General features: G+C 38.3%; 1 protein-coding gene across 1 annotated transcript; it reads right to left on the bottom strand.

Annotated features, from left to right (window-relative positions):
* Positions 1 to 35,316: 35,316 nt before the first annotated feature.
* Positions 35,317 to 50,105, bottom strand: LOC149181124 (protein TPX2-like). The gene is made up of 23 exons (XM_089416454.1): positions 49,146 to 50,105; positions 47,895 to 47,977; positions 47,740 to 47,798; positions 47,068 to 47,261; positions 43,898 to 44,054; positions 43,680 to 43,788; positions 43,420 to 43,539; positions 43,221 to 43,265; positions 43,039 to 43,136; positions 42,810 to 42,888; positions 42,664 to 42,726; positions 42,467 to 42,538; positions 42,157 to 42,254; positions 40,931 to 41,009; positions 40,784 to 40,849; positions 40,625 to 40,687; positions 40,420 to 40,497; positions 40,219 to 40,338; positions 39,702 to 39,868; positions 36,375 to 36,486; positions 36,209 to 36,268; positions 35,839 to 35,933; positions 35,317 to 35,750 (listed from the first exon to the last, which is right to left on the bottom strand). Exons 1-23 carry the CDS (start codon positions 49,417 to 49,419, stop codon positions 35,612 to 35,614), a joined length of 2,430 nt encoding a protein of 809 aa, XP_089272580.1. The 5' UTR covers positions 49,420 to 50,105; the 3' UTR covers positions 35,317 to 35,611.
* Positions 50,106 to 72,089: the final 21,984 nt, after the last annotated feature.

Genomic DNA, 72,089 nt, shown 5'->3' with positions numbered 1-72,089 from the left:
GATTCTAATGACATTCCAAAGAAACCTAAGATGGAACCACTAAAAGCAGATATTGAAGAATATAACTTGGGGACTGAAGAAAATCCAAAAATGATAAAGTTATCTAAATCTTTGCCCCCTGACCAAAAACTAAAATATGTTGAACTAATGAGAGAATTCTAGGATGTCTTTGCCTGGAGCTATGAGGACTTGAAATCATATGACACCTCTATAATTCAGCATACAATACCTTTGAAAGAAAATCAGAAACCATTCAAACAAAAACTCAAAAGAATTAACCCTGTACTGCTACCATTGATTGAAAAAGAAATCAAACGTATGTATGAAGCAGGGATAATTGCTCCTATTAGGTTTTCAGAGTGGGTGTCTAATCTAGTACCTACTAGGAAGAAAACTGGGGAAATTAGATTATGTGTTGATTTAAGAAATGTAAATAAGGTTTCTTTGAAGGATAATTACCGTTTACCTAAGATGGATCATATTTTACAAAGGGTAGTAGGTTCTTCTAGGATTTCACTTTTAGATGGGTTCTCAGGGTATAACCAGATTCTGGTTCATCCTGACGACCAAGAAAAAACTACTTTTACAACACCATGGGGCACATTCATGTACATCAAAATGCCATTTGGACTTAAAAATGCAGGAGCAACCTTCCAAAGAGCAATGGACATAGCATTTGCAAAAGAAATTCATGATTTTCTTGTTATATATATGGATGAATTAACTATTTTTTCTAAATTAGATCAGCAGCATTTGGACCATCTCAGACAAGTATTCCTAAAATGTAGAAAATATGGTATCTCTTTGAATCCAAAGAAGTCTTTGTTTGGTCTAGAGGAAGGTAAACTCTTGGGCCATATCACTTCCAAAGATGGTATTAGAATTGATCCTGCTAGAATAGAAGCTATTCTGCGGATACCTCACCCAAGAAATATCAAAGAACTTCAAGCTTTCTGAGGAAAGATAAAATTTTTAGAAGATTCATATCTAACTTAGCTGAACTAATTATATTGCTTAATGATATGTTAAAAAAAGATTCAAGCATTAAATGGACAGTAGAAGCCAAACAAGCATTTGAAGAAATTAAAATGGCTTTAACTAGAACACCGGTCCTTACCAGCCCACTGTGGAAATTTTGAATAATATGACACTTATTCACAGAGATTATCCCGATTATACACTATTGTGGAATACATGCACAATACATAATCTCCTCTACGTTGATCATCAATTTAGCAACATTAAAAACAATGAAACATCAATCTCATGCACACATTAACACAGTATGTAACCCGGGGAAAGCATACAGCTGAAAACCCCACACTATCTGTATATTATAATGATAGAGAACATGTAACAATACATAGTACAATACCCCTCACAAGTACTCAGTACTATCTCCACCTGTTACACACAAACTAGCTCAGATTTGATGCCTCAAATCTCCTCCACTATTTGCCTGCCTCCACTGCACAATCCTGCAAGAGAATCAATCACTCTGTGAAATCGAATTCCCTTGGTTATACTACACAAGCCTCATGGGAAATCTCCATCCATGCATGTGCAAATCTCATGCACAACTATAGTCACAACTGATAGCAATCTCAACCTCTAACACCTGTCTCCACTGAACTGTACATGCACTGAGTTAACTGATGTATTCTTTAGTTGCTTTATGAATAATTAGTGAATTAATTTAACAATTAATTCACATCACTCATCACTAGTGTATTTGCAGATAGACTAAATACAACTAGTTTAACCAAGTCAAACTGAACACAATTCCATCAACTCCACAATCAGCTCCACAGAAACTCAACCACATGAGTTCTAACTGAAGTCCTGCATGCAATAGCTCAACTGACCCACAAGAAAAGCGTATTTCCTTATGACAGCTACATGTGCCACATCTGTAGCTCAAACTGAAGTGCTCCAAGAGGATAAGATAATGTTTATAGTCCAAATATTATTATGAGACAATAATATTCGACTGTTCTATTTTTAGCCTGGCAGTCTAAAAATAGAAACTGCCCATATGTCTAAAAATAGAAGTCCATCTATTTTTACCAACATGACCAATCATCCACAAATAGCTTCCTACAACTCATAAACCATGATCCATATGTCTAAAAATAGACATAGTCTAAAAATAGACTTTGCGCCAAAAATAGCCTGCGGGCCCACTTAGTGAACGCGACTTCTTTCTACTAAGCTCCATCATCTTGTTGCATTCTCAACACCCACAAGTTGATAGAGACTTCATAATATTTTCATTCGCATCAGAACACACTATAGCAGCTGTTTTATTACAAAAGGATGATCAAGGATGTGAGAAACCCATAGCCTTTTTTAGTAAAGCACTTAGGGATGCATCATTAAAATACAAAATCATGGAGAAACAAGCTTTTGCACTTGTAAAATCCATTAAAGACTTTAGAGTCTATATATTGTACTCCCATGTGATAGCCTATGTACTATTTTCAAAGACATCTTAACCCAGGATGGAATTGAGGGCAAAAGAGGTAAATGGATTGCTACCATATTAGAGTATGATATTGAAATAAAACCTACAAAGATAATAAAAGGACAGGGATTGGCCAAGCTCATGACAGAAACAAATTGTCAAGCCCTAGACATTAATGAACTAGATAACAAACAGGAGATGGCGACTCCACAAATCAGCCAGGCCTTCTTAGATTCACCTTGGTATGCTGATATAATTTATGTACTATTAAACCTGTAGGCTCCTCCAAGGTTATCCAGAACAAAGAAAAGGTTTTTAAAGATGAAAGCTTCAAAGTTTTGTATTTTAGATAATGCACTTTTTTGGAAAAATCATGAAGGAATTCTATTGAATTGTTTATTAAAAGAAGAAGCTAACAAGGCTCTCCAAGAATTTCATGCAGGAGACTGTGGTGGAAACCTTTACAGGAAATCAACTGCAGTCAAGATCCTAAGGGCTGGATTTTATTGGCCAACCTTGTTCGCTGATGTAAATAAATTTGTCATTGCTTTCCATAAATGTCAAATTTTTCAAGGCAAGAGAAAATTGTTACCTTTACCCCTGAGACCAATTTCCACTTAAAAACCCTTCCAACAATGGGGCCTCGACTTCATTGGAGAAATCCATCCTCCCTCTTCTAGACAACAAAAATGGATTCTCACTACTACAGACTATTTCACCAAATGGATGGACGCCATTCCTTCCAGACAAGCCAATGACAAAGTGATCATAGGATTCTTAGAAACTAACATATTGTCTAGATTTGGCTGTCCTAATAAAATCATAACTGACAATGTTGTTGCCTTCAAATCCAAGAAGATGATAAGTTTCTGTAACAAGTACCATATCACCTTAGGCCATTCCACAACCTATTACCCTCAAGGTAATGGACTGGCTGAGTCTTCCAACAAGAGCCTCATTAATATTATTAAAAAATTATTGGAGGAGAACAAGAAAAATTGGCACAAGAAACTGACAAATGCACTATGGGCAGACAGACTCACAACCAAAAACTTTATTGGAACTAGTCCTTATGAGTTAGTCTATGGCATGGAGGTTGTATTCCCTTCATCGTTAGGAGTTCCTGTAATGAAATTACTTCAAGAAGCTCAGGTGGAACCTAATGATATTCAAAGGAGGATAAACCAGACCATCAATCTGTAGCAGACCAGAGAGGAAGTGTATCAAAGATCCCAAGTGTTGCAGGAGAAGCTTAAGAAGATATTTGATAAAAGAACCAAGGCAGATGATTTCTACCTTGGAGACAAAGTGTTAAGATGGGATTCTAGGAGAGAGGATAAGGGAAAACATGGGAAGTTTGACTTCCTATGGAAAGGACCTTATATTATCTATGCCTTACAAGGAAACAATACATATTATCTGAAAAACTTGGATGGCATAGAAACAGAAGAAGGGCTAGTTAATGGTTGGATGTTGAAACATTACTTTGATCCTACTTATTAATGTATCTTGATTTTTAACATATACATACTATATCCTTTGTATTGTCACAGTTTTGATTGGATAGTAACTTGTTGGAGTTGAAGCCCGAAGAGAAGGCCCTAAGCTTCAAAAGTATCATTGTCATACATACAATAAAGCAACAAGCAAAAGAAGATTCCATAGTTCAATCAAAATCATTCGAAGTACATCTAACCTGATGTTCTTGACTTTCCACCAAGAAAAGCCATCCCCAAGTGGAGCCAATGTTATGCTCCTATACCAATAGGGGTCATATTTCATGATTGACTTGATAAGCTATGAATATGTTCATACATTTCCTTGTTGCAAAGGTTTTCCATATTTTCAAAAAAATGAAAAAAATTTAAAAAATGTAAAGAGGGTATACCCTAAAAGAAAAATCAAATGGTGAAAAGAATAAGATGGTCAAAAAAGTGAAAGAAAATGAACCCCACCAAAATAAAGACCAAGGAAAGTGTGCAAGTCTAAATGCCACTACTTTTTACTCTTATGCAATAAACAATTGTGTGCAGCTTGTAACTTATGCTACAATTGATGAACAATCAAACAGCTTAAGCTTGGCTAGTTCATATTTGAATTTTATGTTTTAGAGATAGAGAATAAAATCTGACCAAACAGTTTAATCTTGGCAGATAAGTAGATAGGTAGAGTGAATAAAAGGAGCTCAACAGTTTAACCTGAGCCCTTGGATGTAATAAGGCTAGATTTAGATAGATTTCTCCATGTAAAAGAAAAGAAAAGTTTGATAAGGGTTTGCCAGTTTAAGTGCACCCAAATAAAGAAGAAAAAATGTTAGGTTAAAGTAGGTAGGGTAGGTAGATGATGTTGCAGAATTACATGTGATGGATAATGACTCTAAATGTGTTAATTTTTACTTTCATCACAAGTGCAAGACAGACATTACACTGGAAGCATTTCAAGCAAGGCAAGGTCAAATAATTAACTCCCCTTCTCATCTTTCCCTAAATTTTCACTAATTCCCCCTAAGTACTAAGGCATTTGCTAAAATTAGAGGGGCTCAGAGCATTTCTCTGACTTCTGGAGGGACCGGACCCTCGGCCTAATAATTTAAAAGCCTAAGCACTTAAAACCATCCATAAATCATTCATTTACTTTCATAAGTCTTTTCCTAAGTAAAATCCTATTTTACTTAGGAAAATTACACAATACCCCATAAAAACCCTTTTTTTCATTTAAGCCTAGGTTAAATACACAATTCTAATGTTTTTTACTTGGTGCTTTTCATTACATTACCATATTAATTTATAACTTATTTTATATAAATCCCTTATAAAATTACCCACGCCCGTATTATATTATTATACAAAATCCCGAAAAATTACATATCCCGCCCCGATGGTTAAATATAACCATAAATCAAACAATAAAATGGGATTAATTAACTAATCCATAGTTAATTAAGAGCCCAACTCCGCCACCATTTAATGAGGATTAATTATGTCATTTGGACAAATTAATAACTCTAATAACCAATCGCATCACCCCCGATATGATTAAATCCTTTAATTTATATCGGGCCCGCCCTCCTCTAACCTTCCGCCACTTCACCTCCTCGTCGACCGTCCGATCAGGTCCTCCAGATCTGACAGCCTTAATGAATATCGCGCACCCCTTTGTGACCGTGTGTTAGCACGCAATCACTAAGTGGTTTTCTCCCCATACCTCCGCCACGTGTCACACATCTTGTGGAATCGCTTGCTCTCGGCTAGTTACCGCCCATCCTCAAAAGTGGTGCGATACGAAACCACTTACTGCTTTCCCACATACGACAAAAACGTCACTTCATTCCCTACTGACATCATCTGCCCGAAAACCAAAAACCCCCACCAACCCTTGACTTTGTAAATAAAACAAACAAATGTCGTTTTCATTGTTTTGTATCGTAAACCTGTGTTCCCATGCAAAGAACGTCGAGGTCAACTGCACAAGGTTTTCAACCACCAACTCGCTCAAAAAACTTACAGCCGACGCAACCTAGATCATGTTAGCCACTACCAGCACCTATTATTCACAATTCATCCCCGGAACACAGGTATTTATCCAAATTCCCAATAAAACCCTGCAAGTTCTCGTTTTCCACTGTAATTCGACAGAAAAAGCCCAAATTCATTGCAATTCAGTCTTTGTTTTCATTATATAAGTTCCCAGACCCTCTGTTTGCCCATTTTTATAGAGAAACGTTGTTTCCATCTGAATCCACAAGAACTAGACATGGAAACCCCTGTGGCCCTAAGTGTTGCACCCTTAAATGCTCCCCACAAAGATTTAGACTATTTGCCTTTGGCAGATAAGGACTTCCAAATAAAATACCTCATCACTGACAAAAATCACCTGAAATTTTTTTGCATAAGCAGAGATAACTACCTAAATGGTTCTGATATCATAGGACTGTGGGAATCCAACCTTCCTATGTATTTTCTACCCTCAGTTCGTATTTTCCCATAAATAATTCATCATTGTCATGCCAATTACGACCCTAATCGCCGAGCAGTCATGTCCCCAAGCCAAACAGTCCTTTTTCCAATAACTGCTGAGTCAATTAATGAAATGTTACAGTTTCATCCCAGTCAAGCCCTGACTCCCCTTTCCATGGGAGATTTACTTGAGAAATCAGTTAAATTATCCCAAGAGGAACTCACTCGCCTCTATCAAATTTTCATGTCACCAAAGCATCAGCCTGATGGCCCACCTCCTTACATGCAAACTTTCTTCATAGATATGGGACAAGTCATAATTGACATGATATCATCAATAATGGGTTTCAATTCTAGTGAATTTGTTGATGAGTTAACCCTAGTACTGTTGTCAATTTTCTCTTAGACAGCCCCCTACTATCAAATATGACTTTGCCTCCTACATTTTTGACAAGATTCATGACCAGTTCATGAGACTAGAAAATGAAAGAGTTTGTACTCCACCTTTATATACCATCTTATGCTCTTTTATCAGTCAGACAATTTCCCATTCCCTGTCTTGAAACTTGACACCAGAGGAAATCCAAGGTCTATAATCTTCTAGTCTACAGTCTTCCATGATTCCTTTGAAACCCCTTACTCCTATAATGAATTCATTGACCTATTTGTTCACCCAGCGACCACCTTGTTGATAGGGGTTTCCCCTCCCAGGATCAGTGGTGATATTAAAAATACCCTTCAACTTTCCAAGAAGTACAAATTGGGAGACTGGTATCTATACCAGAACTTCACAGAATTCAGAATATATGGCTGTGAGCTTGCCCCCTTCAAGTTACCAAAGTATGTTCCAATGCGACTGTTTGCATTGGAATACTATAGGTAGATATGTAATGTTGATTTGATCCATTTTACTAAAGCCAAAAAGAAAGCACAGCTAAGGATCAAACATCAAATAGGCCCTTTTGTCTACAACAGTAGAGAAGCAGGAGAAGCAGCAGAAAGAATTCTAGAAGACTACCTTAGATTACAAAAGAGTTTTTGTTGGGCCCCATATGACCCTAGGGGCTTTATCTATGATAGAAGAATGAAGAATAGGTTGTCCCCCTATATGCATCATAGGATCCCAAAAATTGAACAGTTTTCCAATATGCATGAATGGAGAGAGAGGACCTTAGTAGCTGCTAACAGTGAACAGGTTAATATTGAAAATGTAATGAGAGATCTTGAAAAGACTCTTGACTTAGATTCTTTTGGGCAGGTACATGGTAGTTCTCAGAGATCAGTATCAGGAATAAGTGCCTCAGCAGCTGGGACCTTAGAAAGGCACTCACAATAGACTAATACACCAGCCATAGAGACCTCCAAGGGAAAAGAAATAGAGACCAGTACACAGGCCACCGAGCAACCTACAATGTCAAAACAGCCTGAAACTTCCAAGGAACACACCCAAATGCAAACTTTCCCAACTCGGGGCAATGTGGGAGAACCTCCAATTTTTCAAACTCCTCTGAATGAGGAAAGGAATAAGAAAAAAGACAGGGAATTAGCTACCCCTGCCAGTGGACCCTCAATGCAGCCTGATGCAAAAAGACAAAGGTTAAATCCTCTTTCAGAGGAAGAATTTTTTGAAGAGACTAATAGTCAAAGGAAAGAAGGAAAAGATAGTCATCAAACATTCCCAGTAGGTGGAACATCTACTAGCTCACAGAGATAGGAGCTAGAAAGACAACAAAGTGCAGAGGTATCATCTTTCAGACCACCAGGAAAGGACACTTCAGATATCAAGAAGAAATTTATGGAAATAAAAGCCAGAAATGATCCATTGAGGATTGAGGTTTATAATCAATATTTGAAAATGGCTCCTACTAATCAAAAAAAGTTGATGTCAGCCTATGACATCAAGGAAGGTAATATGATAATGAGTTATTTCAAACCTAAAGTGCAACAACCTCAATCAGCAGCAGAATATCTTAGAACCAATTTTGAGGTCATGGCAAAGGATATTCATGCGTTGGATCAAATTGAATTGCACAAACAAGCTGGAGAGATGATTTATTCCACCTTGACTAGTAAGGCTATGATGGCCCAAAGGCTGGGAAGTTCTTTGAATAACACAACTGCCCAACTACATCTGGAGAAAGCCTCTTCACAGGCTAAAGACAACAGGATCAAAACATTAGAAGAATTGATCATTGGGTTGGGTCATGATCCCAAAGATGTGAAGGCTACAGAAGCATTAATAAAAACGAAGGATGAAGACATTGTTGCTTTGAGATAGCAACTGAAATTTCCACCTTCAAGACACCCACAACCAGCTGAGGTGATACAAAAAAGAATTGAAGAAGAGCTGATGGACTTAGTCCTGAAACTTAATGAGCAGCTAAAGGAAACTGAACAAGAATTGGAGAAATCATTAAAGGATAAGCAGGGAGAGTCGACCTCTCAGCCTCCTAATGTAGTTCCATTAGTTTCCATTGCAGTCCCTTCCACCCTTGGAACAGCTCTAGCACCTAATGTTCTAGCAGTCACAGCAGAGGCAGTAACAGCAACAACAACAACAAGTACAACACAAGCAGGAATTATAGGTCTTAGCCCAGATGAATTAGTAAAATCAATGGAGGAATTGAAGCTCCAAGTAACAGAACTGCAAAAGGTAAAAGAACAATATGCTACCTTGGAGAAAATGTATGATCTCTCAGAGATAAATGTTGCGGAAAGGACAAGGGAAATTAAAGGATTAAAACAGAGAGTGAAATCATTAGAAAAGGATCTCACATTTGATAAACCTTTGACAGAAATTAGGAAAATTCTTTGGGCCAACATCACTTAGTCAATAAATGATGTTTGGCCATCAATCCAAATAATTTTTGAGCAAATTGGTTTTGTAAAGGTAGCTCAAGAAGAGGTTCAAAAGACAAGAGCAGAGTTAGGAAATATGCCTGAGGAAACCAGCAGGCTCATACAGTTTTTGAATACCAAGAACAAGTACCAGATTGAAGAACTAGGCATTCAAGACATAACAGGAACAATTCTAGAAGTCAAAAGGGTTTTAACTAAAAGGACTCTGATGCAAAATTTAGAAAGAAGATGCCATGACATGTAGGAAGAAATTAATGCTTTCATGAAGAAATTTGATATTTTGCACAGTAAAGGGTTGCCTAGTCCTTTAGTTATTGATGACAAATGGATGAGGCATATATACTATGTGGAGAAATTAAATCAATATGCAAGCAACCAGGCAAGTTCATCAACAAGTGCATCAGCATGAAAAGCATTGCCTACAGGCAGAGTTCTCTATGACTGTCTAGAGAACTTATTCTATGTCGAACATGAAATAAAGCACTTGTTTCCAATTCAGCCTACCTTTTTCAGGTACACTGAAACTAATGAGACCCTGAGAAAACTTCAAAGAACCAGAATACCAGAACCACAATGGTGGGAAGAAATGTTAGAAATTTTGTAAATTATCCTTGGTAAAATGTAAATTTTGGTTATTTACTACAATAAGTAATGGTAAAAAGGATAAACAAAGATCAAACGGGTCGAAGAGTATCAGAGCAGGTAAAGAGTATCAGTGAAAACAGGGCAGCCAGCACAAAATTACCAAGAAGACAGTAGCAAGCCAAATCATAGGACCTGCCTCCAGCACACTCACAAGAATAGGAACAACACAACATCATTTTGCCTTTTCTTCTATCTACGAGACCATCTGTCTCTATTTTTCTTGTAACTTATTCATAGTCATCCTAGAATATATCTCACTTTGTTATGAGATATTTTTTGTAAATTTTTTTTATAAATACTCCCTCAATTGGAGTATTGAGTGTGGATTCTTAGACATTGTTGTAATACTGATTATCTTGGAATAAAGTGTTGTTGGACAAAATTTTGTATGGCTAGTTGGATGAAGAATTGATGCAAAGGACTTTTCACAAGATTCATGAGTCAGACACTGGATCAATAAGTCTTCTATATCTCATGTTTTAAAGTTTTCTTGTTTATTATATCAACTATGTTTCATATCTGAATGATAAACGAAAAAGAATAATTCAGAAAGTGCTTGAGAGTAATCTGTTTTCAATCGTTTTTTTTCTTAGTGTTTTCCTCTAAACTGGCATAAATAGTGAATTCTTAATTGCTCTGTTTCCTAGTTTATTCACTTTGATTATTTAGTAAAGAATTCTTAATTGCTCTTTATTGGTAATCATCCAAGTTCCCTCTCTTAAAATATGATGAAAGGTTCTTAATTGCCCTTCATCCCTTTTGAGTGCATTCCATCTTTTTTAAGTCTCTATTTGTTCCCTGTTTAACTATCTGGCCCTGTGAAACCATCCCTTGTTAAGAAACCAAATCCAGTTAAGCCATATTCTTTGACTCCATTAGCCCAATGGCCTAAACTACTCAGTTCTACCCCTCTGCTATTGAATTTCACCACCCAAACTCAATCAAAACCCCTAAACTTCATAACTAGCCTAATATCTTCCAAAAAAAGCTAAAACTTAAAGAGAGAGCCCTCTTTGGGTACAGATTGGCTAGATTTTGTACTTAAAAGTTGGTTTGTAGTTACCTCAGACCCCTTTCCTCTTCCCAACAACTTTAAGGAAAATCTGAGTGATAACAGAATGTATCCCGAAATGCTATTTATAGCAGTTCTATTTTTAGCAGTTCTATTTTTAGCACTTCTATTTTTAGCATTTCTTGTTGCTATTTTCAACACTCCCTCTCAACAAGAAAGGGATTATCAGTCACCCCAATCCTGTCTCTATGGAACTCGAACTTGCATTTTGGCAATGCCTTAGTCAAAATATCTGCATTTTGTTCCTTGGTCGAAACATACAGCAACAATATGATCCTCTTCACCACACAGTCTCGAAGATGATGATACCGGATATCAATGTGCTTGGATCTATCATGAAAAACTGGATTCTCAAAGAGTTTGATACAACTCTTATTATCACAGTATATCATAGTTGGATCCATCCTTTGGCCAAACAATCCCACTAGAATCTTCCGCATCCAAATGGCCTCACATGTTGCCTGACTGGCAGCCATGTATTCAACCTCTACTAAGCTAAGTGCAAGTGACCTTTTTTTCCTATTGTACCAAGAAACTGCAGTTGAACCAAGGTTGAAGATTCCTCCAAAACTGTTCTTCCGATCTGATGGACTCCCTGCCCAATCTGCATCTGTGAAGCCTTGAAGATTCACTCCCTTTGTCCGTCTGTACCACAATCCATACTAAGATGTGCCTCTGAGGTATCTCAACACATGCTTCGTTGCCTTCCAAAACAGCTTGGTAGGCTAAACCATAGCTTGACTCAGCTGGTTCACCGCAAATCATAAATCTGGTTGTGTGTTCACTAGATACATCAATGAGCTGACAAGTTGTCAATAAACAGTAGAAGCTACTACCTCACTTGAAGTAGTATCCTCCTTCCTCCAGTTACCAACTAGAGGAGTCTGCATGGGCTTGCACTTCTACATGTGGAATCAGCTGAGTATCTCATTGGCATACTTGCCTTAAGACATAAATACTTCCCCATCCTTCTACCACACTTCCATGCCTAGAAAGTAGTGCATAAGGCCCATGTCTTTCATCTCGAACTCTCTTGCAAGGTCCTCCTTGCAAGACTTGATCAATTCATCATCACCTTTCAAAATCATATCATCCACATAGAGAACAATGATCAATGGCTTACCTTCTACCATGATGTGGTAAAGGTTTGCATCTGCTTCACTCTTGGTGAATCCAAACACGGTGAAATAGTTGTTGATCCTGGTGTACCAAGCACGAGGTGCTTGCTTCAGCCCATACAAAGCCCTCTTGAGTTGGCACACATGCGACTCACGATCGAAGGTCTCAAAACCTTCCGGCTGCTCAATGTACACCTCTTCCTCAATCTTCCCATTAAGGAACGCAGTCTTCACATCCATCTGATGGATCTTCCAACCCATCTGAACTGATAGTGCCAACATCGATCTGATAGATGAGTACCTTGCTACAGGAGAAAAATTCTCATCGTAACTGATCCCCTCGACCTGTGAGAAACCACGGGCAACAAACCTTGCCTTATGTTTCTCAACACTGCCATCAGCTGCCTACTTTACCTTGTAAAGCCATCGGGAACTCACCATTGACTTGTCTTGAGGTCTGGGGACAACATCCCACACATTGTTCCGAATGATAGAGTTGTACTCCTCTACCATAACATCAACCCAGACTGGTTGCTACACTGCTTCCTCGAATGGAGAAGGTTTGGTCTCTACACACTCCCCAACCAGGGCCATGTAACCAATGTATCGCTCGGGTGACCTCCTCTGTTTGCACTGAGAAGATGGTTGTCCCACATTCTCTCGTGCATCCATCATCAACCTATCAGCTTCCCTTGAGTGTTTCCACCCATCTCTAGAAGACTCAGCATGAGTGGATGTCTCCACTCCCAGATCCTCTGCATGAGGCTGCTCCGCATTAGTATGAGGCTCCTCCTCCTTAGGAACTAAAAGTTACTCCTCTGCATGCAACTTGAGCTCTCGCTCAAGTGATACTCACATGGATTTCTGCTCGTCGAACTTCAGATCTCTACGTACCACTGTCCTCTGACTAGTAAGCAGGAACACCCGTTTTGGGGTGTATCAGTGTACCCCACAAATATCCCCAACTTAGTTGTTGGATCTAGCTTCTTCCGGACATCTTTGGTCACATGGAAATAAACCGATGATCCAAATATCTTGAAGTGACTCACATCTGGTCCCTTCCTGGAAAAGGCTTCCATTGGTGTCTTCATCCCCAGTATACGGTGTAGGTTTTTGTTCTGCAAGTATACTATTGTATTGCATGCCTCAGCCCACAAATGAAGTAGTAGGCTTTGGTCATGCAACATCACTCGAGCTATTCCCACAATCAATCTTTTCTTCCTTTCGGCCACCCCATTCTGTTGTGGCTTATGGGGTGCCGCCAACTCCCGTTTAATTCCTTCTGTTGCGCAGAAGTCCTTAAACTGTTGGGAGACATACTCTCCACCATTGTTGCTACGCAAGGCCCTTATTTTATTTCCAGATTCTTTCTCTTCCAAGGCTTTAAACTCACAAAACCTTAAGAAGGTCTAATCCTTCTTTTGCATAAAGTAGATGCAACATCTATGAGAAAAATGATCAATAAAAATAACATAGTACCTTTATTTAGCGGTGGAGGCTGTAGAAAATGGTCCACATACATCTGTGTGAACTCGCTCTATGATTTCCCCAGCTCTACTATCTCGATCTTGAAAGGAAGATTTTGCATACTTACCCAAGGTACAACCTTTGCATGTATCCGTCTGCTCCAGTTTTCCCTTGGGAAGTCCAGTAGAAATCTATTGCATGATCTTCAAGGCCCCATGGTGCAAGTGGCCCAATCTTTTATGCCATAGCTCACCAACATCTTGGCTCTGCACCATCTCTACTTTGGAACTCAATGCAACACAATCATCTACCTCCAGCTTGTAGAGATTCTTAACTCGAATCCAAATCCTCTTAGTCTGCCCAGTGCCGATATGCTTCAGGAATACCTTTACTTTACTAAAGACTACATCATAGCCTTTGTCTTCCAGCATACCAATAGACATAAGATTCTTCTTCAAACTTAGTACATACTTTACATCAGTTAGGGTGAGAGGAGCTCCATGCTCCCTCTGAAACACAACCATACCTTCACCTGAAACATGGTACTTTCCATCATCGCCCATCTCGATCCGCATCTGGAGATCCTTCTCCTCCAAGGTACTGAAAAGATTCTTGTCGTCAGACATGTGGAAAGAGGCTCCACTGTCCAGGTACCAAACACATCCCGCCATGGATGAAACCATTCATGCGATGAGAGAGAAATCCAATTCGAACTGTGAGGCCAGTGCCTCACCATCTGATCCCTTCGAGGATCCCTTCTTGGATTTTTTCTGTGGACAATTCGTAGCATAATGGCCCACCTCATGACAATGAAAGCATCGCACTTTCGATTTGTCAAACTTCTTCCCACCATGGGAAGAACTGGATTTGTAATGGGACGCCTTCCCTTTCCCTTTCCTCACCTTACTCACTAACGCTATATTTTCTTCATCATCTTGATTTGATGAAGATTTATCTCTGGTGCTTCTTCTTATCTCCTCCTGCATCAGATCTGACCAAAGTCGTTCCCATTCTGGCAGTTTCTTTCTTCCATTTACTAAGTCTTGGTAGCTATGCCAACTCTTAGGAAGACCGAGGAGAGAAAGACTCACCATGTCATCAGCGCCAGCTTCCTCTGATCATTGTTGTTCTGATATAGATCCTTCAATGTTTTCCACATTGAAAACAGTGTCTCCTTCCCATGGAGGCTTGAGAAAATGTGGTCTCGAACTCCCTCCAGGAGGATTCTCCTCACTCTAGCCACACATTTCTTCCATTCCACCAATTTTGTAGCATTAACTGCTACTGGATTGGGGACTTCTTGATCAATGAATTCCTTCAAACCGTTGTCCTCTAATACTGCTTCCATGCAATCCTTCCAGGCTATATAATTCGAGCTGCCATTAAGGGCATACTCAAGTCTTAAACCGTTGAACGCCATTGGTGAAATTTGAGATGTGATAAGAGTTCGAATTCTATAATCAGGAACTTCAAACTTTGAACTTATCCCTTCTTTGTATACTGTTCTTCGCTTTGATCACCTTTGCTCTGATACCATGTAGAGATTCTCACTGTAGATCACCTGATAATGCAATATACTAAAGCAAAATACTTGATCTACTTTTACAAACAAACTTGCGGAAGCTTAATCGATTTTGAGCAAGATCAAATAGAACACATATAACAGATAATGAGAAAGAAATCACACGTGAACACAGAAGAATACTCTGGGGAAAGCCTCAGCTAAAAACCCTGATCTTTGTATTATCATACAAGTGGAAATATGTCTAGATTACATAAAGCTTTAGCTCACAAGCTATCCAGCTCTCAGTACAATCCCTCAATACAACTCACAGACTGAATAGACACAACATATGTCTTCCTCCAGCCCTCCAAGCCTCCTATTTCCTTTCGCAGTTTCTCCTGGGGTCCAATGTTGCCACCTGTGTGAATTGGCTTCATCACACATTCACCAAACTTAGAAATAACTACGCAATCCTCAAGGAATGAATTCCTTCTGCATGCAAGAGATATCCTCCATGGAATATTCCTGCAACTGATAATACATTATCCCATCATCTGATCTCAACTGGGTCTCTGACTGAACTGACATGCATGAGTTATTTATGAGAGAATATTCAATTACCTGAAGTGCAACAGTTACATGCATGCATGCATTAACTAACTGAACTCACAATCAGTTCCACAAACTGTTGGAACTAATCTAACTAGACTTAACTCAGTTAACTGAGCTAACTAATTACAACTCAAAGTACAACTCATCTTGATCTCCTTTAATCAAGGGATAACTTCCTCAATCAAAGGGGAAACTGTTGCATGTCTTCACATAGTCTTCATGTTTGATTTTCTACAACTAATTAACTCAAGATGAACTAATTAACTATTTTACAAACAGCTGCTAAGATCAAATTCGAATTTTAATTCTCAATTTTAGTTTAGGGACTAACTAAAATTGGAATGTATCCTGAAATTCTATTTATAGCAGTGCTATTTTTAGCACTTCTATTTTTGGCATTTCTTGTTGCTATTTTCAACATTTTCATTGGGTAAAATATTCTTGTCACTTTGTGCATTATGATATCTATTTCTCTAATATTTCTATGGTTGAATTAATGAATGCATAATTTCTTAATGATATCTTGAAAGAGAAAATAAACATCGACATCATTGGAAGTAATTATTTGACAAGTAAGAGTTTACTGCAAATGCAAAATAATGGTACGAGTAAATTTGACTAAAATTCATAATTTATTGTTAATATAGGTTTTAATAGTCAATAATAAATGTACACAACCATAAATGAAACAAGGGCCATAAATGAAACAAGGGACACAAGGAGTTCATACTCGAGGGAAAAATATATTAAATTACACATTAGAAACAAAGTTTTGTTTTCTCATTTCTATTTATTATGGGTACTTTTAATGCTAAGTAATATCTTATAGCACAAAAATCATAAATATTAGAATGTATATGATTTTGAGTGTTCTTAGAAATTTAACACTATTGAATAATTGGACTATTTTGCATGCTATCCAAAGATGAATTTACCGTGCACGAGAAGGAAAAGTTTGATACCTATCAGATTTGGTAGAATGCATTGATGGCCTCCTCAAATTTTCATTCCTTGAACCTTATAGGGGGGAATTAAGGTGTATAAGACAATCCTAAAAAATAGCAAACATCAAAAACTTGTACTATTTTCATATAGCAATTGTTATAGTAAAATTGGCCCTATAGGGGAGACATGTGGACTAACAAGACCAATATGGCACATGACTCTTAACTTCTATAGATTCGTTTCAAAGCTATGTATGGTAATATATTTTTCCTATCAAATTAAAAGGAAAGTTTTATCACCTCATCAAGTTGTAAACCACAAGTTGACCACTATTGCTTAGGACCCCTTGATGAACCCATTTAGAGTGAAGCTATAGGAAGTTTTGATTTACTCAAAAGTTGAAAGCGGTTTAGCATACAATATTTTTTCAATGATACAAAGAGTTGCATTTTGCTAAAGGATTATATGAAGCCATGTAAACACATATCATGCAACTTACAACCCATGCATTTTTTCTTGGATTATGTTTTTCTAGGTTGACTAATCATTCTTGGTATATGTTAGTACCCCAACTTAAAACCTGTGAATTTACTACTTGGCTATGTTTTTAGGTCCAATTATCCTTCTTAGGATATGTTAGTACCCGTTAAACACACACAAAAATTGATAGGAAAAATTTAGATAAACTCGTCTGATTGTATTCTATTCACAAGATGTACATATTAATACATAGTCAAGCCCAAAAGTCCATGATGCACATTTGAAACAATTTTTACCAAAATTATAACCTGTGGAAGGCTAGAACCATCACACCACCTTGTAAATCTTTGAATCATGTGATAAAAATCACATGTATAGTCTTCATGAAATATATGAGGGGTGTTTTATTTTAAGTTTTTTCTCATGAAATATGAGGGGTATTATTTTAAGTTTCTAAACATATGGTCAACATATATTATTTTAACATTAGAAGAGAATTGAGAAGATGACTCCAACATCATAATTGTGTACCTTATGAAATGAAAAAACCCTAGGAGGAAATAGAGTATTAGACATAAAAATTATGTATGATACATTTAGTTTATGTTGACTACTAAAGGAAATGTTGTAGTAGACAAAAATGAGGCAATCTTCTGTGTTAACTATTGTCTATGCTTTTAATAATATTTCATCCTTATCTTGCATGACACATTTAGTCTACACAAAAGTAAAATTATATATCAATATAGATTGTAATGCAAGCTTGAAAAAAATATAAACAGTGCTAGTTGTGTTCTTTTTGTGTCTAAATCTTGTTTTCCTTAGATTTTGTAGGTTTGGCTCATGTAGCTTATCATGACCAAGAATGGGGTGTTTTTGTCCACAAGATGACATGTTTGTGGAGGTTCTTCATACTCTTTTCCTCATTGGGATTCTTAATATTCAACATAAAAAATGTCTTTTGTCCTTGTACTCAATTCTATTTTTCATAAACTTCCCATTTTATATAGAGTGGTTGGGAGGTTTAACAAGTTAGAACTTTGATATAGGGGAGTGGATAGAGCACAAACTAAACTAAAGTAATTGTTCCTTCTAGTGACAAATTCTTGTGTCTATGGATTTGGTGTATCGCAAATTTGATCCATGATGATGTTTTGTGTGTGCTAATTTATTCTTTCTAAACCAAGCATAGCAAAGGAGATGGATGGGTAAGAGAAGAAGTTGAGCTCTATAAAAAGACACTTCTCACCTGTGATCTCTCTCTCTCTCTCTCTCTCTCTCTCTCTCTCTCTCTCTCTCTCTCTTCGACTACCTTTGCACATATGGTTGATGATCTAAAATTTCTGTGGTAAAGATCTGAAAATATTACACAAAGGAGAGGCTGAAATTCAACCCTAGTGGTTGTCATCTTGCTGGTTAGTTTGACTTTGATGTATCTCTTGTTGCATTGATTCTCTAAGGAAAAGGTTGGCTAGCTTTTTCCCCCATTTTGGGTTTTCCCAGGGTAAAATCTTCTTGTCTCTTTGTGCATTATGATCTCTATAGCTCTAGTATTGCTATGTTTGAATTTATGAATGTATAATTTCTTACTGATATCTTGAAGGAGCACATCATCATCTACATCATTGTAAGTAATTATTTGACAAGTAAGATTTTACCTCAATGGCAAGATAATGGTAGCTTAACTAATATTGAGAGTAAAATTGACTAAAATTCATACTTTAATGTTAACATAGGTTTTAGTAATCAATAACAAATGTACACAACCATATATGAAACAAGGGACACAAGGAATTCATAATCATGAAGTCCTTGAAGGGAAAAATATATTAAATAAAACATTAGAAACAAAGTTTTGTTTTCTCATTTCTAGGTCTTATGTCATGTCCCTTCCTAAATAATTTTGGAACAAGATTAATTTTTGTATTATGGGGCCACTTTTGGAGTTAGTGGACTCCATTCGATTTTATTAGGAGATTAGACTAGGAGAGGATGCTTTGTTTTGTAGTTAAGTTACACATGGAGGCAACCCTCACTAGGGAATTACACACTCCCTAGTTCGATTTGCAATGAAGGGGGGTAACTTTTTCATGGTGTTGGTTAACTGTGGGCCCATGATGGAGGATGAAATGGATGGAAAAGTGCTCCACGAAAACTATATAAGGAGAAAAACTCTCCTCTTCTCATTCATTCAGGAGAGTATATCGATTTCCCTTTGGTTGCTCAAGCTACTTAGCCGAGTCACTGGTCGTTTAGCACGAGAGCTCACCCTTCCTTCGGGGGACTTCGAGTGCCACCCTAGGATGTTTTATTCATTTCTTCAGGAGGAGGATCACATTCTGATTTTCAACAAAAACATTTCCTTCCAAGTGGTGTGTATTACTGGAGGACGCAATGGGAGAGGAGGTCAAGTTGTTGGTGGTGCTTAGCAATGGAGTTTTCATGTGAGATTTTCCAGAGAGGAGGCTAGGGAGGATTTTCAGCATTTGGGAGAGTTTGGGAGCTAATTGAGCTTCTAGTTTGGCAATGCAACTTTCGCACTACCTGGGCCAACGCAGAGGCAGTGTTTAGGAGATCATTTTGGTGGGTAGAGTATTAGCCCTTGAGGCTGAGCTTTGTTGTGGAGATTGGAGGAGTTATTTGAAGTGGTTTTTGCTCCCTTTCCAGAGCTTGGAGAAGGAATTTGTGGCCATTCCTTGCAGGTTGTATTTTTGGAGCTGTTTGGAGAGTGTAGGCCATAGAGGAGGTCAAATTTGGAAGGTTAGATTTAGGCTAAACCATTTCTGGGTTTGTTGTGGGTTTTCGCCAAGGAGTTTGTGCCTGAAGTCTCATCATTTTCTAAGCACTAGAGATGAGGTTTCTTGCAACTCCTTTCCAGCCAACAATTGTAGTCACTAGGAGACAACGCAAAGCATTAGAGGAGTATTTGCTTTCTAGCATTGAGATTATTGTTTGACACTTGGGTTTTGTCAAGCTTTTCCATGAGGCAAGCCCAAGTGCATTTTCCACACTATTGTACTTGCTCCATTCCATTATAAATAAAATGGCCTAGCGGTTTCTCATTTCTATTGTGTATTGAGTAATTGCTGATTGTTTAATTTTATGTGCATAAATCGAATTTGATTTTATATATTAATGTTGTTTAAGTTTGGAAAATTACAATGGTATTAGAGCTTATATTTTGGCTCAGACCTGGGTAAACTTTTCTATGAGTGAGGAAGACCGGCATGATATTACTTACAGAAGGCAGAGGTACCAGAGCAGGGAAAGGGAGTTGGAGATTACTCCAAACACAGAGGATCATGGGAAGACTGCAATAGCGGAAGATACGGGTGAACCCAAGAGCAGGGAAGAGATGGACTTTGATAGCCTCTTGAAGGCTTTAAATGATTTGGTGAAGGGGCAGAAGGAAATGTTGAACAATATCAAAATGAAGAACAAAGAGCGAAGCATTCACCTAGAGTTTGTAGTTGGAGAGACTTTAGGGGCCTCTCAATAGTTCGATCATCTTTCACCCACTATGCAGCGGCCATCCTCGAGTGAGCCAACTCGAGCTACTTTACCCTCTTTTATACCTTTTGTGTAGGGAGAGACTGGTGGAGGTGAGGATCCATCGTTGATCGGGGAGAATTTCTGGGAGTGGCAGTCCATGGGGGCAAACTTCAGAGAGGCTTTGACCTTCAGAGACTTTCTCAAGCTCAAGCAAAACAAGAAGGGGAAAGGTTATGGTACGCAGAACTATGAGCTACATCGTTCTATTGAGAAAATATACTTCCCTACATATGATGGCACTTCCAAGTGCACAACACGTGCTTGGGTAGAGAAGTTGGACACATACTTCTAGCTGAATTGGATGACAAAGGTAGAAGCCATCAAGATGGCCACATTTCACCTAGAGGGGGAGGCATATGATTAGTGGTTTCATGGTTTGTCCACTCTAGGGCATGCCAGTGTGACCTCCTATGAGGACTTCACACGGAGAGTTGCAGTGGAGTGCTTTGATCGGAAGGATCCAAAGGCTCACTTCAAAGATTTACCCAACTTTGACAGATAGGGCATCTGGAGAATTATATCTCAGAGTTTTTTAGGGTCTCAGTCATGGTTCCTGATTTGTTATATGCGAGGAGAGTATACACATTTGTGGAGGGATTGATAGATCCATTGCGAGGAATGGTGAAGTCTCGCAAACCATCTACTCTTCCAGAGGCAGTGCCTTGCACTCTGGATTTGCAAGGGGGCACCCCAAGGCTCGAGCTCCATTTCCTGCATGCACTCCCTACCCATAGAGGGAGGTGACACGAGATCACCCACAACGTAGAGAGAAACTCAAGGGCGTGGTTAATTGGATGACGAGACTAGGAGATACCTCAAGAGGAGGAAGTTATGTTTTAAATGTCGAGAGCCTTGGGCACCCAGTCATTGGTGCACAGCAGGCAAGGCTCATTACATCGAGGTATTATCATACATAGATAAGGAGGATGATGAGGAGTTGGAGTTGGGTGGCGAAGGCAATGAGGAGCTAGTAGGGAGAGGATGACCACCACCTCAGGGAGGAGCATCCTTTGTACTAGCAGGGGGAGTCCTAGATTCTTTGTGCAGGATTCCCAAATTTTTTACTATGAGGATCATAGGTATGATGTAGGGGCAGTGTGTCTCTATCTTGGTAGACAGTGGGGCCACCTACAATTTTATTGATGCTCAGATGGTCTAGAGGAGGGGCATCACCATTACAAAGTTTGAGGGGTTTTCAGTCCTAATACTAGGGGACAAGACTATGCAGTGCACTCGATCTGTTCCCACTTTTACAGTGACTATGGGGAACTATTTGATGAAAGACCATTTTTTTCATGGTGGATGTATAAGACACTAATGTGGTGTTGGGTGTCCAATGGTTTTATTCCCTTGGTCGAGTTACCACTGATTGGAAATATTTGGTGATGGTGTTTGCTGGACCAGATGGAAAGCGATGGTTCTTAGAGGGATGCATTCGTGCCCCCCTTAGAAAATTTCGTCCCACTAGATGGAGGTTGATTTGAGGCATGGAGGCATAGCATGGGCAGTAGAGCTGAGGATTTCAGAGGTTGGGGGAATGACCACACCACCACATCCAGATATACAAGCAATACTGGATAGATATCCAGTAATTTTGGAGATATACTGCCAGAGCAACCACTTGACAATGGAATTGCGAACACTATAGATTTGGAGCTTAGTGTGCAGGCGGTCATCACCATACCCTATAAGCATCCCAAGGCCTATAAGGATGAGATCAAGAGAGCCATCAAGGATTTTTTGGCATTGGGTCACATCAAACCGAGTTCTAGTCCGTTTGCTTCTTTTGGTTGTGCTGGTGAAGAAGAAGGACGAGACTCTCTGCATGTCTATTGACTATAGGTCCCTCAACAAGAAGACGTTAAATAAAATGTATCCCATTGTGCGCATTGATGAGTTGATGGACAAAAATTAAGGGCCAAGTACTTCTCTAAGATAGATCTGCGATCAAGGTATCATCATATTCAATTGAGAGAGCAGGACAGTCCAAAGACAACATTTAGGTGTCATTATGGGCATTTTGAGTTCTTGTTCATGCCTTTTGGGTTGACCAATGCACCGACTACTTTCCATTCATGCATGAACCATGTGTTTTGAAGCCAACTAAGGAGGCTTGTACTAATATTCTTTGATGACATCCTGATCTACAACAGGACATGGGAGGAGCACTCGCAACACTTAAAGACAGTCTTGCATATATCGGAGTGACAGTTCTATGCTAAGATGTCTAAGTGCGAGTTTGGGTTGACAGAGATGCTTTACTTGGGACACGTCATCGGTGCATACACGATCAAGGTGCATGAGGAGAAGATTTGGGCCATTCGAGATTGGATAGAGCCCCGATATGTGACAACATTGAGAGGATTTTTCAGCATCTGTACTTATTATCGGAAGTTCGTGAAGGGTTTCTCATAGTTGGCAGAACCTCTTACTAATCTGACTAAGAAAGGGGCCTTTGCATGGATGGAGGGAGCTCAGGAAACATTTGATCGCCTCAAAGAGGTGATGAGTTGTTGTCTGGTCTTAGCACTCCTAGTTTTTTCTCAGCCTTTCACATTGGAGTGTGATGCATCAAGTGAAGGGATTAGGGCAGTCTTATCCCAAGGTGGGTACCCCATTGCATTTGAGAGTAGGAAGCTTCCACCTCATGAGCAGTCGTATTCCATTTACAACAAGGAGATGTTGGCCATAATGCATGCATTGGCCAAATTTAGACAGTATTTGGTGGGGAATCGATTTCAGGTGAAGACGGATCACAATAGTCTTCGCCATTTCATGGGGAAGCAATGCCTCAATGACAAACAACAAAGTTGAGTCAGCAAAGTGTAGACCTACGTTTTTTATATTAAGTATGTGCAGGGGAAGCACAACGTAGTGGCAGATGCACCATCTAGGAGACTAGCCGGGCTTTCACTCACGAGCATTTGTCATGACTGGAAGGCTCAATTATTGATAGAGTACTCCAAGGATCGTTGGGTGTGCGAGATCTTGGAGGGCAGCTATGTAGATGAGTGCTACAGGGTGATGGATGAGGTCATTTATTATAAGGGGCACATATTTTTGGTTTCAAGATCATAGTTGAGGGAGCGCGTCCTTTGAGCAGCTCATGATTCTCCTTTGTCTGGGCACCAGGGGTTTAGGAAGACATGTATGGCAGTGAGAGAGCGCTTCAATTGGAAGGGCCTCAAGGGAGATGTGTTGAGGCATGTGCAAGAGTGTGAAGCTTGCCAAAGGAATAGGGGAGAGTTGACCCATCCAGTAGGATTGTTGCAGCCTCTTCCCATCCCTGAGGTGAAATGGGAGAGCATCTCTATGGACTTCATTACTGGACTTCCCTTGGTGCAAGGTAATGATTGTAATTTTGTAGTGGTCGACCGATTGACCAAGTTTGCACACTTCTTTGCCATACCGACACAATATTCAGCCTCACAGGCGGTAGAGTTGTTCTTCGGGGAGGTTTTTCGTCTGCACGAACTCCCTAAGACCATAGTTAGTGACAGGGATAGCCAATTCATGGGAGGATTTTGGCAGGATCTCTTTAGACTAGTCAGCACTGAGCTCACACCGAGCACCAGCGATCATCCGCAAAAAGATGGTCAGACAAAGAGGGTGAACCAATGGTTAGAGGGCTATCTCGGGAATTATGTGACAGGGAAGCAGAGGGCTTGGATTCAATGGTTGCACCTGAGAGAGTATTGTTACAACACTGCCCATCATACGTCCGTTGGTACAACTCCTTTCCATGGTTTATATGGTTATGATGCTTTATCTTTTGCTAATATTGTTTTTGGAGACAACAGGGCCCCAAAGGCCAAGGATTGGATCCTAGAGAGCCAAGATATCCTCAAGGATCTTAACGATAACTTACAGGCAGCCCAGAACGAATAGAAGATGTATGTTGATCAGCATCGAGTAGAGAGGCATTTTTAGGGGGGGGGAATTGGTCTACCTTCGATTGCAGCCATAACGACAGTCCACACTCAAGTAGAAGGGGGTTGAAAAGTTGCAGTCGAGATTCTTTGGGCCGCACAGAGTGAGAAGAAGGGTTGGAGAGGTGGCTTACGAGTTGGAGCTACCACCAAGGAGCAGGATTCATAACATTTTTAATGTGCCATGCCTCAAGAGGGTATTGGGACAATAGGTTACATCAATCATGGAGTTGCCTTTGCTTGATGATGAGGGGAATTTGATCCTAGAGCCAAAAGCTATCTTGGAGACTAGGAAAAGGAAGCTTAGAAGCAGGATCATCAAAGAATATTTGGTGCGATGGAAGAATCTACTAGATGAGGATGCCACTTGGGGGGGGAGAGCACATTCTTGAGCATCTGGCATTAAAGTTGCTTGGGGACAAGCAACATTTGGGAGGGGAGGACTGTCATGTCCCTTCTTAAATCATTTTGGAACAAGATTAATTTTTGTATCCTGGGGCCAATTTTGGAGTTAGTGGACCCCATTCAATTTTATTAGGAGATTAGACTAGGAGAAGATGTTTTGTTTTGTAGTTAAGTTACACATGGGGGCCACCCTCAATAGGGAATTACACACTTCCTAGTTCGATTTGCAATGGAGGGGGATAACTTTTGCATGGTGTTGGTTAAGTGAGGGCCCATGACAGAGGATGAAATGGAGGGAAAAGTGCTCCACAAAAACTATATAAGGAGAGAAACTCTCCTCTTCTCATTCATTCAAGACAGTGTATCGATTTCCCTTTGGTTGCTCGAGCTGCTTAGTCGAGTCACTGGCGGTTTAGCACGAGTTCTTCAGGCGAAGAGATCACCCTTTCTTCGGGGGACTTCGAGTGCCACCCTAGGAAGTTTTTCTTCATTTCTTCAGGAGGAGGATCACATTGTGATTTCCAATTGTAGCATTTCCTTCCAGGTGTTGGGTATTACTGGAGGATGTAGTGGGAGAGGAGGTCGAGTTGTTGGTGGTGCTTAACAGCGGAATTGTGGTATGAGATTTTCTAGAGAGGAGGGTAGGGAGGATTGTCAGCATTTGGGAGAGTTTGGGAGCTGATTGAGCTTCTGGTTTGGCAGTGTGACTTTCACACTACCTGGGCCAATGCGGAGGTAGTGTTTGGGAGCTCATTTTGGTGGATAGAGTATTAGCCCTTGAGACTGAGCTTTGCCATGGAGGTTTGGGGAGTTATTTGGAGTGGTGTTTTCTCCCTTTCTAGAGCTTGGAGGAGGACTTTGTGGCCATTCCTTGCAGGTCATGTTTCTGGAGCTATTTGGAGGGTGTAGGCCGTAGAGGAGGTCAAATTTGGGAGGTTGGATTCAGGCCGAACCCTTTCTGGTTTTTTTGGGTTTTGGCCAAGGATCTTGTGGCTGAAGTTTCATCATTTTCTGAGCACCAAAGACAGGGTTTCTTGCAACTCCTTTCCAGCCAGCAGTTGTAGTTACTAGGAGACAGCGCAGACCATTAGAGGAGCAGTTGCTTTCTAGCATTGAGATTATTGTTTGACACCTAGGTTCTATGAAGCTTTCCCTTGAGGCAAACCCAAGTGCATTTTCGACATTATTGTACTTGCTCCATTCCATAAATAAAATGGCTCAGCTGGTTCTCATTTCTATTGTGTATTGAGTATTTGTTGATCGCTTAATTTTTTATGCATAAACTGAATTTGTTTTTGTATATCACTATTTGTTTAGGTTTGGAACATTACATCTTATGGGTTTACTTCTAATGCTAAGTAATATCTTATAGCACAAATATCATAAATATTAGAATGTGTTCTTAGAAATTTAATAGTATTGAATAATTGGACTATTTTGCATACTAGCCAAAGATAAATTTACTATGCACTAGAAGGAAAAGTTTGATACCTATCAAATTTGGTAGAATACATTGATGATCTCCTTAAATTTTCATTCCTTGAACCTTGTAGGTGGTTGTTGTGGGGGGGGGGGGGAATTAATGTGTATAACAATCCTAAAAATAGAAAACATACAAAATTTGTAGTGTTTTAATATATCAATTTTAATAGTAGAATTGGCCCTAAATGGGGAAACATGTGGACTAATGACACAAATATGGCACATGACTCTTAACTTCTATAGATTCTTTTCAAAGCTATGTATTGTAATATTTTTTTCCTATCAAATTAAAAAGAAAGTTTATTACCTCATCAAGTTGATTGCTATAGGTTAGTACCCCTTGAAGAACCCATTTAGCGTGAAGCTATAGGATGTTTTGATTTGCTCAAAAGTTGAAAGTGGTTTACCATACAATATTTTGTCATAGGTACCAAGAGTTGCATTTTTCTAAAAGATTATATGAAGCCATGTAAGCACATATCTCTTGTTGTATTGGTTCTGTTATCACTAAAAAGATTTCAAAGGAAAAGGGTAAGATAAGGGAGAATTGGTCTTGGTTATTCTCATGCTCCTTTCATGCATAAGAAGCACTTGGAAAACTCAAGGTCAGCATACATCAGAGTTCTTTGAAGGCTCAAGCAAGGCATGTAAGGTAATCCTAAATTTTGATATAGATTACATTTTGAAACTTTTCCCTGAAGAATGGTGTTTATTATATTCAGTTTTGAACAAGCTTCATGACATGTGGAGAAAGCCATTTCAAGAAAAATAAAGACTCAAAAAGGTTAAATTTTGGTCTTAAAGCTGTGTTTTGAAATTACACAGCAGTTTCGTAGCGCGCTACGAAACTGTTGTAAGTGATGCCTAATGCAGCTGCATATTGTGATTTGATGGACCATTTTTGTAAGACAAAAGGATATCTTTTTGAGGATGGGCAGCTGAAAGGGATTACTTACAAGGTATAAACATCAAGCAAAGGCAAAACAAGGAAAGGAAAGACTTTTATGAACTCCGAAGTTTTATGTTATGAAAAGAGCAGTCTACTTTCAAGGTGATTACCAAGCAGTTAAAAACTCATCTCTAAAAAGTGAAAGAGGTTTTCATTCCTAAGATTCTGAAGTACAAAAACCTCTTCCACTTTCTTCAAATCCATTATTATTTGAGAGAAATGAATGATCAAACTTGCGCTACGAAACTGTTGTAGGTGCAAGTTTTTCACAGGCATATTTTTCTGTTTGACACCCGTTTTTCAAAGAAATATTCTGGACGGTAGGAAAGGTGTTTCAAAAAACCAAGAGAGGTTTTTGTTAAGCATGGATTGGTTCACAAAAGCCTCCTTCAGTTTTTCCAAATACATTGTTTATGAGAAGTTATGAGCTCTGTCCCAAGACCTATTTTTCAGACAGAACAGAGCAAGGGATAGTTTCCTAGTTTCTATGAACAACAAAAGGATGAGTCATCAAGGGCCAGCTGGAAGGTTATGGGCTTCATCAAATTCGACTTCATGGAGTTTTATGTGTCAAAAGGAGTGTTTAATGCTTAGATAAGGTTGTTGTAATCATGATAAGGAGTTACACTCCTAGTTGTATTAGGTCTCTAGGACTGCTAGTTAGGTGTCATTTGAATTTAATAGTTAGTTTTGAGTGTCATTAGGTGTCAGGTCAGGTAGAATTCGAATTTTCCTCTTCCTAGAAGAGGAATCTAAGCATGTAAAGAGCTCTATATATAGCAGAACATCTGATGTACAAAGGGTTGGAAATTTTATGGAAAAGCTTGTATTTGGCCTATGTAAGACTCATTTTCAGTAATACATGCTTGACTTTACTTCTCAGGATTCATGAAGGATTTTTTATGTTCAGAATATGTGATGTTGTCCTTTTCTTAATTCTTACAGTGGTATGGATGTATAATCACTCAGAATTCACTAAATGTGCTCTGACTTCCTGTATACATTTATAAACTGTGTGGTCCCATATGAGTTTATGTTCTGAATGTTTAAATGCTGAATGCCCTGACTTCCATGTAAGGTTGAGTTCACTGTTATATTGAGGTGTTGTTGACTCCATAAGCCCAATGGATAGTTGTTTAATGTGTTTCCACCATTCATATTTTCCACAGTTGTTCTATAAGAGTTAGCCATCTTATCTTTAATCAAAATCATTAATCCATCAAGAGAGAGCCCTCTCAGGTTGAGGAGGCTAAGCCTCAGCCTAAAGTAGGTTTGAAATAGTTACTTAGAGTCAACCTAACCAGCAGCCTATCAGGATCTGATTTTGAGATAACATTTTGGTGCGTCTGTCGGGAGTCTGAAGATTATTCATTCCTGAAATTAAGAGACTGAACTTCTGAAGGTAGCAGGAGCTCAGACATCATTTTGAGGCTGCAAAACTACCTTGGCGACTCCACACATCGAATAAGAAATTGGAAGGTGACTCCACTGCTAGAAGATCAGTAGCTTGATGAAGTTACAAGATGAGTTCCACTGCAAGAATGAATGCCAGGTATGCTCCTATGAATCGGTCTCATATCCCTGGTTTTCCAAATCCTATGCCAAAGGTTGATTGGTTAGATGATCTTCCAATATTCAAAGATGAAAAGAAGGACAATGCCGCTCTTCATTTGGTTAGGTTCCATATGCATGTATGCACTCTTAAGGTTCATTTCCCTGAAGATTGTCTCATGAAGATGTTTATGACCACTTTAGAAGGAAAAGCATGGTCTTGGTATAAAAGTTTGGAAAATGGTTCATTATATTCTCTTGCTGATTTCCATGATGTGTTCTATGACATGTATAAAGAGTGTCATCCCTCCTTATTGCTGGTCAAAGATTGTTGTAAACATTCTACGAGTTTTATTCAATATTTGGAGGATTGTTATGATGATGATGAGTTTATGGATGAAGAAATTTTAGAGGCTCTTCATAACAATGCATTTCAACACCAAGAAGAAAGTATAACATCTCATGAAACACAGCATGAAGATCAGCAGGGGTTTATTTGTGAAAACCATGTTTCATCCTTTGATATGAATGAAAAGATGCAGCAGATTTGTCAGTCTTTTGATCATAAAGAATATGAAATTGATTGCAAACACCAAGAAGAAATACTGGAAGAAATTTTTTATAATCCTCAGGCAGAAGAAAAGGTTGTTCATTTTTGTGATTCCTTGCAGTAGCTTACATCAAAGAATGATCACAATAGTGAGGAAAATTACATTGTCTATGGGAATCATGCAGAAAGGCAGTTGGATAGCACATCAAAGGAATTTTGTGTGGCTAAGGATCAGTTGTCTAAAGAGATAGAATGTTATGATGATTATCAAAATAACCATGTTTTCTTTGACCCTATAAATGAATACATGTCAAAGTTTTGCACATCAGTATTTCAATTTCATTCGCATTATGAAGATCATATACATTATAGGTTGATTTGGTCATCTCACTACCATGGTTATTTTGAGGGTGAATGCAGTCAAGAGCCTCCAATATCAGAGAGGACAATTGATTGGCTTTATTGGAAATATCATGTTGCTTGAGCTACAAGTGGAGCTTGCAGCTGATAGGGTAGGTAGGTAGGAAAATGCAAATAAGCTCAAGGTTGACTGAGCATTTTTTTTTTTTTTCAGTAGTGGTAGATTTATTTCTCTCACAATGATCATCAAGTTTAAGCCCGAGGTGAAGGCCCAAGAAGCTTAAAGGGGATGCTTGTCAAACAAATTTCCATTTATCATAAGAGGATAAGGCACTGGACCTGCGAGTTCTTAGTGTACCACAAGGGCACACTATCCCAAGTGGAGCCATTGTTATCACTAAAAAGATTTCAAAGAAAAAGGGTAAGATAAGGGAGAATTGGTCTTGGTTATTCTCATGCTCCTTTCATGCATAAGAAGCACTTGGAAAACTCAAGGTCAGCATACATCAGAGTTCTTTGAAGGCTCAAGCAAGGCATGTAAGGTAATCCTAAATTTTGATATAGATTACATTTTGAAAGTTTTCCCTGAAGAATGGTGTTTATTATATTCAATTTTGAACAAGCTTCATGACATGTGGAGAAAGCCATTTCAAGAAAAATAAAGACTTAAAAAGGTTAAATTTTGGTCTTAAAGTTGTGTTTTGAAATTACACAGCAGTTTCGTAGCGCGCTACGAAACTGCTGTAAGTGATGCCTAATGCACAGCAGTTTCGTAGCGCGCCACGAAACGCTACGAAACTGCTGTAAGTGATGCCTAATGCACAGCAGTTTCGTAGCGCGCCACGAAACTGCTGTAGCTGCATATTGTGATTTGATGGACCATTTTTGTAAGAAAAAAGGATATCTTTTTTAGGATGGGCAGCTGAAAGGGATTACTTACAAGGTATAAACATCAAGCAAAGGCAAAACAAGGAAAGGAAAGACTTTTATGAACTCCGAAGTTTTATGTTATGAAAAGAGCAGTCTACTTTCAAGGTGATTACCAAGCAGTTAAAAACTCATCTCTAAAAAGTGAAAGAGGTTTTCATTCCTAAGATTCTGAAGTACAAAAACCTCTTCCACTTTCTTCAAATCCATTATTATTTGAGAGAAATGAATGATCAAACTTGCGCTACGAAACTGCTGTAGGTGCAAGTTTTTCACAGGCATATTTTTTTGTTTGAAACCCGTTTTTCAAAGAAATATTCTGGACAGTAGGAAAGGTGTTTCAAAAAACCAAGAGAGGTTTTTGTTAAGCATGGATTGGTTCACAAAAGCCTCCTTCAGTTTTTCCAAATACATTGTTTATGAGAAGTTATGAGCTCTGTCCCAAGACCTATTTTTCAGCCAGAACAGAGCAAGGGACAGTTTCCTAGTTTCTAGGAACAACAAAAGGATGAGTCATCAAGGGCCAGCTGGAAGGTTATGGGCTTCATCAAATTAGACTTCATGGAGTTTTATGTGTCAAAAGGAGTGTTTAATGCTTAGATAAGGTTGTTGTAATCATGATAAGGAGTTACACTCCTAGTTGTATTAGGTCTCTAGGACTGCTAGTTAGGTGTCATTTGAATTTAATAGTTAGTTTTGAGTGTCATTAGGTGTCAGGTCAGGTAGAATTCGAATTTTCCTCTTCCTAGAAGAGGAATCTAAGCATGTAAAGAGCTCTATATATAGCAGAACATCTGATGTACAAAGGGTTGGAAATTTTATGGAAAAGCTTGTATTTGGCCTATGTAAGACTCATTTTCAGTAATACATGCTTGACTTTACTTCTCAGGATTCATGAAGGATTTTTTATGTTCAGAATATGTGATGTTGTCCTTTTCTTAATTCTTACAGTGGTATGGATGTATAATCACTCAGAATTCACTGAATGTGCTCTGACTTCCTGTATACATTTATAAACTGTGTGGTCCCATATGAGTTTATGTTCTGAATGTTTAAATGTTGAATGCCCTGACTTCCATGTAAGGTTGAGTTCATTGTTATATTGAGGTGTTGTTGACTCCATAAGCCCAATGGATAGTTGTTTAATGTGTTTCCACCATTCATATTTTCCACAGTTGTTCTATAAGAGTTAGCCATCTTATCTTTAATCAAAATCATTAATCCATCAAGAGAGAGCCCTCTCAGGTTGAGGAGGCTAAGCCTCAGCCTAAAGTAGGTTTGAAATAGTTACTTAGAGTCAACCTGACCATCAGCCTATCAGGATCTGATTTTGAGATAACAGGTTCTCTAAGGAAAAGGTTGGTTGGGTTTTCCCCCCATTGTGAGTTTTCCTAGGGTAAAATCTTCTTGTCTCTTTGTGCGTTATGATCTCTATTGCTCTAGTATCTATATGGTTGAATTTATGAATGTATAATTGCTTAATGATATCTTGAAAGAGCAAATAATCATCTACATCATTGTAAGTAATTATTTGACAAGTAGGATTTTACTTCCATGGCAAGATAATGGTACCCTAACTAATCTTAAAAGTAAAATTGACTAAAATTCATACTTTATTGTTATTACAAGTTTTAATAATCAATAAAAATGTGCATAACCATATATGAAACAAGGGAGAAAAGGAGTTCATACTCATGAAGCCCCTGAAGGGAAAAATATATTAAATTAAACATTAGAAACAAAGTTTTGTTTTCTCATTTCTATGTCTTATGGGTACTTTTAATGCAAAGTAAGATCTTATTGCACAAATATCATAAATATTAGAATGTACATGGTTTTGAATGTTTTTAGAAATTTAGCACTATTGAATACATGGATTATTTTGCATACTAGTCAAAGATGATTTTATTTTTCACTGCTTCAATACTTTTTTATTATTCCTAGGAATAAAAAAAAGTACAAAGATAGGCGTTGGAACAACTCTTTTACAAACGAAAAAGAAGAGCTTCCAAATAAATATAGTTGCCCTAGTTGTTTGACCTGGTTGTTACTAGAGTGTGCACATCAACACTATGGCTTTTCTTGTTCCCAGATACATAAAAAAAAATAAGCTAAGTACATGATTTTGGAGTAAAAAATTTGACTTCTAGAAATAGAAAGAAAAGACAACAGTTGAGTTGCAACAGTTGCCTAGTACCAACAACAATAGTCTACAAGTTTGAGGAAAAAGAAACTACTGACAAGAAAATCTAAATAATCCAAATTGAAGCTTCAAAGGAGTATTTTGTAGTTATGATTGGCTAACACCGATGGTGTTGGAACTCAAATTAATTCATATATGCTATGGGAATGGATTGGCTGCTCTGTAATTTGTTGTCTAAGTATTCTTCATATATAATGATGTCGAGGTCCAGGAATAATGTGTTTTTTTGATAGCTTATCTGCTATTCTATTATACTCCCTGTAAATGTGTTGAAATGTGACGACCTGAAAGAAGGATTTTGTTTCTTCAATTATAGCTTTCCATGCCTCAAGGTTCAAGACCTCCAAATGTGCCCTGCTTATCAACCAATCTATGATGCATTTTGAATCCCTAAGAATTTGTATCTTTTTTATGTTGCAAGTCTTAGATAGCGTCATAAGAGTCCACACAACAATCAACTCTGCTTTTTTTTCGTCCAGACACCCAAGCCTATTATGAAGAGGACAATTTTTTTTCATTTATTTTGGTTATTCCCCCTCCACCACAAGCATTTTACTATGCACCAGAAGGAAAAGTTTGATACCTATTAGATTTGGTAGAATGCATTGATGGTCTCCTTAAATTTGCATTTATTGAACCTTATAGTGGGGGTGGAGGGGATCAAGGTGAATAAGACAATCCTAAAAATAGCAAACATCAAGGGTAGAATTGGCCCTAAAGGGGGGAATGTGTGGACTAATGAGACCAATATGGCACATGACTCGTCTATAGATTTTTTTTCAAAGCTATGTATTGCAATATCTTTTTCCTATCAAATTAAGAAGAAAGTTTTATTACCTCATCAAGTTGTAAGCCACAAAATTGACTGCTATAGGTCGGTACCCCTTGAAAAACCCATTTAGCATGATGCTATATAATGTTTTGATTTGCTCAAAGTTGAAAGTGGTTTACCATACAATATTTTGTCATAGGTACCAAGAGTTGCATTTTGCTAAAGAATTATATGAAGCCATGTAAACACATATCATGCAACTTAGAGCTCATGAATTTATTCTTGGATTATGTCTTTCTAGGTCCACTAATAATTCTTAGGATATGTTAATACCCAACTTAAAACCCATGAATTTACTACTTGACTAGGTTTTTCAAGGTCCAATTATCCTTCTTGGGATATGTAGAATTTAGATAAACGTGTGATTGTATTCTATTCACAAGATGTACATATTAATACATAGTCAAGCACAAAAGTCCATGAAGCAATTTTTACCAAAATTCCAACCTTTGGAAGGCTAGAATCATCACACCACCTTGTAAATCTTTGAATGATGTGATGGAATCAGATGCTTATTCTTCATGAAATATACGAGGGGTGTTTTATTTTAAGTTTTTTCTCATGAAATATGAGGGGTGTGTTATTTTAAGTTTTTTAACATATGGTAGCATTGCCCACATTACGTGAGAACATCTATGTCATACTAGGCCTAAAGTGCCTCTCAATGCAAAACTAGTTTGATAGTTGCCCAAGAATCCAATGTCTTGACACCATCATAGGTACAACCAAAAACAACCTTAAAATTTGATGCCTTCTTACTTGCTTCGAGAAAAATCCATATGATGGTGATGTTTATGAATGTATACACTTATGGCAAAAGATAGTGGTCCACAACCAATAATGCAATTTGATGTGCTACCATACATCTTGAAAAAAATGCATATGAGATAATTGAAAACTACTTATATGCATACATTTCATTTGATAATTTATAACAATATTGCCATATAAGTTAAATGGCTGGTAAATGCTATTTAACTCTAAACATTTAAAAAAAAAACATTTATACATTTTAAAAATACATGTAACAAGATTATTGACTATAGAGATTCATCCTTACATCCCAAAAAACTTTAGTTCATATGAGAAATATACATATTTTCATCTTCAGAAAAATTGTTTAGACAACAATATTTACACAATAATATTAAAAGCCATTATAAGGAATATTCATTATGACTTAACATATCACATGCCAAAATTGAACTCTGGCGGTCAGGAATCTAACATTGACAAAACAAAGCTATATTTTCACACGCTTTTGGGTTCAAAATTCTTTCATACAACGAAGCCTTAATTGTTTACATGGTAAACGTGTTATTATGTTGAGTGTGTCCCAAATCATTAATTCCCACTGCTGGACCAAGAAATCCACCAACAGACAACATATGCAATGTGCAATGTTGTAAACACTAATAAAAAGTAGGAACAGCAGCCAAAGGTAGGAACAGTAATAAAAAGAATTAATCAAATCAATGGCATTGATTAATCTATATTACATATCAGGCAAAGTTCTCATTTGACTGAATCAGGAGAGGTTAGAAATTTTAAGAACTTTGTTGGAGTACACCAATTCTCAAGTGGAAGGAAATCAACCAAACCCTGTATTTAGGGTAGGGTGAAAAGAATATCATTCATTAATTACTCCATCTTCCACCGGTGAGGCAGCAGGCAGACATCAGGAGGCATCTATGGCACAAAATGGAATGGATGCAATCATCCATTTTAAGCTACAATAAATAAATAAAATCATCGCATTTGGACGTTTTTTTGCAGACTCGGTGTCATTGACTGCTTTCGCTCCTTGTTCGACATCATTGACTGTCTTCGCTCCTTATGATTAACCCTCAGATTCGGAGATTTAGGTTTTGTGAGTTCCTTCGATGACCTATTACCACATACATGCACGATGATGAGGATCAGACGATGAAATAACAGTGAAGAAAAGGATATCAATAATGATGGTTGATTGATACCTTTTAGGAATGAAGGGCTTGTCAAACGTTGGCACTGGTCGAGCATGAGGAACCATTGTCCTCCTCATCCTTTTAATCAATCTTTCTTCCTCCAGCTTCATCATCAACGACAACGAAGCCTCAAATTAGTATGCAGAGAAAGGTAGGCCACTAGACAGAGATAATAACCACAAAAGAAAAAATAATAATAATAACAACAATTTAATTTTAAAGTCACAGCTAAGCTAAACACCAAATTGGTGTATAACAAGTTTTTGTTTGTGAGAAAAGGAACCCTCCCTAGTAGAGTTTTGATTATTTAGTAGGAAACACATATTCTTAAATATGAAATGCAAGTTAGGACATTAAAAGTTTAAGGAAATGCACTCACTTTCTTGGTAGTCTCATAGTCCTCCCTGAATCTCTTATATAAATTCTCTTTCTCCTTGACCTGCATATGATTTTTCATCGACAAAGTAAATTGGAAGATAAATTAAACTTTACTTGAATTAATGACAAAAGAATGTATCCTCACACAGCAAATGCAAATACAATACCTTTTGATCAAATTCTGCACGTTCGAGAGCACGAGCATCTGCATGGAACGTGAACTCGTGTACCTCGGTAAGAGGTTTTCTGGGCACTACCTCAGGAACATGCTCAGGAACACTGCATTTTTTAAAATTGTCAACTTTTCACCAGATGGCAAAAGTACAAATGATACATAAAATAAACATTTATACCATAATATTTATACAGAATATTAGGTTCAGAACAATCATTAGAAGTAAACATGCTCTAAACTGCACATTATTAGTAGATTGATCTCTAATTTGTTGTTTACCAAATTTAGTCCCACAAATCCTTCACAATTAACTCATGCATCAAAAACGTAACTTCCAGCCTTACATTTAAATTCTACTACGCTAGTTGCCTATTTACTCTAAATTTTGATCACAAGTTTTTCAAATTGAATCATGTTTATACCAGCAACTATATAAATGGTTTCTCAATGGACCTCTTGTAAAAGTCTTAACACCTGTTTCGGCTATAGGTCTGCTGATTTGTTGAGTTCTGTGAAAAAATTAACCTCCATACTTATTAATGGCGTATTGTGATAATGGAGCATTTTGAGGGTATTCTAAACATCTCTTAAGGACTAGCAGAATCCCAAAGTCATTGCTTTCAGTCACTGTACAGTCATTGCTTCTAGTGTTTAAACACTTATGCCTAGTTGGAACTAAAGTGGTATCCACTAAGAAGAATCTGGCCAAAGACCAAGGAGAAATCATCCAAGATAAAATGAACTTGAAAATTTGAATCATTGAAGTAAGAGGCGTTTCTACATAATGAAACTGAAGGGAAGTAGAAAGGATGGCAAGTGTGAAGATGTAAGGACCTAAGCCAAACCAAATTCAATAGGTTGGCCAAGGGCCTGGAGTATCCTGTAAGTTGGAATTGAAAAGTACAGGAGCAGAGGGATTTCTAGCCACACAGGTAAGACTTCTACAAAAAAACCGGGCAAAGCCAAAAGGGAAGAGTCATCCAAAATCAGAGGCATTGTGACTTGTCAGGAATAGCTACTGACAACCAACCCAAAGTCAATGATAGGATAAGAGTAGAGGGATTTCCCAAAGCATTGGAGATTTCAAAATTATTATTTTAGTAAACAGTAAGATGCAAGGAAAGTATGAAGATGCAAGGGAAGTACCCCTTTCAAGGCCTAAAAACTGAAACTCAGGAAACTTTAGAGAAAAAACATTTCAAGTATCTGTAGGAAAATTGCAGAACTGGAAATTTCAAAATACAATAACCAGAGTATGGGTTTACCACCTCTAGAACGTTTTAAGGTCTAATCTCTAGTCACAAGCTGAAATTTTACCATCATATTTAGTTGGGGAGATCTACTACTTCATTGAAAAAATCTGTAACATAGAACTGAGCGGTAGATAAAATGAAAATTTCACTATCACACTTAGCTGGGGAGATCTACCTTCACTTTGAAGGGTCTGGTAAAAAGGTGGCATATAAGATGCAAATTTGAACTACATATTTAGCTGGGAGATCTATATCCATTCTGATATAATGATGACTCGCAAATTTAAACCAGTAGAGTAGGTGGCTTTTCTCCATAATGAAACTAGAGAGAAGTAGAAAGGATGGCAAGTGTGAAGATGTAAGGACCTAAGCTCAGACTATAAGTAAGATGCAATTTCACCATCATATTTAGTTGGGGAGATCTACTTCTTCATTGAAAAAATCTGTAACATAGAACTGAGTGGTAGATAAAATGCAAATTTCACTATCACACTTAACTGGGGAGATTTACCTTCACTTTGAAGGTCTGGTAAAAAGGTGACATAGATGATATAAATTTGAACTTCATATTTAGCTGGGAGATCTATATCCATTCTGATATAATGATGACTCACAAATTTAAACCAGTAGAGTAAATGGCTTTTCTCCATAATGAAACTAAAGGGAAGTAGAAAGGATGGCAAGTGTGAAGATGTAAGGACCTAAGCTGAGGAACTCAGACTAAGAGGCTTTTCTCCATAATAACACTAAAGGGAAGTAGAGAGGATGGCAAGTGTGAAGATGTAAGGACCCAAGCTGAGGAACTCAGAGTCTCAGACCAGTAGTGCAAAAGCATTCCAGGGAGCTTCATTGAAATTCTGTAACATAGAACAGAGTGGTAGATAAAATGCAAATTTCACTATCACACTTAGCTGGGGAGATCTACTACCACATTGAAGGTCTGGTAAAAAGGTGGCATATAAGATGCAAATTTCAACCTCAAATTCTCATATAATGATGGACTTGCAAATTTGAATCAGTAGAAAGGATTTTCTCCGTAAAGAAACTAAAGGGAAGTGGAAAGGATGGTTCATATTACTTGTTGAGGGTGGTTCATATTACTTGTCATAATACCATTTGTCTTGATTACTAATGCAAACCACAAAACAATAGATACATAGAAAGAAATCTAGAGTGTTTCAAACTTTGAACATCAACAATTTTTGGAATGGAGACAGTTGTAATGTAAATTATGAATTCTGTTTCCGAGGTGTGGTATATATTATCTTTATAATGTAAACAACACACCAAACATTTCCAAAAGCGTAGTTCGATAAAAACAAACCTCAGACAAACAACTACAAAAATAAATAAAACTTTTGCAATGGTCACAGTTGTAAAGTATGGATTCCATGTTGAGGGTGGTCCATATTCTCTGTCATGATACTAATGATACTAATGCAACATATATAATGATACATGGAAACATATTTAGAGTATTTCAGGCTTTGATCATTAAAATTTTGCTTAAGCAACTTTGACCATGGTACATATGCTGTAATCTTTAAAATGAAAGCCCGTCAAACATTTCCAAAAGTTAGCAAAACAAATTTTAGTTATGACGTCATCAGTGCCTAGCATGCATAAACTGTTGTACCTGGGTTTTATCATTTTTTATATGCAGCAAATTCTACATAGTTGGTAGATTTTCTTTCATTTCATTTACAACAGTTGTAATGTAATTATGGATTCTGTTTGGTACATGTACTTTATCTTTATAACGCAAGCAACCACCAAACATTTCCAAAAGTGTAGTTGGATAGAAACAATACAAACATTTCCAAAAGTTAGCAATGCAGATTTTAGTTATGACGAAATCTGTCTAGCATGCTATAATTTTCTTTCAGCTAAAATAATGAACATGCTATGATTTTCTTTCAGCTAAAATAATAACTAACCCTTCACATGCTTAAACTGTTGCCCCTGAGTTCAGTCATTTTTTATATGAAGTACATTCTACATTGTTGGTAGATTCTCTTTCATTTCATTCACAACCTTTTCGAATATTCAGCAGTATAATGACTTACCTGCTTAAAATAGGTTGAGCTCGAAACTTTCTCCTCTCTTGCTCCTCCCATTCGATCCTTTCAAGCTCTTCCATCCTCCGCTGTAGCTCCTCTTCATGCCTCATTAAACTTTCAAGTTGAAAAGGTTCTGGCTTGGTACATTCCTTGGGGATTGGCTTTGGCGGAATCTGGAAGGTAGTGGGAATGTCAGATGAATGTTGCCACAAACTGCTTTTACAAGGAATCATTTATGTTATTTACATGTAAATTTCACAATGCCATGTTGGAAAACTCTCTCTCGCTCACCAAGAAAACCAAGCCAAAGAGAATCACAGACAACTTAAGAAAAAATCCCTATCAGATGTCCAAAAGGTGGTCTAATTGTTTGAAGATTTCTTGCTCACGTCAAACTACACAATTATGCATGCATGTAATCAGTAATATACTGAGTACTCTATGATCTTCACAATCTCCTGAATATTCTTGATCTTACATATGGAGCTATGCCCAAAAGCAAAAATGTTGTTGTAGTGCTTACTAGAGGATAATCGGTGGTGTAAGGATATGGATTAGCCTTTGGAATCCGTGCTTCCTGCTCTTTCTCTTCACCCTCTAGCAACTGTGTCATGAACTTCATTTCCTTTTCTGCCCCACGCTCCTAAAAGTTGGGGAAAAAATACCATCAAATTATGACAAACCATGCTTCAAATTCCAAAATGAATTTGGCAGGGCTACGAACCTCTGTTAGGAGATGGAATGGATGAGGAACTGTTAGTCGAGGCACTGGGTCATGATGAGGTTCTGAATTGAGAGAGAGCTGATAAAAAACACACAGCATTTCCCAAAGTATTAAAATCTCAATTGCACGATAATAACTGAAAGCTGACACCTCACTACCGAGGCTTTTTTCCTGATCAATCATCTATCTGGATTAAGCTCCTAACCTTTTTAAATAGTTCAGTTGGTGGAGGCGGAGGAAGGCGCTCATCCGTGGCAAAATGAAATCCCTGATTCAGATAGTAAACGATTTAATATCTTCCTAAAACAATGAACCTTAAACGTACTTTTAATTGCATCAACTTATTAATTAACATGCATCCTACCACAGGTGTTGTGACTTGACGTTTGAGATTGCAAAATATACCAAGATCCCCCTTACTGCAGAATATCTGCAAACATAAGATCATTCAGAAACTTCATATATAAGATTGCAGACTATATGGACAGAGTACAAACTTGTTAACTGGTACCTTTTTATTAAGTGGCCTAGCCTTGAATTTTGGGATCTTTTGCAACTCTTCTTCCTCTAACTCTTCCGAGCTCTTAACTCTGAACATTTACATGAATAAGCAAAAGAGTATTATATTTTAGAAAGAGCATAAACTAGATTAATTTCCCAGAGCCAGACTAATGAAGTTCGTAAGGCTTATATTCTGATGTCTACCAAAATATTACAGTGCCTTCTCAAGAACAGAAAAATAATGAAATCCAATTACCAATTCTTCAACATGCAATAGTTTACCAAAACATTACAGTGCCTTCCCAAGAACCGAAAAATAATGAAATCCAATTACAAATTCTTTAACATGCAATAGTTTACCCATCTAATATAATCCGTAACAAAGCAATTGAACCACAAAGTTTCATTGACCAACATGCAATAGTTTACCCATCTAATATGATCTGTAACAAAGCAATTGAACCACTAAGTTTCATTGACCAACATGCAATAGTTTACCCATCTAATATGATCCGTAACAAAGCAATCGGACCACAAAGTTTTATTGATGGTGTTGTCTCTATAGCCTGTCCAAAGGGCTTCAATAAGAGCGATCTGACAGGCAATAGTATACCACGGAGTAACTAAACATTACAATACCTTTCTGAGAGCAGAAACATAAATGAAATGCAATTACAAAAATAAAAGTTACTTTCTTCAACATGTAATAGTTTACGCATCTAGCTATTTTTCCGTTGGATCTTTCACAAGTGATCTGCAACAAAGCAACCAAGCCACAGCCTTTCATAGCATGTGAGTGACAAAAGTGCAGATGATTTTGTCTCTACACAACAAGATTCAAATCACTCCCGAAATATTTTGGGTCTTCTCAAGGCATTGCTAACGTTTCTTATCTGGGGGGCATGCATGCAAAGGAGTTTCCTGGCCTGGGCACAGTCAGAACTAAAAAAAGCTGCTGTTATCTCTATATCCCCCATTCAAAGGGCCTGAATTAAAGAGATGAAATGATCTAACTACAAAATTTCATAGCATGCAAGTGAAAAACTGCTGTTGATGTTGTCTCTGTAGCCCCTGTTCAAGGGGCTGAAAAAAACAAACTCTGCAGTGCCACACAGAAGATTCAAAGTATTCTTAAGGACATCTTCTGGTCTTCTGAAGGCTTTACTACATTCTGTATTTTTCTGCCTCTTAACTTCTAGATAAAAGATTAGCAAGTTTCAAAAAATGATGACTCACTTTGGTGGGCGTGCACGCAAAGAAGTTTCCAAGTGTGGTGGTCTGGGCTCAGTCAGAACAACTGCAGTAACAGATTCACACCGCCGCTTATCTGGAATCTGCATTTAGAAAGATGATTTATTCAGAATCTGGCGATGTAAACCAATTGCAGACACCATAACATATAGATTTTTATTTCTCTGATCCTGGTGAAGACAGAATTCCTTCTCTCCATCGTTAACATGTTCAAATATCAGAGTTGAAAGTGGTTGTTAATGTTCTTTGTTGAAAACTCCAAATACCATGAGAAGGGTAAAGATGATTTCCTTACCACAGCTGAATCTGTAGATGATGAAGCAGAAGAATGTTGCAAAGACCTCTCCATTGTCTTCAAATGGAATTCCTGTCAGGTTGCAGCCGAACAAATATTTATCTCAATCCAAAAAGAACTTCAAACAGGGCCTGACTATGTTAGGATGAATATAAAGAGATAAAATATATAGAATATGTTTGGTGCCCAAACTGAACCTGAAATTCTGGTAACTGAGGGACAGTCTTATGCAATGGTGGCAAGAGTGGAGCCTCCAATATCTGCAATTTACATAAATGGATGAGAATATGTCTGAAACTTCAAGTTCGGACATAGTTTGTAATAGTTTGTGTTGCATACTTACTTTTTTGTTGAGTGGACGTGCTTTGAACTTTGGAATTTTGGCAAGCATCTCTTCTTCAAGCTCTTCCGCACTCTTAAACCTGAATAAATATAAGAAGAATGACTGATATGTCAGACATGTGTGTTGTTTTTCAAGACTTTGTGGTTTGCTTTTAAAGAATCAATGCTAGTGCAAGTCGGTATTCACACAAACTGGAAAGAGTTAACACAAAATTGATTCCAGAATATACCTTGTCGGCCGACTTCTCTGAGCAGTTTCAAGTCCAGGATCCTTCGGTATTGTGAGCATTAATGCTCTGGGGTTTTGAGAAGGTGCACCAGTACCATCCTGAAATAAATTCCTTATGCAATGAAACACCAAGGACAATAACCACCTAAAACACTAAGAAAAGATGAATGATAATTTTCTTACATGAGATAGGGACTGCTGCTTGTGAAGCTGCTCAGATGTTCTACACTGAAAAAAAATAACTTTTTCAACAACAGAATCAAATGGAGAAGCCAATTTTGCTAACTACAAAGAAACATGGTCATTATTACATTAAGCAGGAGAAGAATGTGCATGAATACGCAAGATGTAAGGTTGATAGAAACAAAGTTACAAACTCTACCTTAGAAGCTGAGTTCCAATTTCTTTCATTGTTTTTATAGATTGAAGCAGTTGATTCTTTGTTAGCTGGTCTGTTTGGATGTGTTTTGTGTGGCAAAATGTGTTCCTTTATCTTCAGAATCTGAAATAAAAAGGGAAAAAAGGCGTAAAATTAACAGACATCTCTCTATCCCAAACACAACCCATTTACATATGCATATTAAACGCGATCAGCAAAAACAATATCAACAAAATGATCATTCAATTCAACAATCATGTTACCTGCCGTAATCGTCCTGCTTCAAGCTTTTGCCTTTTCACTGCTTGGTTTTCTTGTGCAGCACTGTTTTCAGCACAGTTTTCTTTCTTTAACGAAATACTCCTAATGCATCTGAAAATTACATTATTACACATGGCTGTTAATGGATAATATCTTGTAGTTAGGTAGTTAGGTTTTACCACATACAATAGGATTACTAGATTTTCCTGACAAAACTTGCCTGTTTATAGCCTGTCTAGAATTTTTAACTTCTGTTCCGCAATTTCCTCCTGAATTTGGTTGTTTGGACGACTTCTTGCCTGCAGACTTTGCTATGGAAGGCTTGCTTGAGACCACCTTGGGCATAACTTGTGCACCAGGAGTATAGACCTCCATCGCTAAAATTCCAATTTAACATGCGGAGTGTAAGCAACTTCCACCAATACCATAATTACAAGTACATTTGACGCTTAATTCTTTCAAAGATCAGATTGCACAGTTATTTCCCCCAATTTCAGGTAGACTATATGATAATTAACTCAGATTTATGGTGCCCTGATCCAAAGCAATGCAATTATGGTGCCCTGATTAAATACCTTCTACAGTGGCCCCAATGCTAAACACAGAACATGAGGAGCATGAATTAGACTTTTATGTTAGGTGCATAGCATACATATAAATAAATCAAAAACATTGTCAGCGGATGAAATCGCTGGGTTCAAGGTGTTATTCGTGTAACTCATTGTGATGCTTGATATATTGTTTATTCTTGGTGCTTGATGATAGAAGAATGTTGGAGATTGTTGCAGGATTTGTAATTCTCATATACTAGAGCTTCTTGTTGACAAATTGAGGGATTGTGTGTTGAGAAAAATTACAACAATGGATGCAGCTTACTTTTCAGAGAAAAATCTGTAGCTACAATGATTTGGCCAAGCAACAAACGCATTGCCAAAAAAGGGAACATTGCTATTACTCAGGTTCACATTAGCTAGACATTGAATACATTGTTGTAGGATTTGTAATCTACTAGAGATTCTGGCTGATGATTCAAGGGATTGTGTGTTAAGATTCTTTGTCAAGAATTCCAATGCTTCAAGAGAAGAAGATTTGAGAAGAATTATAATAGTGAATGCACAACTTAGAAGGGCCATACTTGCAATTGCCAGAACCCAGATACAACAGGAAATGAAAGGAGTCACATTTGCATCAAATGAAAGGACACAATTGAATCATTTGAAGGGATATATTTGATGGACTCACATTGGTTAAACATTGTAATCCAAGTCAAGAGAGGGTCAAGCTTGTCTCTGCAAGCAGGCATTGGAGGCAAATTCAAACTTATAACAAATGCAAGGAGGCTCAATTCAGGCAGTATATCAAGAATGCTATACTTCAAGCAAATGTAGAGGTTCAAAACTTGATTGGTAACTTGCGCCAAACATTGTTTGGAGTGAATTCAAAATGTTTGAATGAGCTAAGATTAGACGCCAAGATTTGGACCATATTTGTGCATGAACATTGAACTCATTTGAGTCTATTTGCATACTTGTTATCCCATAAATAACATGGAGGTGGCATTCAAGGTGATTTCCCCTACGGTTGAGAGGATGTCATGCCCCTTGGTAGTTGTTCCTGCCTTAACTCCTCATTTCTTATGCATTTGAAATTTTTTACCATTTTTCTTGAATGTGTGCCTTGATAGTGTTATTACTAATGTATTTTTTGGTATTAACCCTGATTCCTTATTTCATGATTTTACCATTTTGCTTGAATGCGTGCCTTGATAGCGTTATTACTAATGTATTTTTTTGGTATTAACCCTGATTCCTTCTTTCATGATTAAATGTGTTCAAAGATGCATTGTTGATTTATACTTATTAAAATATGTGAAATTCAACAGCTACATTATTCCGTATTATTCTTGCATGTGAAAAAGGTGGTGTTGGAATTTCCCCAAGATATCAATTGAAATGGATTTTTTGAAAAGCTTTTTATTTCACACCAAGTGGGTATTGGAGCCAAGTTGCTATTTCAAACCCTACTAACCAGTCTCAATGCATTAATTACGTGACAAGTTTTGGAAAGAGGAAGAGGAAGAGAACATTGTTCCATGCCACATTGACTGTCTAGAAACCCATGTTGAAGTTTCCAAATTAATAGAATACACGCAAATCAAATGCCATTAACAAAGGATCCAAACTAACTCCAAACTCACATGGGAAATGACTAAGAGCCAACTAGCTAGGAGAAAACATTGAAGAAGACCTAGAGTAATTGAGAGTGCCACAAAGAAATAATTTTCCTCCAAAAGTACATCTTGTCAAGAGCTAGTTCATAATTTGAAGAAGTTATGCCTCCAACTTTTGAGGGTAACACTGTATTTATTAGAATTAGTAAGTTGACTAATATGAAGGATAAATATGACATTGAAAACAAAAGGTACTAGTAGCCACTTGATAAAAAATTTTAAACTTAAGTAGGTTACAAACATGTGTGAATTCACATTTCCTCTACTTGGGATCCTATGAAGTGGCAAGAAGTTTGTTTATAGCTCGAAAAGTAGAACTTGATTGTTATTGGAAAAGCATACAATGTTAATATGTTGACTATATGATGGAATATAAGTTTGGGACCATAAGCCACAAGATCATTTTTGAGACTTAAGTAGGTTACAGACATGTTTGAATTTAAATTTCATCTAGTTGGGATCCTATGAAGTAGCACGAAGTTTGTTTGTAGCTCAGAAGTTTAAAGTGGATTGTCATTGTAAAAGCATAAAATGTATAGATGATGTAGATAATCACAATTCTCACGGGGTTGGCTAAACCAACTTCCTTACAGCATATTGCAACCATGCAAGTGGGGAGGTGCTTGAGGAGATGTCCAATGTATGCAGTACATGTTGATGCATTGGTTAATAAGGGACCTGAAATCAACGGTTTTCATGTTTTGTAAGAACCTTTTGATGTTTTCTGGGCTACTAGCCAAGAGAGCTTTAGATTATAGACTTTACTGGGGTGTACGTTATAGGATGTCCAATGGAAATCTTGTTGTGCTAAAAATGCAATCAGAAATCAAAGTATTTATTGTGGTTAATTGCAGACAAACAGTTTCCTATTTATACAGCACTGTAGAGTCTAGACTCTAGTATTTATTCTGAACTAATCTAATATCTCTTCTGAAACTAAATCATAAATATCATAAAAAGGGAAAACATTAACAGACTCTGCTTTTTAGCTGAACGTTATAGAGAATCATGATCTAGGCTTACCTTAATTAATGTAGTATTTATTCTGAACTAATCTAATATCTCTTCTGAAACTAAATCATAAATATCATAAAAAAGGAAAACATTAACAGACTCTGCTTTTTAGCTTAACGTTATAGAGAACCATGATCTAGGCTTACCTTTATTAATGTCTTGGTGAGCATTATCCTTAGATTCAGTAGGATCTGCATTATCCTTAGCTTCAGTAGAATGCACATTATCCTTAGCTTCAGTAGAATTCACATTATCCTTGGATTCAGTAGAATTCACATTATCCTTGGATTCGGTAGAATTTGCTTTGCTCATTTCTGTCGAATAAGAATTGGCAGTGGAGCTGAACAGAGGTATTAAGAAAAATACACAATCAGATACCAAAGTAAATTTTATTTATATTAAGACATCTCACAGCTGACTCATTTGCTACGGTGGGCCATAATTACAAGGGAATGTGCCCTTCATAATAATGTCAATAAAAGGATTTCTATTTGCATAACTAGATGCATATACAGTCCTAAGGACAGCTCAGTTGGTTCAACCATTTCTGCTAAAATGCAATGCTAAGGGAGGCCATGGGATCCATTCCCACCAAGTCCTTCAGGATTACCAGCCATTAGTACAGCTGGTGGTTAATACTGCCCTTCATCCAGAAAACCAAGAAGAGGGGGGGAATCCATAGGGCACTGGCAAGATACCAGCTTCCTCACTTGGATGCGTAATATGCAGGCAAGTGAGGAGAACTTCTATCTCCAGAAAAAAAATTAATGTATAGAAATATGTGATGATAAATAGTTGTTATTTTGAAAGTTGTAAACCTGGGAACTGTGCATCCATTCTCCTTGGAATATTCAGGTGGTAAGCTAGCAGCAACCAACTGTACAAAATATAAATGTAAGAACCTTTGAACAAATAATTGAAAGTAAATTACTTAGCAGATAGAAACAGATGGAGAATCTGAGAGAGATCATACCTGTTCAGCCTGCATAGCTTCTTGGAAGCTACACAGTGCTTCAAAGGCAAAAGATCGTCTTGGTTTTATCTTTGGCACAAAAGCTGCATTGGAAAAAAACAAATTAATCACGTCACAGATCTCAATTCCTGGCTTCAATCAGAAAGAGACAAAATAAGCATGTCACCGATTACATTTCTTGGCCTCAATCAGAGAAAGAAAAATGAGTCGTGTCATAGATCACGTTTTTTGGCTTCAATCATTCATCTATCTATACCCTTGAGGATGTATTTCATAGTACTTTCTAATCACGTCACAGACCTCAATTCCTGGCTTCAATCAGAAAGAGACAAAATAAGCATGTCACCGATTACATTTCTTGGCCTCAATCAGAGAAAGAAAAATGAGTCATGTCATAGATCACGTTTTTTGGCTTCAATCATTCATCTATCTATGTTCCTTGAGGATGTATTTCATAGTACTTTCTAAAAGGCGAGGAATCATGACAATGCTAAGTCCTGAATTGAGACCCCTGTTCCCATCCAGCATTCAATTCCCAGATCTAACAGATATTGGCTATAAAGGATTCATCTGGTTTACCAGTGAACTAGATCGTCATTGGGAAGGTGCAAATTAGGGCTAAGAAAACCCTGAATTTAATACCACGATTAACAAACCTCTGTGAGTGAGTGGTGAGATGTCCACTAACGAAACCCTGTTTTGGCTTAGTTAGAATATAGGAGATTAAAGGAATGACTGGACTGTGGAAGAATTTTACATCCTTCAAGAAGGTTAATAGGTGGTTGGTTTCTACAGTGACTCCATAAGAATGAAACTCAGTGGAAAATGCAGCAGAGAAAATTCCCAACCAGAACTGGGTGTATGGTTTTGCATTCTGTGTGTGTTTTGGCTTACTTAGAATATAGGAGATTAAATGAATGACTGGACTGTGGAAGAATTGTACATCCTTCAATTAGGTTAACAGGTGGCTGGTTTCTACTGTGACTCCATAAGAATGGAGCTCGGTGGAAGATGCAACGGAGAAAATTCCCAACTAGAGCTGGGTGTTTGGGTTTGCATTCTTTGTGTGTGCACATGGCAAAACATAAATAGTTTTAGGTGTTAAACGTACCATTGTAATCCATTTTTTCAGAAAAATCATGCCCGATACAAACAACCCACAGTAAAATGGTTTTAGTTTCTGAAAAAAAAAAAAAAAAAAACAAACAAACAAACAATTCACTGACTGAAAACATATAGATATATACTTACGTGATGCTGCGTAGGTGCAAGCTGTTTTAAACCAGCATTCGGCCTTATGGGCCTCTTCGGACGTCTCGCCCTGTAAGAAATCAAAATAACGGGGAGCAGAAAATTCATAATTGATGTCAATTTGGACAGCCCCCTGAGCCTGAGCCTGAGAAGGAGCTCGAGCCTGAGCCTGAGAAGGAGCTCGAGCCTGAGCCTGTGCCTGAGCCTGTGTCGGCGCTTGAGCCTGAGCCTGAGCCTGATCTTTCCCTCCACTTACATCATCTTCACCCCCCATTTTAATTAATCAGTGCTTAATCCCTATTACTACCTTCGAATTATCCTTCCTGACAATAACGCCCAAGTTCTCAGTTACAGCTATGCTATGAATTTGAATATCTTCTAGCTGCACAAAATCTGCTGGCTCTTTTGAGAATCTTTACTCTTACTCTGCCTCTGTCTCTGGCTGTCTCCTCGCTCATAAACCCTCACTCTTCTTCTTTCATTTGTTTGTTTCGCCCAAATCAGGTCAGCTCAGAAATTCATTTTTCCTCCACATCTATTCTATATCTATCCCCTTGAAGCTACTCTCGCTCACTCCGCAGAACATAATTGGGGATGGATGACGTTTCCCATGGAAGGAACGAGACAGGCAGAGACAAACAGATTAATATGTAATGTATGTATGGAATGGGAAAATTCCTCTTGGATTATTCAAATGGCCTCAAGTGAAGTAATGGGCTTGAATTATTGATTTGAATATAGAAAATTAATAATGCCAAAAATAAGGGATTGAAAACAGGAACAGGGGGCACCGGTATCTTCAAGCCATAAACTCAATTCAACTGAGCAGTATGAATACCTCTAACGTTACAATTCCAACGGTCATATGACCATTCAAAGAAAAGCAGGCAGCTAGCACGTTTGGAGCGGAGGAGAGAGTAAATTCCGTACATTTAGTAGATTATGTGGTCAAATATTATATTGTATTGATATCCTTCTACAACGGCTATATTGGCTGGTCCATGGTCAGAGGTTCAAGTCCAACAGAGGAGTCAGCGCTGCCCTAGCGTGCCATCTTTGTTTGTGTTTGGGAAGCGTGCCTGTGATTTCAGGGGGCTATACCAACTCCACATGTCCTCTTTGTGTGTATGTTGTACCTTTCTTGGATGAATATTTTCCTTAACATCCCTAACGAATTTTTCTCTCAAACCATTAGTGTATATAAACATTAAATCAAGAACCTCATAATATAATTTATTATTATTTTTTATAAAAAATAAAACCAGGCGACTAATCGGAATAGCTTATTAAAATATAAATAATTAATAAATATTAATAAGTTTTAAAATATTCATTGATAATAAGCCTTAAAATATTGATTTTATAGGACATTTTAAAATTTATTTATTTTTATAAAAATTAACTAAATTATAATTTTATTTTAATTATTATTAACTATAAAAAGAAGTAAAATATATATACATTTACAAATATATGGAATAAGATTTTTAATTATGGAAATTTATCTCATTTTATGGTGGGGATTTTTTATATGTAAATAAATTTTATTATAATACCATGGATCATGGACCAATACCATGGTTTATAGATACTACATACCCAAAAGATCATAAATCACTTCATATCACATTTATTCATATAATTTTTTTTAATTAATCAATTTAATTAAAAATATTTAAATAATATAATTATTTTGAAAATAAAATTTAATTATTAATATATGTATCTACTATAATATTTTTAAATATTTTAAGAAGATTAAATCTATATTGTCCATTTAATAATATAATAATTAAATTAAAATTTTAAAAACTCTATTCTATAATAATATACTTCTTTACGTAACTAAAAACTTCATTCCAAAATAAACATTTAAATGAGCATAAATGTATATTTTTAAAAGTTATTATTAATATAATTTTTTTTAATATGTATGAATTTGAATTTAAAAATATTAATTCATAATTTAGTTTCCATATTTCATGAGTTATGTTTTCCTAAAATATAAAATATAAAATAAATAAATACCGTTTACTTATGGGTGTATTGATATATACAGCTTGAGTGGGCCTAATGGTTAAGAGCATGTGTTTCCTCTTAAGAGGTCACAGGTTCAAAACCAGAGGGGGGTAGAGTATGTATGCCTTCGTAGACTTAGCAGTCAAATCGCTGCGCGGAGGTGGGTCCCTTGTCCCACAAACAAGGGGGTCTCATACACCAATTTGGTGTCTGGCTTGGATGTGACCTTAAAAATAGATATTATTATTATTATTATTATTATTAATTGTAATTGCAACCTAATTATCATAGTTATGTGTGTATTGATACATTGTAAATGCAATCTAATTTCAAGGTAATGGATTTGACTTGTAACATAATCTTCAGGATTAAATTGAAACTTTAATAATAATAAATAATAATGGAATTGACTTGTAACTTAATCTTCATGGACTTTAATCAATAATAAATAATCATCAATGATATGGCTTATGATTATAGTCTCTCACTTTATTTCAAGATAAGCTTCAACACATTTTTGGGGACTCTTTTTACGTGTATCTAGGCCTTGCTATTGTTGCTTATAGTTATAAGTAATATGATGATGCTTCATCACAATGTTACAATTTTTTTTATTTTCAAAGTCATTATAATACGGATTTTTTACTTTAGAGTATTCCAAACTCCTATCATTTCTTTTCAAATTTGCATTTTTTTGCATAGTGAAAAAACTTGAGGTTTTTCATATTCGAGATATACACTCATTGTTTTATAAAAGTAAGTGAAAGTTATATTGTTTTTATTATTAAATGTTTTTTTAACTAAAACAAATATGAAATGATAAATTTGTGAGGTGTAAATTGTTGGGTGTGTTATATTCTTTTTATGACTAGTCATACATATGGGGTGATAACCCTTTATTTGTTGCATTGGGTGTAATTGGAGGGTCACAGGGAGGCGTAACTTTCTCTGTCAAGGGGTTTCAAGGGGGTGGTAGCCCCCCTTGTATGGGGTCCGAGGCAGCGCCCCGAGGATTTTTTTTTTAACCCTATATTAGGTGGGTAGACCTACCTATGGTTTTGTGCATGGGTTTCACACATGGTTTTGGGCATGATGATTTTCTGCACATGGTATTTTGTAGATTTGGTCAAGGGAACTACAATTATGTTCTAATCCAGGGTTATTGGATTGGGGTTTATGAATGCTTCAACATGTATATATATGCATTTTAACATTGAAAGGAACATAATGGAAAATCAATTTGATAGTGTCGATTTTGGGATCCAGGGGAAAATCTCTGTGTATTTGTATTATATTCTCGTCATTATTTATTTTCTGTTTTTAGAATTTTTATGCAAGTAATTTATGTACAGGGTTAAAACCTATATAAATTGAGTCTTTCCCAATTACAATGATGGGTTTGAGGATTTACATATGAAATTTTTATGGATTAAGAGTTATGTATACGGTATGAAAAACACTTTAGTGTAGAGGTTTTAAGTGTTGCAATATTAGGTAAAATTACCAAAAATATCTTTTGCTATTGGTAAGAAAGGTTTTATGAAAAGTTTTAACGATTTTTCACTATAATTAAAAATTCTAGGATATTGGAGGTTCTTGTGGCGATTTTTTGTTAGTGTGTATATGTCAATAGTGCACACACCTGTGTGCCAATGTTAATAATATACATCAATTTGCTACACAATGATAACATTGAGGTTTCGAAATATCTCTACTAAGCACCAATATGCATGACAAATTTTTGAAGCCCCAACGCTAGATTAGATATAAAAGCTTTGAGACATTTTTATAAAGAATAAGCACTAGTGTGACATAGATTGATATTGATTGGGTCTTTAAAAATATATTGCATACCAACACATATGATATATATTATCAAGCACGGATGCTTAGTTTATCTAATGAAAACACCAATTAATATATCATCTCACACACTGAATATTCTTGTAATGTAACAATAATAGTAATGACAATGATAACAATATCACCAACATGGATCCATCTTAACTCTAAATCTACCAAGTGCCTAAAGGGATCAAATCTCTTTTCACTCTAAAAGAGTTTTGCATCTTCAGAGATTTGTGTAACACCCTCATCCCACATCTACCCAAGTAATCGGCCAACTGGGGTAAATATGCTATGAGAGGCCACTATAATGGGATTCAACCTCCTAAGTCACCTTAAGGAAGTGGAATCGACAAAAACACACCATACAAACCTTCCACATCAGCAACAGAACTACCAGGAGCCATCCCAATCACTTAAGTAGCCAACCCCTAAGACCAACTAAAGTTTTAAACTATTAAACCCCTCGATGCTCCCTTGATATGGACAAGCATGCGTCAAAGAGGCTCCAGATGCTCCCACATCATGGGTATGCATGCATTTGGGGAATTTTCTCCTCGGCCCCATGCTTGTGACTTCGGGATTTGTGCCACTTTTTCAGGCCCAGAGCTGAGGTCACTGCCCAGAATTCAATGCCACCTTCAAAAATGAATTTACACAACAGAACAATGATACATTTGCAAAAACAATGACAAGGACTAGACTGGACCCCTACTAGCCATGACAAGCATTTTGTCAAACATGTCACAAATATGTAATCTATAAGTTTAAACAATAGGTTCGAGCATAGGGGTCTCATATTTATCTGAGAATCACTAAGAATCATTTTTCCCTTATATCATTAACTGCATTATCATCTATTAGGTCATAGATACATTGTTCGTTCATTTACAGATTAAAACATGAGGAGAACCATGCATCATCATTGTCATAATACATGTTTATAACCAACATAATAACAACAAAAATATCAAGGATACATCAACCTTAGAATCCACATATAAACCAATACATTTACACATAAGATACACGGTATGGAACTACCACGTTCCACCTGACTATAGATTGACTAAGCCAAATGTCTCTTTAGCCAATCACCCCCATGCCATATTCCAAGCATGAATGTGGGACTCAAACCAAAAGAACCAACTAGGGCATCCTGAGGCTAAACCACCTCATCCTCATCAATAGAAACCAGGCTTTACCACAATCCACATTAGATCACTAGGCCCAAACAATAAACATGTAATAATAGGCTTTACCATGATCTCCACCCGATCACTAGGCCAAAACAAACATAGATGCCCCCAGATTTGTCCACCTACACCTTGAGGAATTTTCCTATCTCCTAGTCTCTCAGGCTTTACCGCAATCCACACCAGATCACTAGGCCCTAAACCGAGACTCCACCCTATAGGCTTTACCATATATCCCGCCATCCACTGACAAGGATTCCTAGGCCTAATCAAGGGTAACCACCTCTAGGATTTACCGTATATCCCACCATTAACTGATCAAGGATTCCTAGGCCCACTGAGGCACACATGATCCAGGTGGATCTTCAAAAAGTACTAGTGGCATGGTAAAAGGCTCAAAAAATCAAAGTGGTAGAAACTCTATAAGCTTAGCATCGGATCGAAGTGCTCATCATCCTGATTCCAATGGTGTGAATGACACTCAAATCCAATCTTGTATGAAGAAGTTAGAGCAAGTCAAAGTTTATGTTTAACTTAGGCAGGTGGCAGGAGGTGATAACGTGGCAAAACTTCAGTGAATGGGGAAGTGCCAAGTGGTAGGTTTCCATTGGTCCTGCATTTCGCTTGTCGTAGAAGGCAAAGGTCAGTGGTTTCAAATCGGCCCTAGGCAAGAAAAGTTGTGATGCAATAATCGCATATTGCAATCGCAAAAGGAAAAGTGTTTCTGAAGCGGTCTCGACAGGATCCCGATTGCGATTGTGATATCGCATATCACGGATTAGAGGGGATCAAGTGTTTATGAATCGACCCCTGATAGAGTCTAGTTGTGATGCGATATATCACAATCACAATTCGCAAAAGTGGAGAAATAGTATGGAGTGCCAACCCTGGTTCTATGCAGATTGCGATTTGCGATGAGGCTTGATATGTTATGAATTGTGTTTAATAAGCCATCAAGTTTGTTATTATCATAGGGTGCCTGTTGTAAAGGTTGGGGTATATACGCCGGTGGAAACTGCCGATTGTGATTTGCGATGAATCCAACTACGCCGATAGATTATTCTTCCATTTGAGGGTTAATGAGAAAATAATACGTGGACTGTTTGCCTATGTTTAACAGGGTTGTTACCACGTACTATTTAGGGGCCCGAGAATCTTTGCCTGAAACAAACCCGCCATCTAAAACTTGTCATTTGTTTGGAACTGCCCAGAAATTGAGGAGCTAGCCACCAACGTATACATATTGGACTATCCGCACATGAAAGGGGGAGAGGACTGGTAGATTAGTTCAAAAGCCATTGTACGCAACAGAACCTAACCTGGCAGTAGGTCAGGACCTCGCCTTGAGCAACAAGGAGGTTCCGAGAAGGTGCAAAAGGCCCGATTATCCGAATTAGGTGTTTGGATAGGCGTTTTTGCACGATTTTTCACCAGGAATTCGGTGGTACTACCTGTTTTTGAAGCTAGGCTCTCCATTCTTCATCCATATTCCAACTTGGAGGTATACAGATTGTAATTGAATGTTGCTTGTAATTTTATCTCTTTTTATGCCACTTAATGAATGAAGGCCTCCCCACTATTGAGCAGGGCCTGAAGACATAGTCCAAAGTGGATGAACTCTGTAATAAAATAATTGTGTCATGGTTTCATGTTTATCTTGTTATTTCCACATCGTTTTATGTTCTTTTAAGTTCCATGGTTAATAAGCTCTGTTATATGTAATTTTGATGCATCTATAAGCAAAAGATCTTGGATCAAGTTTAGTATCGGAGCAGGTCTTTGTTGATGCGAATTGCATGAGTATATGCTAACTTAGAACAAGATGCAAAAATGAGAAGGAACGCTTAAGTCCTTTGAACCTGAAGCATGACATGCACAACAAAGAAGAAACATGGCAAATGAAGAAGCTCGTTGGGAAGAGGAATAGAACTTCTGCAAGGTATTTTACAATATGGCAGAGAAAGTGGACAAGTTGTTGTCAGAGTATGAGAAGGCACTTGGGCATGAGAAGGAAGGTGCCAATGATAATAAATCATAAAATCATGAAAGGTGGTGGAGAAGAGCCTCCTCCCTCTCCTTCTTCAAGTGGCAGTTCTCATCACTCTAATCGTGATTCCAAACATACATCTAAGAAACCATTCTTCAAGCTAGATGTAAAGTTTGACTTGCCCACATACAATGGAGAATGTAGTGCAAAAAAAATTAATAATTGGATAAGATAGATAGAGATCTACTGCTAGATCTAGTAGATCGAAGAAGATGAGGCAAAGGTCTAGTTAGCATCTCTTCGGCTGAGTGGCACTGCTCTCATTTGGTGGGAGAGAAAGTTGCAGAAGGGCAACAAAAAGTCGGGTAACCTTCTTTCCTCTTGGTCCAATTTTATTTCTGCATTGAAAGACCAATTTTACCCTTTGGGTTATAAACAAAAGGCACTAATGGAATGGAAATATCTAAGGCAAGGTAAAGGCCAAAATGTGTAAAGCTTCACTGAATAATTTCGGAAACAAGCATTGAATTTGGGCATCTCATTAGATTCGCCCAAGACTATAACTAAGTATGTTGGTGCGCTACATAGTTACATAAGACACTCACTGCTATTTTTCAAGCCTACTACGATTGATGCGGCTAGTGTAAAGGTGATTCATCTTGAAAGCCGAGGCAAGAATGACAAAGATGATCAAGCCAAGAAAACATTGTTCAACCCTCAGCATGGAAAATTCCAGAAGAAAGGCAAGGGGAAGGCTAAGAAGACCATCGCAGCCAAGAAAGAGGATGGAGAAACACCATCTTGCACGCATTGCAAGAGAGAAGGTCATGATGAGGACCATTGTTGGAAGCTACATCCAGAGTTGAGACCAAAGAGATCCAGTGGAAAGGGAAAGAAGAATATAGTGGCAACAACACAATAGGACCTTGGATCATATTCTAGTGATGAGACATTAACCATAGCCGTGGGCACAAAAGGTACTCCTTCTATTAATAATAGTTCTGATTCAATTACAAGTACTAGTTATTTGAATGAGCCTGTAAGTAATGAGCAAAAGAGAATTGAAATATTCCACATCAGGGTTATTATAAAACACACAAAGGTGGAAACTCTATTCGATTCAGGTTCCCAAGCAAATTTAATCTCAAAGTCCTTAGTGAAAAAATTAAGCCTCGAAACTAAGCCTCATTCGAGTCCATACCCGCTTGGTTGGGTAAGCGATAAAGCAAAATTACAAGTAACCAAGCAGTGTAGGGCCAAATTTTTTATTGCTTCCAAATTAGTTGATGAGGTAGAGTTAGATGTTGTGCCTTTGGACATCTGTGGAATTATCTTGGAAAGTCTGTATCTATGTGACAGAAAGGTAGTTTTCTTTCGGCATGAAAATAAATACCATCTCACAAAGGATAGGGTAGAATATATAGTCAGAGCTCATCATACGAAAGTTAGTGTGAGCCTTGTAAGTGAAAAACAAATTAAATGACTGGTTAATTCTAGTAAAGGGTTCATGCTCATGGTATTGAGAGAAAAAGAGGCCGAGACGGCTGACGCTTTCAAAGGTTGTGATCCTAGTCATAAGAAAGAATTGTTTGAAATTATTTTTGACTATGATGGATTGTTTCAGGAACTGAGAGGATTTCCCCCAAAATGGGAAATCCAATATGAGATCCATTTACAACAAGATGTTCCTTTATTGAATATTGGCATGTATGGGATGGCTTCTATCGAGATGGAGGAGATCAAGAAACAGGTGTAGGAGTTGATAAATCAAGGGGTCATCAAACTAAGTTCTTCTCCATGTGGCCCACCAATTGTTTTGGTGGCAAAGAAATATGGCACATGGAGAATGTGCATAGACTATAGAGCACTAAACAAAATTACAATGAAGAATCAATACCCTCTCCCTCGCATATGAACTATTATATCAGTTGAAAAATGATGTCTACTTTACAAAACTGGATTTGCATAGTGGATATCACTAGGTTAGAGTTGCATAACAAGACGTTTGGAAGACTGCATTCAAAACAAAACAGGGGTTGTTCGAATGGATGGTGATGCCATTCAGGATGTGCAATGCTCTAGCCACGTTTATGAGGGTAATGAATGATCTGTTTAGGATTTTTCTTGATAATTTTGTGCTTGTATATTTGGATGATATGTATAGTAGGACATGGGATGAACATGTATGTCATGTGAAGAAAGTACTTGATGTTATGAAAAAAGGGAAATTGCATGTAAAGCTATCAAAGTGTGAGTTTGGGAAGACCTCTCTGGTTTATTTAGGTCACATAGTTGGTAATGGGAAATTGAAAATAGATCCTTCTAAAGTAGATGCGATTATGAAGTGGCATGAGCCCACAAATGTTACAGAGGTTCGAAGTTTTTTGGGAGCGGTGTAGTATTGGAGAAGGTTCATTGCAAACTTCTCTATTATCGCAACCCCCTTACACGCATTGACAAGTGTGAAGTAGGCCTTTCAGTGGGGAGGAAAACAACATAAATCCTTCGACACACTGAAAGAGAAGATTAGCACAACACCAGTGCTAGCCTTACCAGACCTTCAACAACCTTTTGAGATTGAAACATATGCCAGCGGATATGCCATGGGCGCTGTATTGATGTAGCAAAGAAATCTTGTATGTTACCATTCAGAGACTTTCTCCTAGGTTGTTGTGAATTATCCCACGTATGACAAGGAGTTGTATGCCTTGGTTCAGAGTGTAAAGAAGTGGAAACACTATCTGATCAGCAAGGAGACCATCATCCATATGGATCATTAGCCCTTGCAGTACCTTCAGTCACATACCAAGCTTCAACAAGCCCGTCATTTCAGATGGATGGGATTCCTCCAACAGTTTCATTTGGTAATAAAATACAAGAAGGGCGCTAGCAACAAAGTAGCAGATATGCTTTCTTTCCCTCCTATTTCTGCATCTGTAGTTTTACAAAATGTTTCTTTATCGTTAGAAAGTTATGTTGAACAATATACTAATGATGATGATTTTAAAGAGATTTATGAAAAACTGACTCGTGGATTGCAAGTGGACAGTTATTACTTGCAGGGAAAATTATTGTATCACCTTGGAAAACTATGCATACCCATTGATGAAAGGGTACATGTAATCTGAGAGGCACATACCTCTCTTGTGTCTGGTCATTTTAGGGTTGAAAAAACTTTATGTCATTTACAGAGGTTTTGTTTTTGGCCTCATATGAAAAACATTGTGACTCACTTTGTAAAGGGTTGTGTGTTGTGTTATGTTTCAAATCTCTCTAATAGAAAACTTGGGCTCTACACACCACTCCCTATTCCGAGTTGACCATGGGAAAGTGTGTCCATGGATTTTGTAGGTGGTTTGCCTATGTCTAGGAAAGGTCATGACTATTTGTATGTCATCGTGGATTATTTTAGTAAAATGTTTATTTTAATGCCTTGTAAATAGCAGGTTATTGCTGAGCAGAATGCTTATCTTTTCTTTTAGCATGTTGGGTCCATTTTGGGTTTCCCACATCTATTGTGTCAGATCGAGACTCTCGCTTTCTTGGAGTGTTTTGGGCCAGCTTTTGGAGAATGATGGACACCAAGTTGAAAAGAAGCATGAAATTTCATCCACATACTGATGGGCAGACAGAGGTTGTCAACCGCATCGTGGTACACTTGTTTTGAGGCTATTGTAGAAAACATCCCAAGTTGTGGGATGAAAAACTTCCTTATGTGTAACATGCATACAATAGAGCAACACATTCATCCACACAGAGCTCACCGTTCAAGACATGTTTTGGTTATCTAACAAGGGACCCCTTAGACATGGTCTTTGGGAAAGATGAGGATGGTAATGGATGAGATGATAGGGACAAAGCACAGAAGTTTTGTTAATGGATACAGGTGATTCATTAGGAAGTACAGGGGCAGTTGGAGAAGAGTCATGCTCGGTATAAAGCTTGACATGATAAGCACCGAGTTGACCATCGGTTTCAAGTTGGGGACAAGGTATGGCTCCACAACAGCAAGGATAGAATGAAGGGAGAAGGGAAGAAATTGAGACCCATTCAATATGGTCCCTTCACCATACTGGCGGACAAGGTATGGCTCCACAACAGCAAGGATAGAATGAAGGGAGAAGGGAAGAAATTGAGACCCATTCAATATGGTCCCTTCACCATACTGGCAAAGATTGGAGACAATGCTTTTCGTCTTGACTTTCCCGCTTATATGAAAATGTACTTAATGGTAAATGTTGAAAACGTGAAGCTTTAGAAACCTCCATTGATTATTGATACCAAAGAGGTTGCAACGATTCCTATAGTGGATGATTTTGCACTAGAGTATCTAGACAAATTGCCCGAAGATATCATACTCGACAGAAAACCAAAACTTGAAAACGGGGAGATGTGGAGTACATTCGTGTTGGCTTCAAAGGAATGCATATGGGTAAAGCTCGATGGATGGAGAAATAAAAAGTGAGGGAGAAATTTCCTCACTCTACAATTGACTAAAAAGGATTTTGGCGGTCCAAAAGCTCTTAGTGGGGAGGATTGATCTAGGTGGATCTTCAAAAAGTACCAGTGGCATGGTAAAAGGCTCAAAAATTCAAAGTGGCAAAAAATCTATAATCTTAGCATCGAATTGAAGTGCTCATCATCCTAATTCCAATAGTGCGAATGACACTTAAAATCCGATCTTGTATGAAGAAGTTAGATCAAGTCAAAGTTTATGTTTGACTTGGACATGTGGTAGGAGGAGATGGCATGGAAAAAATTCAGCAAATGGGGAAGTGCCAAGTGGCAAGTCGCCATTGGTACCTCATTTCTCTTATCGACAAAGGCAGAGGTCAGTGGTTTCAAATCAGCCCTAGGTAAGAAAAGTTGCGATCCGATAATCACATATCACGATCACAAAAGGAAAAGTGTTTCTGAAGCAGCCCTAGCAGGATCCCGGTTGTGATTGTGATATCTCATATCACAGATCGGAGGGGATCTGTTGACAAGGTTAATCCTCTCTATGGATAGAGATGATCCCGCTAGCCCAATGAGTGGGTCTAGCAACTGAAGGGACAATCAACTAGACATCTTCCTAGATTATAATTGAAAAGTAGAACAAGAGAGAAGGCCTACCTTGCTCTGATGCTAATCCGATTTCCTTTGTTGAGATACTCGAATCGCTTGTGTCACATACTTGTTCTTGCTTCTTCCAGTGCTCATGTACCTGCACAAGTGACCAATAGACAACAAAGAATACCAAAACCAATATAAAATCCAATAATAACCTATTTCGCTGATCAAGGAATTCCAAACCAATACATACATGAAAATATATATTTTTGGAAGATGAACCAGTGGTTATATTATTATTTAAAGAATAAAGGGGAAGCTTACAACCATAGCCTTGATGCTGAAAGTCTCTCCTTGAGTGGTAATCCAAGTCCAAGCCAAGAAACTCTCCAACACTCCTTCTCCAAGTCTAATGAATAGCCTCTAAGCACAAGCTCAACATAGAGGTGCAAATGGACATAGATCAACCCAACCTCTAACCTGACCAACCATTTGGGAATGGGAGAGGAGGAATTTATAGGCTAGGAGAGGGAGTTAGGACTTCTTCAAAGATAGGAGTAGGCCCACATCTCAATGAGGTAGCTCATAGGGATAAGACAAAGAGGTCAAGTTAGGAGGATTCAACCTCATCTATGCAAAACTACCTCTAGCTCTCTGCTTTGGAAGCTTCTAGATCATGAAGCTTCTCATCCTCTTTGGGAAAATTGCCTTTTTGGGATCATCGTGGGTATATGAGCAAATAGATCGATGCCATCCCGGGCCGGGTGTAGTGCAACATGCAACCATCATGGTTTTTAGCCTCATAAGAGTGATGATGCTCAAATTAGGGTTAAAGAGCTATTTCCTTTAGGGGAAGCTCAAGGAATTTTCCAATCAATGTCTTAGGAAGGCTCTGAACTGCATATATGAATGAGTACATTGCATTATGGTCATGTTACGAGCACTTCGGTGTATGTCACTGATGAGCCCCAGAAATGGGTAATTATATGGGCTCATTTTGCCTCTTATTTCGACTTAATCCACCATTCTCATTAGTTTATTGCATGTTTTTTATTATATTTATGCTAATAGAGTGAATTGGGTTAGTCATTATGCCAAAAAGTCTAATGTGTGCTTTATGCAGATTTTTGGTCAATTTTGAGACAAAATCAAAGGTTTAATGGGCATTTGGTAGCCAAATTCGAGGAAGAACAAGGGAGAGGATTTGTAGGAGGGTGTCCCCTTCATTTATGAACCCTTACCTCGAATTCTCCATCAGAAACTCGGAGCACAAGCAGCCACATTGATGATTCCAAGGGGCAGCCGAGCAAGTCAAGTAGGACTGCTGTTATCTTCAGTTCTAGGAAGCCGAGTTCCTTAATTTTAGGAGGACTGTTGGGAGTCCCCATTTGTATAAATAAGAAGGCTTAGGGCCTCAACTTTTTTAGTCAGATGTTAGCCATTTCATAGTCTATTTTTGCACTTTTGTGCAGTGTTGTACTCAGCTCATTTTCGAGCTCCTTTTGCAGACAATTTTGTGATGTAACTATTATTTTTTGATCAATGAAGATGAATCCAGCTTTGAACCAGCACTGATCCTTTCTAGAGGGCTGAAGCTCTTGGGTTAGGGCCCAACCCAAGCTACCCAACACCTCCTTTGTATATTTATATGCTTTTTTCTTGCATTCATAATCTAATTTCTGTTGTTTAGGATTAATCTTGCTTTGGTAAAATAGGTTGCTTTTGATGATTAATTTAGTTGTTCTTGCTTCAAGTTGTTTAATTAGTTTTTTGTAGTAATAGAGGAAGAACCAACAAGGCTCCCAGTAGGCCTAGATTCCATTTCTCCCTCCTTGGGACCATGAATTGAGGACGAGGCCCTGCTATTGCCCCAAAACACTGTTATTTTCCTTTCATGCAATTGGTAGTGTGATGTTTTGAGTTGGAGAAGTTGATATTTTCTTGGATTCACATGCTTAGACCATTTCTTGATCATTTACCATGGCTTTCTCACATAGTTCCTGTTCATAAAATTTTGTTCAACACTTTTATGTTTTTAGGTTAGATTTTAGGTCAAATTAGGAAAACTCTGTTTTTTTCGGTTCTTACTTGGGTTAGTTTTAAGAAGCAGGTGTGCAGCTCAATTGAAACACAATCCAACTTTTCATCCTTCCACAGCACAACATGTACTAGCTCATCTTCCATAGAATCCTTCACTTGTTCACCACATTTCGCCAACTGTCCTAATTTCTGCATTCCTTCACAAAGTCGCTTTCTTACCCTTTGAGAAAGTCCAACCCTCTCCTTCATTCCCGATCTTCATTAACATAGTCCTAGACCCTCCAACACCTTCATGCAACCTTCATTTATTTTTTCCCACCATTTTTCCACTTTCAAACCTCCAAAAATCACTTTCGGCCTCCTCCTGTAGAACTTCATGTAGAATTTCCTATAGATCCCCTGCAACCTTCCTGTAGAAGTTCATGCAAGCGATTTTTCGAAGTCTAATCGCAATGGAAATCTCCAGAAGGGTACTAGGGACTTCTTAGGACCCCTCCACACCTTCCTCATCATCTGCAAAAGCCAACTCCATTTTCCTTTGCCACCAAACCACTGCACAATCACAATTAGTCAAATCACAAGAATAATAAATCCTCATAAAAATACTCACAATTGCAAAAAGATGATTTCTCTCCATTTCTCTTCAGAAGTAGCTTGAATAAATGCAATTTACCTATTAAGCAGTCAATGGCACACATTCCAGTAATTTCCATCTCTTTTCTTGCACGATTAGGGTTTTCTAGGGTTTGAGTTCCATTTCAGTTTTCATTCTCTTCCTGCAAGTAGAATAACCCCCGTAGCATTAGTCTTCTGCGATCACAGTAAAAGATTCTTCTAAGAACTCATAGAAGTTGGCTTAAGCTCCTAGAGAACTTGTGCCAGCTGATCAAGTGACAACCGCAGTAAGAGCTAGTACTTGTGCATACAGCACCGTCGCTTCCAAGTTTGTTACGAACTAGCAGGTTGATAAAAGTAAAGAAGGGAGCCCTAGGAGTTGCAACATTATTGCTGCAATACTAGAGCTCACCACCTCATTTTGGCGCCATTGTCGGGAAAGCGTCAGAGTATTTTGTGATTACTGCTTTTATTCTATTTTCTACTGCAACATTCTGCTAAGTAGTTTATTTCAACAAGAATAGAGTAGTTGTTTCATTTCAATTCTGCAATTTCATTTCTGCAAAAGTAGATTAGACATTTCCTGCTTTTGTTTCAATTCTGCAATTTCATTTCAGCAAGCGTAGACTAGACATTTTCTACTTTCATTTCAATTCTGCAATTTCATTTCAACAAGCGTAGACTAGACATTTCCTGCTTTCATTTCAATTTTGCAATTTCATTTCAGCAAGCGTAGACTAGACATTTCCTACTTTCATTTCAATTCTACAATTTCATTTCAACAAGCGTAGACTAGACATTTCTTTCTTTCATTTCAATTCTGTAATTTCATTTCAGCAAAGTAGATTAGTCATCTCTTGCTTTCATTACAATTCTGCAATTTTCATTTCAGCAAGGTTTATTTTAGTTAGCTGCAATTAGGAAGCAGAGAGGGCTTTGGCCATCTTTTGTCCCAGGTGCACTAGAAATCATCCTAGGAACGAATGCCCATTGCACTCCGTAGAAGTGTGTTTTGTTTCTGAAGAAGACCATCCTACAAATCAGTGCCCTTCCTTACCCGGATTTAAAGCTATACCAAGGGGTTGAAGGAGCCACTGGACCACTCTATTTCATGAACCAAAGGAGGCCACATGGACCTAGACCTTACCAGCAGGGAATGCAAGGGACATCCCAGACCTATTACAACCCCAATCAAGTCACATTCATACCTTCTTGGTGGTTGAAGGGAAAATACCCCTAGGGTCCTTTGGGCTAAGACTCTACCAGACTGAAAATTGCTTATTCAAAGAAACACACACACAGCCATTATCTTTACTTTAAGCAAATTCTAATGTTAAGGGTACGTACCTAAGGTCCTACGTTCGAGAAGGCCTTTAGGGTCCAAACCCTTCTTGGAGTTCCCTTCTTCTTCCTTTGACCTGTAAGACAAACAAATCAAAGAACACAATAGTACATGTGCAAATACTTATATATAAATCATCTTCATGCTATAAAGTTAGTTATAAAAATCTTTAAGTAACCACTTGCATAAGAATTCAAAACAAGAATCTCATAAGCATAAAGAAAGATTGTTTCGCGAACAAAGACGTGTTTCTTTATATATAAAGGCAAGTAAAGTACATATAACGGAAAGATATCACCTGAACACCTTCAGCAGGCTCCAAGCAAAGCTTCCTCCCGGATTCGTTCCAGCCTCAAGCCTCCAACAAGAGCTCCTTCCAAGTCTTACCCAATGATGATATCAAGGATGAATGATCACCAATACACATGGAAACAAGGGTTTCCTATGCAAAATGGGGGAAGTGTAGAAAGCACCAAGGACTTCAGACCTGGTCTAAGGGGAAAATCTCAGCATAATAATCTTGCTCTCATTTCTCTCTCCCTTAGGCCTTCCCTTTGATGTCTTTTTATACCATCTCCAAAGTAGTTTTTTAGTTAGGAGTTGGTTGGGAACAGTTGGGCCACGGGCACTAACAGGTGATCAACAGGTAAAACCCGCGATCTCCGCCCGAAAATAAGGAATTTATTATTTTTTAAGTGTTTTAATACATACACACGGGTTGGGTATACACAGACCCGCGTGTACACGCGTTTAACTCAGGGCAATGTCGCGTATAGGGAATAAAACACTATTTTTTAAATTTTTGGACCAGGTCTGGAAGGAGGGGTTGCCCTAGGCCATGAGTGCAGCATCACAAACCATAAGAGTGAGATTTGGAGCTATAACAGATGCCCCCTAATGTATGAGGTCAGAAGGGGAACATGATGGCCGAAATATATTATGTAAGTACATGGAAAGGAACTCTGTCGAAAAACCGAGGAGGACTGCACTAGAATTCAGCCTGCCAAGCCACCGAAAGGAGATCAGAAAGAAACACTGTCTGAGGCGGGCATACCCATGCTCAGGAAAAGTAAAGCATGTCCGCATATCAAGTACAAGCGGATCCACTAAGTATACAAGTATAAATGGCTGGAAGATACATAATGGATCATCTGATCATAATGAGTAAGTACATGTCTGAATATCACATATAAAATTGTCAATGATGCTGAAAGATGCAACGGATCACTGATATCAAAGACTGATCCCAGAAGGTACCAACTGAACATGATGGAATAGGATGGTACTACACTGCAAACTCAGGTGCCAGCATATAGAATGTCGCCATGACTGACTGCAACATATAAGGTGGAGTGGTATCAACTAGCAGCAACAGGAGCAACTGTCAAGTGAACCAATGAATGTTGATACAACCTGAGGTCTTCACCGACCGCCGTGGTACATTTCTACACCATGGGAATAAATGATCTGAAGTCGACCATGTGAGAAATCGTTTGATTACCGGTCATTGATGTATACCGTTAACAAACGCGAGACTACTCACCGATAATGATAATGAGCGTCAAGGTACCCAGTACAATCTAACAAGTGTGAATAGATGAGCTGAAGTCGAACACCTGTAAGAATCTATCGATCAGGAGACAATGATGGTTTCCTACTGTCGATAGCGAAGGATATGCCACTAATGACTGCAAACCCCAAGGTACTGCCAAATGGACTCTAGATCTTTGCCCCAGAGCAATGAGTCGGAGTCGATAGGGAAAGATCCGCTAGAAGGAAGGCATTAAGGCATCCTCCATCAATCTAGCGCGAGTGTAACCCGTAGGCCAATAATGTGGAAGGAATCGGACGAAAAAAGATGTAGTAACCCAACCGAAGTACGTTTCCGGCGTACACAAGATGTGGCTAGCGCACGGCAGGAACCCTCTAAACCAACCAATAATGAAAGCTGACACAGAGGCGAGGTATCCATCAATAGGGTCAAATGGAAACCAAGGTACTGCACGAATCCCAATGTGTGATAATGTATGCTGATGTCGAACACAAGGGAAACCACTCAGTCAAAGACCCATGATACTGATCGATGCTGAGCACAAGGTGACCTATCAATAATGAAAATAGGGCCAGGGTGCGGCTCTAGGCCTGTCCTCAGAGCAAGGTGTCGTCGTCGATAAGGACAAGACCCGCCAGCAAGAAGTCAATGGGGACCTTCTCAAACCGGCACGAGTGAAGGACCAATATAACTGATGTGATGATAGACATGACACTGACAACCAGGGATGGCCGACTGAAAAATGAGTCAAGAGACACTGCAGAAAGGCCGACTCAGGCTAACTTCCCTTGAACAAAAGCACGACTCAATGTGACTATGTGGCAGCATATAATGAATCTGTATAAGTTCGTCATGCGGGAGGCACGAATGAACCCTCCATATGATTGGAAGAGGTAACCAATCGGGGCAGAACTGACTCGATAACAAGGTTATGGCTTACCTAAGTCAAACTAAATCCCACCCATGCGGAGGAGACTTTGTTTTGAGTGCTTTGTTCAAGGGCGACACGACTGACTCTAGCTGCCAACAATAAATGGAAATAATGTCCCTGTTCCCGCTCTTTTTGGAATATTTAATTTTTTTGTCTTTTTCTGATAAGCCGGAAAAAGAATAAAAGAATGCTATAGTACAGTGGAAAGAACGAGTGTCGGTGAAACAGATGATCTAGTTCCTGGGAAAGGAACGTTCCTATGCTCAATGCAGGGAGGTGAAAACTGGCCAATGACACTCAAAGGTATGTTCCTTCCACGGGTCAAGGTGTGTCAAGTTGCAGAAGTCAAAGGTATGCAAGGTTGATTTTTGCAGATGTCAAGGTCAAAAGTTGGCTTAAACACGAGTCCAAGTGAAGCCGGCTCTAGGCCCAAAGGTGCAAATGGTCAACATGCAATGCAGTAGTACAACTCAACACAAAGGAGCCTCTAGGGTATCAGGCCAGAACAAAGAGGAGAAGCCAAGAGGAATGAGTCTTCAACGCATAAGTCATGGCGGGACTACAGAGGACTCCCGAGCCTACTCAAAACGAAGCAGCATGGGCAACAAATGTCAGTGAGGTGCTAACTAGGATGCCCATGTAAAGGAATGGCTCTACCATCGTGTCATGATTTAAAAAGTCGGCGAGTGAAAATGGTTTACGAACCATAACACGATGGGATCGACCCTACGGCAGATGTATCGGTCAAATGGAGGCTAGTATGCATAATGCAACGGAAAAATGGTGTCCCTAACCTATATGCCAGTGAGAACACGATACCTGCCATGACGGGTCAGCAGTCATGGAACCGTCTCGAACCGTCGAAAAATGTCCAAAATGTCCTGAAAAACAACCCAATCTCGACATTCCAAGCTCCCAAGTTAAAAGTGACATGAAACCAAACAAAATAAAATTTTGAAAAAATTTTGCATTTTTCAAAACTTATAAAAACAAATTTTGGACTTACCATTTTCACCGTTTGACTTGGAGAGCAAAAATTGTGGAGCAAAAGGAGCAAACTTCCCTGTGACTTATTCAACCGTTCAAACTTGCCGAAAACTTCCAGGTAAGCACTAAACTTGTCTTGCAATCAATTGTGATAGTTTTTAGGAAGTTTAATTGATGTTTCACCGTTATATTTTTGCAAAAAATTCCTCTGCGGCGTACACGCGGGTTGGCTGTATAGAACTCGCGTATACGACGGCCCTACATGCGACTGTATACAAGGGAACCCGCGTGTGCACAACAAACTAATTTTATACATAAAACTAATGGATGAAAATGATTTTTTCTTCCAGGATGACTCTCACATGGCGAGAAAGAGAGCACTCAGCTGTAGATAACGAAGTTATGGGCGATGATGATGCATTAAACGCTTTACGGGGATGCGGATTGCTTAAGTTTTTCAAATTGCCAAATATGAAAGCAAATACGCGTTTGCTCGAGAGACTCATTGATTACTGGGATGTCGATGAGGAAGCATTCATCATTGATCAGATGCCACTCAGGATAGAAGTGGAAGATATATACTTTATCACGGGCCTTTCCCGAAGGGGAGAGGTAGTACATTCCTGGGGCAGGACACGGAATAGCCTCAATGTTGATGATTATGTAGAGATTTACTGCCCGGGTCACCGAAAGGTCGGGAGTCAGATTTCTATTCCAGCTGTGGCAAGTTTGTCACTCAGGATAATTTTGTTCACCATAGGTCGGGTGAACGGATCATCCTCACTGCATCAGGCATCACGTGTCAACATGAGCGTGGCAGTGGACTGTCTCACCACTGTGTTTGACTGGTGTACTCCTCTACTGGCCAACATGAAAGAACAACTCACTTCTATCCGGAGGGGACAGACCAAGAACTTTGGGTTCGGGACTATTTTGTGCACTTTCTTCTTCGAGAGGGTTCCCGCACTCCGCCCCAGGGTAGCCGTTGCCATCAGTAGTCCACGCGATCCACGCATGGGCCGGTGGGCTGACTTGATGAAACGTCTGGGGGGTGGGGAAGTCCCAAGGAATGCATTCGACGATGATTTCTTTACTTGGTGGGAGCAACAAATCATTGCCGTGGATGACTACCCCTATGCTGGACTGGATTTCCGAGGAGATCCTGATCTAGTGTTGCCACCGGACGCAGCATGGGGCGAGATCGGTAAGATTTTTGATTTTTATGATTTTTTTGGATTTTTTCAAATATAATGATGAATTTTGAAAAATATTTTTGATGAGATTCAAATGACTAATATGATGATCATGTTTCAGACATTGGGCCTGTACGACCAGATGGATTCCCGCGGCATGGACGGCGCGGCCGAGGAGCCGAAGAGGCAGCTGCTGAGAATGAACGGACCCTGAACAACGTCCAGCGACACTTGGCGAGACTGAGCCGCCAAGTACCGATGGCCGCGATAGAGGATCTTCCTCCAGATATGCAGCGTCATGTGGTTGGGATGCCACGTGACTGGGTTCGCATCTTTCGGCGCGTGGCCAATGCTATAGTGACATATTTAGACGCTCATCCTGAGCCGAGGCGTTAGATATGCCTGACATGATTATGGGCATTTGAGTCCCAATTTTGTATATTTTTGGACACACATATGTACACTCGAGACGCTTTTGTGATATATATATATATATATATACAGATTGACTTTTTGATGCATGATTTTATGATGATGAATGATTGATATGCCAGTCTAATGCTTGATTAGCGATAGAATCAGCTAACCAATTTTGAGATCTTGGAATGTGCAAATAATTAATGTAAATAAATGATCTTTGCAACAACCTCACTCTTAAATATTGGCAATATAATAATGGATCTCTAACCCGATAAATGTTATTTAACTGAGACACTATCAATTGAGAATCAAGATACACTACCAACGAGTCGATCCCATAAGAGATTGCCTCGGATAATAAATTGATAACAGCTGTATACTCGGCCATATTGTTTGAAGCAGGACCGATACACACGCCTCTTGATACCATCAATTGACCAGTTGGATAATAAAGTACCCAAGCTGCGGAAGCAAGATTCCGAGTGTGCTGACTAGCACCATCGGCGAACCCAAAATAAACCAAATCATCCATCAACACCTGCCAAAGCAGACCAAAAAGTGCTGATATCAGAAAACGCTCGATAATATATGTACAAATATACATAAAATACAAAGAAGTCATTGCCTGGTAAAACTAAGCAAAATACTTCTTTAGATAGAGCCCATTTCGGGGCTCCGCCAGCTTGTTTCCTTCGAAATCAACTAACTCATACGATCCTTTTTCTAAGACTCGTTTGATAATGAAAGGACCGTACCACATAGGCTTAAATTTTCCTGCCCCCAAGGCGTCCTTATCTTGGTCATAGACCAAGACAAGGTCACCTTCAGTAAAGACACGAGGACGGACAGACTTATCATACTGAGTTTTGACCCTTTTCTTATGGGCCTCATTCATCATGGCGGCATCTCGACGCTGCTCATCGAGATGTTCCAAGTGAACTAGGCGCTCCTCGAGACTCAAAGTCTCTGGAAGAAGCTCAACAGCCAACTTCAGAGATGGGATTTCACATTCGACCGGAAAGATAGATTCCATCCCGTAAACCAACTGAAAAGGAGTAAAACCAGTAGCCGTTTTGACAGAGGTTCTGTATGCCCAAAGAGCCAAATACAACATGATGTGCCAATTGGACCGATTTTTATCGATTGTCCGTTGGAGTATCGTCTTAAGAGTTTTATTGACCGCCTCAACCTGTCCATTGGCCTGAGGATAATAAGGAGACGAATGCTCCTGACGGAAACCTAATTTAAGAGCCAATTCGGACATTAGCTGATTTTGGAAATGACTGCCATGGTCAGTGACAATCTCTCTTGGGATACCGAATCTTGAGATAACTTGATTGAAAAGAAACAAAGTTGCCGTGTCACTGTCGTTCTTATAAGTAGGCATGGCCTTCGCCCACTTCGTGAAGTAGTCTACGGCCACGATAATATACTTGTGATTCGCTGCTGAAGGCGGATTACAAGTCGTAAATCAATACCCCACTTAGTGAAGGGGCCGACGGTGACAACGGGAAAAAGGGGAGCTGGATGTGCGCGCATCTTGCGAGTAAAAATTTGACACGGGTGACAGCGTTTGACCTCTTCCACACAGTCCTTAAAGAGTGAAGGCCAAAAATAGCCGGCACGTAAGATGCGCTGGGCTGTAGCAAGCCCAGATAGATGACCACCACAAGCTCCACTGTGGCAATCATTAAGCACAGACTCTGCTTCCTCTAAGGTTAAACAACGTCGAAGAATTGAATCAACCCCTCGACGGTATAATGTG

The sequence above is a fragment of the Pinus tabuliformis genome, chromosome 3_2, assembly GCF_031772625.1.
Source record: "Pinus tabuliformis cultivar Carrire ecotype Pingquan chromosome 3_2, CPIR1, whole genome shotgun sequence".
NCBI lineage: Eukaryota > Viridiplantae > Streptophyta > Pinopsida > Pinales > Pinaceae > Pinus > Pinus tabuliformis.
Note: the sequence above shows the minus strand (reverse complement) of the source record. Positions and strands in the feature narration are given on the sequence as shown.

Excerpts from the sequence above, each read along its gene's own strand:
- LOC149181124 (XM_089416454.1), bottom strand. The coding sequence starts at position 49,419 with ATGGGGGGTGAAGATGATGTAAGTGGAGGGAAAGATCAGGCTCAGGCT. Across the intron at positions 43,266-43,419 it reads ATTGGAACTCAGCTTCTAAG|TGTAGAACATCTGAGCAGCT; the intron begins GTAGAGTTTGTA and ends ATTTTTTTTCAG. Across the intron at positions 40,498-40,624 it reads CAACTGAACTATTTAAAAAG|CTCTCTCTCAATTCAGAACC; the intron begins GTTAGGAGCTTA and ends GTTTTTTATCAG.